The sequence below is a fragment of the Hippopotamus amphibius genome, chromosome 9 (assembly GCF_030028045.1).
Source record: "Hippopotamus amphibius kiboko isolate mHipAmp2 chromosome 9, mHipAmp2.hap2, whole genome shotgun sequence".
NCBI lineage: Eukaryota > Metazoa > Chordata > Mammalia > Artiodactyla > Hippopotamidae > Hippopotamus > Hippopotamus amphibius.
Window position 1 is genome coordinate 29,686,731 of NC_080194.1, and position 72,089 is coordinate 29,758,819.

At 40.3% G+C, this 72,089-nt stretch overlaps 2 protein-coding genes across 2 annotated transcripts; both read left to right on the forward strand.

The window, feature by feature from the left end:
- Positions 1–23,596: 23,596 nt before the first annotated feature.
- On the forward strand, positions 23,597–26,803 carry LOC130828964 (calcitonin receptor-stimulating peptide 3-like). The gene is made up of 3 exons (XM_057695019.1): positions 23,597–23,682; positions 26,093–26,224; positions 26,644–26,803. The coding sequence occupies exons 1-3, from the start codon at positions 23,597–23,599 to the stop codon at positions 26,801–26,803; spliced, it is 378 nt and encodes a 125-aa protein (XP_057551002.1).
- Positions 26,804–32,536: 5,733 nt separating this feature from the next.
- On the forward strand, positions 32,537–50,007 carry LOC130829404 (vitamin D 25-hydroxylase). Its single transcript, XM_057695913.1, has 5 exons — positions 32,537–32,840; positions 41,860–42,001; positions 45,754–46,386; positions 47,824–48,153; positions 48,988–50,007. The coding sequence occupies exons 1-5, from the start codon at positions 32,616–32,618 to the stop codon at positions 49,161–49,163; spliced, it is 1,506 nt and encodes a 501-aa protein (XP_057551896.1). The 5' UTR covers positions 32,537–32,615; the 3' UTR covers positions 49,164–50,007.
- Positions 50,008–72,089: the final 22,082 nt, after the last annotated feature.

A 72,089-nucleotide genomic window follows, 5' to 3' on the forward strand; every position in this document is an offset into this window, starting at 1 on the left:
AAATATCTATGCATCCAACATAGGAGCACCTCAATACATAAGGCAAATGCTAACAGCCATAAAAGGGGACATCGACAGTAACACAATAATAGTAGAAGACTTTATCACCCCACTTATACCAATGGACAGATCATCCAAACAGAAAATAAATAAGGAAACACAAGCTCTAAATGAGAATTAGACCATATTGACTTAATTGATATTTATAGGGCATTCCATCCAAAAACTACAGAATTCACTTTCTTCTCAAGTGCACATGGAACATTCTCCAGGAGAGATCACATCTTGGGGCATAAATTAAGCCTCAGTAAATTCAAGAAAATTGAAATCGTATCAAGCATCTTCTCTGACCACAACACCATGAGAGTAGATATCAATTACAGGAAAAAAAAACTGTAAAAAATATAAACACATGGAGGCTAAACAATACTCTATTAAACAACCAAGAAATCATAAAGGAATCAAGAAATCACTAAAGAAATCAAAGAGGAAATCAAAAAATACTTAGAAACAAATAACAGTGAAAACATGATGACCCAAAACCTATGGGATGCAGCAAAAGCAGTTCTAAGAGGGAATTTATTAGCAATATAATCCTACCTCAAGAAACAAGAAAAAAATTTAATAAACAACCTAACCTTACACCTAAAACAATTAGAGAATGAAGAACAAAAAAAAACCCAAAGTGAGCAGAAGGAAAGAAATCATAAAAATCAGAGCAGAAATAAATGAAAAAGAAAGGAAGGAAACAATAGCAAAGATCAATAAAACTAAAAGCCAGTTCTTTGAGAAGATAAACAAAATTGATAAACCATTAGCCAGCCTCATCAGGAAAAAAGGGAGAAGACGCAAATCAACAGAATTAGAAATGAAAAAGGAGAAGGAACAACCGACACCACAGAAATACAAAAGATCATGAGAGATTACTACAAGCAACTATATGCCAATAAATTGAATAACCTGGAAGAAATGGATAAATTCTTAGAAAAGTACAATCTTCCAAGACTGAAACAGGAAGAAATAGAAAATATGAATAGACCAATCACAGTCACTGAAATTGAGACTGTGATTAAAAATTTCCCAACAAACAAAAGCCCAGGGCCAGATGGATTCACAAACGAATTCTATCAAACATTTAGAGAAGAGCTAACACCTATCCTTCTCAAACTCTTCCAAAATATAGCAGAAGGAGAAACACTCCCAAATTCATTCTATGAGGCCACGATCATCCTGATACCAAAACCAGGCAAAGATGTCACAAAAAAAGAACATTACAGACCAATATCACTGATGAATATAGATGCAAAAATCCTCAACAAAATACTAGCTAACAGAATCCAACAGCACATTAAAAAGATCATACACCATGATCAAGTGGGGTTTATCCCTGGAATGCAAGGATTCTTCAATATATGCAAATCAATCAATGTGATACATCATATCAACAAATTGAAGGAAAAAAACCATATGATCATCTCAATAGATGCAGAAAAGGCTTTGACAAAATTCAACATCCATTTATGATAAAAATTCTCCAGAAAATGGGCATAGAAGGAAATTACCTCAACATAACAAAAGCCATATATGACAAACCAAAAGCCAACATCGTTCTAAATAGTGAAAAACTGAAAGAATTCCCTCTAAGAACAGGAACAAGACAAGGGTGCCCACGCTCACCATTATTATTCAACATAGTTTTGGAAGTGTTAGCCACAGCAATCAGGGAAGAAAATGAAACAAAAGGAATCCAGATTGGAAAAGAAGAAGTAAAATTGTCACTCTTCGCAGATGACATGATATTATACATAGAAAACCCTAAAGACTCTACCAGAAAACTGCTAGCACTAATTGATGAATTTAGTAAAGCAGCAGGATACAAAATTAATGCACAGAAATCTCTTGCATTCCTATACACTAACAATGGAAGAGCAGAAAGAGAAATTAAGGAAACTCTCCCATTTACCATTGCAACAAAAAGAATAAAATGCCTAGGAATAAACCTAACCAAGGAGGCAAAAGACCTGTATGTGGAAAACTATAAGACACTGATGAAAGAAATCAAAGATGATACAAACAGATGGAGGGACGTACCATGTTCTTGGATTGGAAGAATCAACATTGTGAAAATGACTGTACTACCCAAAGCAATTTACAGATTCAATGCAATCTCTATCAAATTACCAATGGCATTTTTCACAGAACTAGAGCAAGAAATCTTACGATTTGTATGGAAACGCAAAAGACCCCAAATAGCCAAAGCAATCTTGAGAAGGAAAGATGGAGTTGGTGGAATTAGGCTTCCTGACTTCAAACTATACTACAAGGCCACAGTGATCAAGACAGTATGGTACTAGCACAAAAATAGAAAGGTAGATCAATGGAACAGGATAGAAAGCCTAGAGATAAACTATGGCCAACTACTCTATGACAAAGGAGGCAAGGATATGCAATGGAGAAAAGGCAGCGTCTTCAATAAGTGGTGCTGGGAAAACTGGACAGCTACATGCAAAAAATGATATTAGAATACTCCCTAACACCATACACAAAAATAAACTCAAAGTGGATTAAAGACCTACATGTAAGTCCAGACACTATAAAACTCTTAGAGGAAAACATAGGCAGTACACTCTATGACATAAACCAAAGCAAAATCCTTTTTGACCCACCTCCTAGAATAATGGAAATAAAATCAAGAATAAACAAATGGGACCTCATGAAACTTAAAAGCTTTTGCATAGCAAAAGAAACCATAAACAAGACAAGAAGACAACCCTCAGATTTAGGAGAAAATATCTACCAATGAAGCAACGGACAAAGGATTAATCTACAAAATATATAAGCAGCTCATGCAGCTTAATACCAAAAAAGCAAATAACCCAATCCACAAATGGGCAGAAGACCTAAATAGACATTTCTCCAAAGAAGACATACAGATGGCCACCACACACATGAAAAGATGCTCAACATCACTAATCATTAGAGAAATGCACGTCAAAGCCACAATGAGGTATCACCTCACACTGGTCAGAATGGCCATCATCAAAACATCTAGAAACAATAAATGCTGGAGAGGGTGTGGAGAAAAGGGAACTCTCCTGCACTGTTGGTGGGAATGTAAGTTGGTACAGTCACTATGGAAAACAGTTTGGAGGTTCCTTAAAAAACTAAAAATGGAACTACCATATGACCCAGCAATCCCACTACTGGGTGTATACCCTGAGAAAACCAGAATTCAAAAAGAAACATGCACCATAATGTTTATGCAGCACTATTTACAATAGCCAGGATGTGGAAGCACCCTAAATGCCCATCAACAGATGAATGGATAAAGAAGATGTGGCACATATATACAATGGAATATTACTCAGCCATAAAAATGAATGAAATTGAGTTATTTGTAATGAGGTGGATAGAGCTAGAGTCTGTCATACAGAGCAAAGTAAGCCAGAAAGAGAAAAACAAATACCGTATGCTAGTTCATATATATGGAATCTAAAAAAAAAAAAAAAAAAAAGGTACTGATGACCCCAGTGACAGGACAAGAATAAAGATGCAGATGTAGAAAATGGACCTGAGGAGGGTGGGCAAAGGGGAAGCGGGGACAAAGTGAGAAAGTAGCATTGACATATATATACTACCAAATGTAAAAAAGCCACCTCATGGGAAGTTCCTGCATAACATAGGGAGATAAACTCGATGATGGGCAATGACTTAGAGGGCTGGGATAGTGAGGGTGGGAGGGAGTCACGGGAGGGAGGGGATATGGGGATATATGTATAAATACAGCTGATTCACTTTGGTGTACCTCAAAAATTGGCACAACAGTATAAAGCAATTATATTCCAATAAAGAGTTTTTTAAAAAAAATTAAAACATTTCTATCCTGAAAGATGGTACAATAACAAGAAAACATCAAATCTATACTGAGATGCATGGCTTGACAATATTAAATGCTTAATTATCTGTGGTATTTCCATGTGAGTCACAGAAAACATGAGGCTAATTTCAATCCCTATGCTGACTTTTCACACCACCTACCTTCAACCTGACCACCTAACACTTAATGGGAATATGACAAGGTTTTTTAAAAAAAAACATGTGGGATGGGAAATATTATCTCAGCCAATACTGGAAAATACAATCTGCCACAGTCAAAAGACACCTTCTTCAACTACAGATAGATAGTTCATAATAAAACAGTATTGCTGACTTTTGAAACAAGGATATCTAAGTTTTGTTGTTTTTCCTTTGATCATATTCTGAAAAAACATTTTACTATAACCATCAGTTTGTATCTTTCTAGAGATGTAACACTCAGTCTACTCCCCATTATGTCTAGAAACTGTGGCAGTTCATGATCACCAATATTTATTTAATAGATGAGAAAAAATTGTTTTCCTATTCACCTTTCATTTAAAATAGCACTAATGATTATTAGCTGTCACTATTATTATTCCATATGTGATAGTGTACTTCACTTGATGAAATCTAGATGTGGAAAGGTAAACAAGTTTTCTAAATCACAATTAAAAATCTAAATAAAAATACAGCAATTTTTTCTAAAATTACCTCAGTGTTGAAACTGGGATTTAAACCTATCTCTCTGGTCTAAGCCTAGATTCTTACTCTTAATTAAAATCTATCTAAACGTTTGGGTCAAGAACTTTATGCAAGCTTATCAGTAGGAACATCCTTAGTCAAGGCTCAATCTAAGTGAGCTGTGATACCTTTCCAAAAAAACTGTATTCTAGGATCATTCATGACAGGGCTGTGGGTTCTGTACGGATTTTCATTTGAATAATACTATATCTGTTGTTCTGCCTGAGAGAATACATGAAATAATTTAACAAATCAAGATCTAAAGATCTGGGACTTCCCTGGTGGCTCAGTGGTTAAGAATCCGCCTGCCAGTGTAGGGGACACAGGTACAAGCCCTGGTCCAGGAAGATCCCACATGCTGCGGAGCAACTAAGCCCGTGCGCCAAAACTACTGAGCCTGAGCTCTAGAGCCCAAGAGCCACAACTGTTGAGCCCATGTGCCACAACTACTGAAGCCCACGTGCCTAGAGCCCGTGCTCTGCAACAAGAGAAGCCACCTCAATGAGAAGCCCATGCACCACAACGAAGAGTAGCCCCCCACTCACCACAACTAGAGAAAGCCTGCACACAGCAACGAAGACCCAATGAAGCCAACAAATAAATAAATAAATACATTTATTTTAAATCTAAAGATCCATTGTAAAGAGAATCAAAATATTGTGTTGTGTCTTCTCCAGACTTCTCCCAACTCAATTTCATTCTTCCATAACACACTCTGATTCAATACATAGTAAGATAAGGAAATAGTAGTTTAAAGGAAACACAGAAATTTTGCTAGTACATAAAAGAAATCATAGGAAGCTTCCTGCAGGAAGCTGACCTTGACTAGTAGATGAAGGAAAAGAAAGATGTTGTAAAGACTCTGACACTTTAAAGTTAGTTCTCCAGGCTGGCTATGCATCAGAATCATCTGGGGAGTGTAGAAACAATTCAGTGCTCAGGCCTGACTCCTGGAGATTGATTCATTTGGCATAGAGTGAGGCCTCTGAATATGATATGCATTCCTTTACCAATACCCAGATAATGCTGATATTATAATTCTTTAGACCTTTTGGAAATTTTAGCATCAGGGCAAAATTTAGGAGATTTTTTTTTTTAATTTCTTTACTTTTAGCATTTGAAAAACATTTTGATGTCACTTTTCTCATCAGATTTTTTCCCTGGTTATCTTTTTTTGGGGTTAGAATACCTACCAGGTACTGTCTGTTCTTTAGTAGAAGCTAAGATTCTGATATATTCTTTTGCCATTATCATATTAGGTTATTGTAATATCCTTTGAGCTGAATCAGATGAAGTCCCATGTCCATGTTTTCATTCAAATTTAAAAACAGATGGGAATTCCCTGATGGTCCAAGGGTTGGAACTCTTAGCTCTCACTGGCAAGGGCCTGGGTTCAATCCCTGCTCAAGGAACTAAAGTCCCATAAGCTGTGGTGTTCAGCCAAAAAAAAAAAAAAAAGAATAAGACTCCTAGAGTATATGTTTATGAGATACTTGATATTTTAATATTTGTATTTCCTTTAAATGTCAACATGATTTGCCACTGAACAGGACCAGCAGTATTTGGTTGATCTTTGCTTTTTAGTACAGAATAACTGCCTCCTACATCAGCTTTCTTTCTTTCAATGTTTGCTACAACTTTGAAAACTGGAAGGATACTACAAAGACTTACTGAAAGGATGATTTCTACAAAGACTGATTTGTTACTATTTGGCATTTTTCAGAATCTCCTAGAGAAATCTAGAAGGCTTTTAGCTCATGTCTTCCCCACTCCTATAGTACACTAAGCAAGGTTCCCAAAAATCCTGTTGAGAATTTTCATATTGGCCTTCTTATGTTCTTTAAACTTAATAGAAATTCATTCATTGGGACCTCTCTGGCAGTCCAGTACTTAAGACTCCATGCTTCCAAAACAGGGGTCGTGTGTTCGATTCCTGTCTGGGGAACTAAGATCCCACGTGCCGTGCAGCACACCAGAAAAAAACAATTCATTCATTCAAAAGATTTCTGAGCATATACTATACTCTAAGCACTAGATACAAGGGTGAACAAGGCAGATATCATTCCTGCTTTAATGGGGCTTACAATCTGATGTGAAACAGATAATTATGTTACATGGGTTGTAATTATATCAGGTGGAAGTAGGAATACACTTTCGCAACAACATCCCACTTATTCTCCCTCATCACCTGTAGGAACTGGTTCTCAATCTTCCTAGAGAGAGAATAGAAAGGATTCCTTAGTAGTGTTTTGGCCAATGAAGATCCTTGAGCTCCAGAAACAAAGGTAAAAGGTACAAGTCATCACAGATTGACCACAGGCAAGGTAGGAAAAGGAAAAACCAGCCCTTCTCTAACCCATGTTCTCTGTTCAGCCCTTGGGCTCCTCAGGGAACTTATTCTTCACATACTCATCCTAATTGGAAGTTTGCTCTGATGGCACTTACTGGTGCTAAAGAGAAGTTAGGCATTGATTGCTTAAGCCTGTTTGACTACTGGTGAAAGTGTGTTGGGGACAACTGGCCCAGGGCTGAGGGGCTTCCAAAGGGCCTTTAAGATCCTCTGGGATTTTTATGCCACAGGGTGACTTTGATCTGGACATTTGAAAGCTGACTGATCTCACATCAGCTCCAAGAACCAATTACATATTTGCCAAAAAAGAAACACAATTTCTACTCATGTCCTTAGAACTCTGTTATCCAGGAACACACTCCTCTCAAGATCGCCCGGTCCTTCCCACATCACAGACTTTGTCTTGTCTTTACTATGACTGTGCCTCTTGAAAGAAGCTAAAAAAACACCCACTCAGGACTTCCCTGGTGGCGCAGTGGATAAGACTCAATCCCTGGTCAGGGAACTAGATCCCACATGCGTGCCACAACTAAGAGTTCCCATGCCATAACTAAGGAGTTTACCTGCCGCAACTAAGGAGCCCCCTGCAGCAACTAAGAACTGGTGCAACCAATAAATAAATAAGTCTAAAAAACAAACAAACACCCACTCATCAGGTGTCCCTTGACTGAAGACTTCCCTTAAACCAGACAAAGCTGAGAAGAAGAAACCAAGCAAATGGCCTCTGGATAACTGAAATAGGTATCACAACAGTTCATTACTGCAATCCTGACCAGTGTCTATAGGCTCTTCATTCACACAGAGCTCTAACTTGTTTGGCTGTTTTCTGTTTTTGCCCTGAGCACAAGTAAGTTGAAGCTGTTGTTACAAAAGACCACGAAATTCCTGACATTACTCATAAATGCTCACTTGGTATCTGTTTACTCCATGCTTACCCATAAATCATACAAGGATTATTTCTGTTCACTAGTACAGATTAATGCAGTAAATGTCCAAAATGAGGCTTTTTATAGTTCTTGATAAATATATAAGAAATATATAGCAATAAATTTATAAAATATACATTATATAAAATAAATGTATACAATAAATTTATAAATATATATTTATATTTACAGGTTTCCACTCAACGTCTGTAGATAGGTTTGTTGGTCCCATAACATTCTACTAAGCACGGTTATTATTGCTTTGTTTTTGTTTTGTTGTTTATTTCACTGCACACCAAATGAAAATGGGAGTGGGTGCACTGTTGCAAAAGACTGTTACAGTGACACTAGCAAGATGTGATAGTTGACAACCTGATGGCAAGAAACAAAATAACTAAAATATTATGTGAATTTTAAACCACAAAAAGAAAGATAATGTGATATCAACTAGTTCAAGGCTGTTGGCCCTACGTGTCTTGTAGCCCCTGAGAGTGGATAGTGTGTATCCAGCACATTAAGTGATGTTCTTATCATGCTATTGATGAAATCAAGAAAGGATTAAAATTATTTTCGTTATATCCTTTTAAGAATGAAGAGGAGTATGCAGTGCATTTTATCTAATTTTCCATAGAAGTTGATATAGTTTGGAACTTGATGGGGTAGGGGTAAGCTTTTGTTTCAATGACAATTACAGTCACCACCCTTGAGTGCCTGCTCCGTGCCAGGCAATGTGCCAGGTGTTTAATATAAATCATCATTAACCTGCTGGGCAGTGATGCTGCAACATGACTAGGCAGGTATCTGAGAGGTTTAGGGAAGGCGGATTTATTCTGTTGTGGCCTTGGCAATTAGTTTTATTTTGAGAACTAAAAACACAGATTGCCTTTTTCTTAAGAAAGCAGAGGAGTATGTAATGATTTCATTTAATTTACAATATTAACCTGATGTAATTTGGTACTTGAAGGGATAAGCCTTGTTTATAATAACATTAATAGCCACCACTCTTAAGTATCTGCTTCTTGCCAAGTAATGTGTCTGGTCTTTAACATAAATATCTTTACTATTCCCAGGTGGTTATTATTATCCCCATTTTACATGTTGAGAAACTGGCTGAGGGAGATTACTATGTGCTAGAGGACAAAAAGTGATTGGTAGAGACAACTCAAATCCAGTTGCCTAAGACACAAAAGTCTGACTCTTCCCGATCCCTGGTGACTCTAGTTATAGAGGAAATCCCCTTATATGCACCTTCTGGCTCCCTGACAGAGAGTTGTCCCTATAAGAACTTTCTAGTACAAGGGGGCTCTGTTCCTAGCAGAAGAGGGACAGAGGATGGCACCTGATATGAAGAGTGGTCTCCTACTTTCTGTCCCACACCCCACTAAATGCTCTCCCTTTTCAGGCACTCTGTTACTTCCCCTCTGGTTAGCCACTTTCTGGCTCTGGCCCACCTGCTCTGGGAGGCTTCCTCAGTACTCCAGCCCATAGCAGCCTTTTTCTCCAAGCCCCAGCATTTACTGTCCTTGCCAATCAGCTCAGCATTTACTTATCTTGGTAGGTAGAGTAAGGACCCCCACCCACAGACATCCACACCCTAATCCTTGGAAATGCAAATTTGTTACTTTACATGGCAAAAGAGACTCTGAAGATGTGATTCAATTGAGGACTTTCAAATGGGGAGGGTATCCTGCATTATCCAGGTGAGCCCAATAAAATCACAAGGCTCCTTCCAGGTAGAAGAGGGAAGCAGAAGAGGAGGTTGGAGTGAGGCAATGTGAGAAGGACTCGGGTCGCCATTACTGGTTCTGAAGATAGAGGAAGGGGCCACGAGCCAAGGAACACTGGTGGCCACTAGAAACAGGAAATGGAAAGGAAATGGATTCTCCTCTAGAACCTCCAGAAAGCCTGCCAAAATTTTCGCACAGTGAGACCTGTGATGAACGTCGGACTTCTAGCCACAGAAGTGTAAGTTTATAAACTTATGTTATGTCACTAAAGTACTGATGATTTGCTACAGCAGCAATAGGGACCAAGTACTAATTTCCTATCTTTTATTGTTCTTTAATTATTTCATTTGTATGAGTCTCACCTCCCTTAGAGATCATAATCATTCTTAGGAGATTGGTCTTATTCATTTCCTCTTTCTCTTTCAGGCTCACTTATATATGTGCTTTAGGCTCTAGGTAAACTCACTAAGTAGCCACATTACAAAGCTTCTGTGACAACTTGCAGAAAGCATGGTATCCAGCCAAGGACTAGGAGTCAGTTGTAGATCCATTTTTATGACAAAGAGAAAAATATGGTGTTGCCAGTCCAAGTGGCAAGTTCTCTTTCCCCTCTCAAAGGGCTCTATTATCTATTTTAGTGTCAGGGATACAAGGGCAAGGTATCTGTCCCTCTCTTCCTCCTGTCTAGTTTGAAACTTCTCCCCTCCTCATGTTTAGCAACATTCTCCAGACACATATCATACCTAAGCATATAGATATATATAACTATACATTATTGAATACATCATTGCTATTATTATTTTGAACAAATTGTTATCTGTTAGATCAACTAAGTATAAGAAAAATAAATTGATCTGATACTTGATCCTATTCATATTGTTTTATTGCCTTTTAGTACACATTTAATTTTTGGATAGCTGGACATGATGTACCATGTCAAAGGAAATGCTGGAAATAGGCCTTTAATAATGTGGTGGTGAGGTGTGGGGGCAGGGAAAGAGTTCCATAGTCCTATAATTAGGTCTTGGTCTTTTGGTGAGACTGTTCCTCCAGTCTGTAAACTTCACAGGTGTTTCTCAGTTTTTTTTCCTCCCCACTTAGGTGAGAGAGGGGACTAGCAGGTCCTGGAGTTGGGTGTTTCCCTACTCCCACCTGAAAGCCTACGAATGAAGTTGATTGGAATTTCCCTTCCCCCAGGTCACTTAGGCTCTGATAATATCCCAGCAAAGCTGGGCTCTGGTTAAATAGAGTTAATAAGGGCAGGCCTTATTAAGAAATACAGAATGCTCTGGTGTATTTCAAAATGATTCCTTTTCTCCTTACCTGGCTGAAAGCACAAGGGGATTTTTCTCCCATATTTACTGTAAGAACCTGGTTAAGCAGGTAAATCTCAGACAGTTGCAGGGCAGAAGGTGGGTTTTTAAGTTTCAGAAGTTGTCCACACAGACTCTAGCAATTCATCGGTTATAGTTCAGGTTTTCTAACTTTCTCTGGTGTTGGTTCCAGATGAGTTTGCCCTTGTGAGTGTCTGCTCTGGGAAGCCATTACTCTCTGTATTCACCTTTCTGTCTCCCCAGTCTTAGGGGCAGAAATTTGCCCATTCAGTCCTTATCTCTCGTAGGGCTCCTAGAAGAGTTGTTGATTTTTTTAGTCTGTTCAGCTTTTTTATTATTATTATTACTATTGTGATTTCTAAACTCCTTGTAAGTAGAACCTTGTACAATCAATTTTCCACTCACAGAGGAATAAAGAAGATGTGGGGTACATATATACAATGGAATATTACTCAGCCTTAAAAAAGAATGAAATATTGCCATTTGCAGCAACATGAATGGACCTAGAGAATATTGTGCTCAGTAAAATAAGTCAGATGGAAAAAGATAAATACCATATGATATCACATATGTGGAATCTAAAAGAATTATACAAATGAATCTATGTACAAAAGAGAAACAGATACATAGACAGAAAACAAACTTATGGTTACCAAAGGGGAGAGGCAGGTGGGAAGGGACAAATTAGGAGTGACAGATTAACAGATCAAACTACTATACATAAAATAGATAATAAACAAGGATTTACTGTATAGCATAGGGAATTATACCCAATATCTTATAATAACATATAATGGAATATAATCAGGAAAAAAAAAACCTGAATTACTATGCTGTATACCTGAAACTATTGCAATATTGTAAATCATCTATATTTAAATGTTTTTTAAAAAAAGCATAAATAAACCTTTAGGTGTAACCTTTTTAATTTGGGGATAATAAGAGGCATCTTTTTCTGCACTCCACCCATTGAGGACAGCAAGTCAGGACCTCAGACCTTCCAGGTGCACCACAATTACTGAGCCTGCGCTCTAGAGACTGCAAGCCACAACTACTGAGCCCACGTGCCACAACTACTGAAGCCCAAGCACCTAGAGCCCGTGCTCTGCAATGAAGAGTAGCTCCTGCTCTCTGCAACTAGAGAAAGCCGGTGTGCAGCAACAAAGACGCAGAACAGCCAAAAATAAATAAATAAATAAATAAATAAATAAATAAATAAATAAATAAATAAATAAATAAATAATTTTTAAATAAAAATGGGCAGAAGATCTGAATAGACATTTTTCCAAAGAAGACATATAAATGGCTAACAAGTACATGAAAGGATGCTTAATATCTCTAATCAGGGAAATGAAAATCAAAACCACAATGGGATATCACCTCACACCTGTTCGAATGCCTATTACAAGAAGCCAAGAGATAACAAATGTTGGGGAAGATGTGGAGAAAAGGGAATGCTTGTGCACTCTTGGTGGGCATGTAAATTACTGCAGCCATTATGAAAAACAGTATGGAGGATCATCAAAAAATTGATAATAGAACTACCAGCAATACCACTTCTGGGTATTTATCCAAAGAAAACAAAAACACTAACTTGAAAATATATATTTACCCATTTGTTAATTGCAGCATTGTTTAGAATAGCCAAGATATGAAACAAACCTAAATGTCTACTGATAGATGAATGGATAAAGAAAATGTGATATATATAATATATATATGACAAAATATTATTCAACAACAAAAAGGAATGAAATCTTGCCATTTGTGACAACATGGATGAACATTGAGGGCATTATGTTAAGTGAAATAAATCAGTACACAGTTACAGGAACATACTGAAATGGTTGCCAGAGGTGGAAGATAGAGGGTGGGCAAAGTGGAGGAAGTGGATCAAAAGTACAAACTTTCACTTATGAAATAAATAAGCCATGGGAATGTAATATACAACATGGTGACTATGGTTAATAATGCCATATTGCATATTTAAAAGTAGCAAAGAGTGTAGAACTTAAAAATCTAACCACAAAAAATAAATTTTGTAATGATATTTTGAGGACAATGTTAACTAGATTTATTGTGAAAATAATTTGCAATACATACAAATATCAAAATCATTTTATACACCAGAAAATAGTTATATGTCAAGCATATCACAATTTTTAAAAATCTTAAAATATGACTTAAAAAAAATACCTCCTACAAATCTACATTAATCAAAACATGTGGTATTGTCATAAGGACAGTCATATAGAGCAAAGATTTAGAGTAGTAGAGTACAGAAATAAACCATTGTATATATGCAGTCAAATGATTTTTGTCAAGGAGGCAAAGATCATTCAATAGGTAAAGGACAGTTTTCAACAAGTGGTGCTGGAAAAACTGGATATGCACATGCAAAAGAATGAAGTTGGAACTTTAATTAATACCATGTACAAAAATTACCTCAAAATTGATCAAAGACTACTATATACAGAAAACCCTAAAGAATCCATTAAAAAAAAGTATTAGAACTGATAAAGGGATTCAGCAAGGTAGCAGGATACAAGATTAACGTACAGAAGTTGGTTGCATTTCTTTATACTAACAATGAAATATCAGAAAGGGAATGTAAAAAACCAATAACTTTTGGGACTTCCCTCGTGGTGCAGTGATTAAGACACTGTGCTCCCAATGTAAGGGGCCCAGGTTTGATCCCTGGTCAGGAAGTAGATCCCACATGCTTGCCACAACTAAGAGTTTGCATGCCACAACTAAGGAGCCCGCCTGCTGCAACTAAGACCCAGTGCAACCAAAGAAATACATAAATATTAAAAAAAAAAAAAAACCCACTAACTTTGAAAATCACAACAACAAAAATACTCAGGAATAAATCTGACCAAGGAGGTGAAAGACTTATATGCTGACAACTATAAAACATTAATAAGGGAAATTAAAGATGATTCAAAGAAATGGAAAGATATCCCATGGTCTTGGATTGGAAGAAGTAATGTGGTTAAAATGGACATACTACCCAAAGGAATCTACGGATTTAATGATCCCTATCAAATAACCCATGACATTTTTCACAGAACTAGAACAAATAATCCTAAAATTTATATGGAAGCATAAAGGCCCAGAATTTCCAAAGCAATCCTAAGGAAAAAGAACAAAACAGGAGGAATAACTCTCCCAGACTTCAGATGATAATACAAAACTACAGTAATCAAAACATTGAGTCAAGGGAACAGAATAGAGATCACAGAAGTAAACCCACCTCCTATGGTCAATTAATCTTTGACAAAAGAAGCAAGAATATACAATGGGAAAAAGACAATCTCTTCAACAAGTAGTGCTGGGAAAGTTGGACAGCTGTATGTAAATGAAGTTTGAATACACCCTCACATCATACACAAAAATAAACTCAAAATGGCTTAAAGACCTAGACATAAGACATGATACCATAAAACTCCTAGAAAAACTCATAGGAAAAACATTCTCTGACAGAAATCGTATGATGGTTTTCTTAGATCAGTCTCCCAAGGCAATAGAAATAATAACAAAAATAAACAAATGGGACCTAATAAAACTTACAAGCTTTTGCACAGCAAAGGAAACCATAAACAAAACAAAAAGACAACTGACAGAATGGGGTTGCAACCAAAAAATAACGAATAACAAGGGCTTAATTTCCAAAATATACAAACAGCTCATACAACTCAACAACAAAAAAACAAACAACCTGGGACTTCCTAGGTGGTACAGTGGTTAAGAATCTGCCTGTCAATGCAGGAGGCACGGGTTTGATCCCTGCTCCAAGAAGATCCCACAGGCCACAGAGCAACTAAGCCCATGAGCCACAGCTACTGAAGCCCGTGTGCCTAGAGCCCACGCTCCGCGAACAAGAGAAGCCACCGCAATGAGGAGCCCATGCACCACCCCGCTCGCTGCAACTAGAGAAAGCCTGTGTGCAGCATCAATGACCCAATGCAGCCAATAAATAAATAAATAAATAAATATTTTTTTAAAAAATCAAAAAGTAGGCAGAAGACCTAAACAGGCGTTTCTCCAAAGAAGACACACAGATGGCCAATAGACACATGAAAAAATGCTCAACATCACTAATTATTGGAGAAATGCAAATCAAAACTACAATGAAGTGGGAATTCCCTGTCAGTTCAATGATTATGATTCAGCACTTTCACTGCCATGGCCCGGGATCAGTACCTGGTTAGGGAACTAAGATCCCACAAGTTGTGCAAGGCATGGACCAAAAAAAAACAGAAAACAAAAAACAACCCTCAAAGAGGTACTACCTCACACTGGTCAGAATGGCCATCAAAAAGTCTACAAGTAACAAATGCTGGAGAGGGTGTGGAGAAAACGAACCCTCCTACACTGTTGGTGGGAATGTAAGTTGATACAGCCACTATGGAAAACAATATAGAGATTCCTCAGAAAATTAAAAATAGAATTACCATATGATCCAGGATTCCCACTCCTGGGCATATGTCTGGACAAAACTATAATTCAAAAAGATACATGCACCCCTATGTTCATAGCAGCACTATTTGTGAAAAACATGAAAACAATCTAAATGTCCATTGACAGATAAATGTATAAAGAAGATGCGGTACATATATAAAACACAATACTACTCAGCCATAAAAAGGAACAAAATAATGCCATTTGCAGCAACATAGATGGAGCTAGAGATTAGCATACTAAGTGAAGTAAGACTGAAAGAGAAAACTACCATATGATATCACTTACATGTGAAATCTAAAATATGACAGAAATGAACCTACTTAAAAAACAGAAACAGACTCATGGACATAGAGAACAGACTTGTGCTGCCAAGGGGGAGGAGGTGACGGAGGGGTGAACTGAGAGTGTGGGGTTAACAGATGCAAACTATTACACATCAGATGGATAAACAACAAGGTCCTACTATATAGCAATATATTAAGGAAAAGAATACAACAAAGAATGTGTATAGGTATAACTGAATCACTTTGCTGTACAGCAGAAATTAACACAATATTGCAAGTCAGTTATACTTCTAGATCAATCAATCAATCAAAGACCTAAATGTAAGACCTAAAGTGATATATCTGTTACAAGAAAACATAAGGGATTTCTCTGGTGGCATAGTGGTTAAGAATCTGCCTGCCAGTGCAGGGGACACGGGAACGAGCCCTGGTCTGGGAAGATCTCACATGCTGTGGAGCAACTAAGTGGGTGCGCCACAACTACTGAGCCTGTGCTCTAGAGCCTGCGAGCACAACTACTGACCCTACATGCCACAACTACTGAAGCTTGTGTGGCTAGAGCCTGTGCTCTGCAACAAGAGAAGCCAGTGCAATGAGAAGCCCCTGCATTGCAACAAAGAGTAAGCCCCTGCTCTCCTCAACTAGAGAAAGCCCGAGCACAGCAATGAAGACCCAACACAGCCAATTTATTTATTTATTTATTCATTTATTTATTTATTTATTTAAAAGAACAAGAAAACATAAGACAAAAGCTTTGTTGGGTCCTGATTTTTTGATATACTCTGACAGTTTCTGTCTACTAATTGGTGCCTTCAGACTATTGACATTCAAATGTGTTTACTGATATAGTTGGATCAGTATCTACTATATTTGTGACTGTTTCTTATTTGTTGCATTGTTCTTGGTTGCTATTTTTATCTTCCACTCCTATTCTGCCTTTTGAGACAGCAAGTAGAATGGTGGTTGCTAGGAATGGGGAGTTATAGTTTAATGGGTTAGAGTTACAGTTATACAAGATGAAAAGAGTTACACAAGATTAAAAGCACTCCTAAATGCTTACTCAGGATCTGTTTGCTCCACATTTACACATGATTCCAACAAGTTTTATTTCTGTTCTCTTGAGTACAGATTAACTGAGCAGATAACCACCGAGACACTTATTATATTGCTTGACTAGTATTTACCGGGTCTCACTTAATATCTATAGGCTCTGTTTCCATACCAGTATATTGTTTGTTTTTTGTTGTTTTTACTTTGTTGTTAGTTTTACTGCACACTAAATGAAATTGCAAGTAGATAGATTATTGCTAAATATAGTCACAATAACACCAACAAGAGGGATAGTTGACAACCTGATGGGAAGAAATGAAAGAGAATAACCATAACATTATATAAATATTAGACATCAAAAAAAAACTGACAGCTTAATTATGTCTAGTTTGGGGCTATTGGCCCTACACATCTTATAACTCTGAGAGCAACACTGTCCTCATGCCAGAGCATTAAGTAATAATTTTATGATAATATCAATAGATCCTCAAGAAAGGATTCAGTTTATGCTTTCTAAGAAAGTAGAGATGTATATAATGCATTTTACTAGTTTGCCATACAAACTAGTTGTTATGATTTGATGCTTGATTGGAATAGGGATAAACTTTTGTTATAATGATGATAATAGGGACCACTCGAGAGCCTGCTCCATGCCAGGCAATGTGCCAGATATTTAATATAAATAGTCTTTAGTCCTGCTGGGCAGTGAGCCTGCATCATGGCCAGGAAGGTATCTGCGAGGTTTGGGGAGGGCAGATTCATTCTGTTGTGGCTTTGGCAATTTGGTTTTATTTTGAGAATTAAACACTTACAGATTGCCTCTCTCTTAAGAAGGCAGAGGAATGTGTATTAATTTCACTCAACTTATCATATTGAACCAATGTAGCTGGATAAGGTTTTGTTATAATAATAGACACAACTTTTAAGGACCTGCTTCGTTAAGCAATATGTCTGGTGTTTAACATAAAATATGTTACTTACTATTTTACATGCTGAGAAACTGTGGCTCAGAGAGATTATTATCTGCTCAAGGACATAATTGTGTGGCAAAGGCAGGACTCAAATCCAGATGTAAAAGACCCCAAAGACATATTCTTCCCCATCCCAGGCAGACTCCAGTTATAGAGGAATTCCCTGTTATGTGCACCTTATGATTCCCTAACAGTGCCCATAAAGGTTATGTCTGGGGAATTCCCTGGTGGTCCAGGGGTTAGGACTTTGCGCTTTCATTGCTGGGGGCCTGGGTTCAATGCCTGGTGGAGGAACTAAGATCCCCCAAGCATCTCAGTGCAGCCACAAAAAAAAAAAAAAAAAGAATTTCATTCTGGATGGTTCTGAACCAAGGGAGAATTTTAATAATTCAGAGGAACCCATCCAGAGTAATTCCTTGATGTTACCTGCTGAGTCTGACCACCCCTCAGAGTGACCAGCCTGGCCCTGGTTTACCCCACTCAGCATTTTTCCTGGCAGCTGAAGTCACCCTAGAGATGGCCTCTGAATTTTGGAAGGAACCTCTCCTGGTACCTGCTGCAAGGAAGTTTCCAGTGTGGTTGAGAAGATCACGCCAAAGGCAAGTCAGCTCAGCTCTGTAGGAAAGTCAGGTAGGCCCTCTTGTTTTTCAAGAACAAGAAGCCAGGAAAACTCCACAGACACAATATCCTTTCCTTCCTGCTGCCATGAATGCCTCTCTGCTTCCTTGTCCAAGCTAAAAATCCGCTCATCCCTCTTCCTAAGCAAATAGTGGCAGCTGCAAAGCTACAGCTGACTATCGTAGGGGATTTCCCTTCTCACAGTCAGTTGACAATGGTACTATGCTTTCAGGTTAGGCGCTGCTTAAACTGGTGTCTCCTGAGGGCAGGACTTTGTAGGAACAAGTGTCTTGGTGTATTTTCAAATGGTTCCCTTCAGTTACCTGTGTGTGTGTGTGTGTGTGGGTGTGTATAAAACTGACACTTTGCTGCACTGCAGAAATTAACACAACCTTGTAAATCAACTATTCTTCAATTGAAAAAAGTGGTGAAACAAAGCACAGGATTCTAATGGTTTTGTTTTGTTTTGGTTTGGTTTTTTTTGGCTGCACCGTGCAGCATGTGGTATCTTAGTTCCCCAACCAGGGATCGAACCTGTTGCTCCCTGCATTGAGAGTGTGGAATCTTAACCACTGGACCACTAGGGAAGTCCCAGGAATCTAATTTAAAAGTATGGAAATGAATACTGTAATTAGAGTTTATCAGAATGTTGTAAAAAATGTTTTTTCCAAACTAGATTGTTTCCACCTTTTAAACTTTTAAACCTGATTTCAAGGTTTAACAGTTATGAAATAAGACTGTACAATCAAGTGCCAAATAATCAGGTAACTATTTTTAAGTCAGTATCTTCCTTGGCGACTTTCTCAAGATGAATTTCTGTTTAGTGCTTCAGTCTCAGGTGGGGCTGGATGCAGTATAAGCATGTGCACATGGTAAGGTTTAAACTTTGAGTTCATTTGGTAAACCAGGGATGGGCTCAGAGGAGAATGGGTTTGTGCCTCATACTAGGACCCTCTAGATTTTCGAAAGAACCCTAGGGTTAACCTTCCTTTCCCTGTCTAGTTCTCGGAAACTTCCATGGGGAAACCAACTCTGCATGTCAAATAAAATGAGAGGAGTGTCTCTGAAATGTTTGAGCTCACAATTTGGAAATCCAGTTGAAAAGCTATGCTAGGTCCGGATTCTCTGTAGGAAGGGATTAGAGTCCTATAATAACAGTGAGACTCGCTGGTAAATCTACCACAGTTAATAATTTTCCATTATTTAATAAATTTTGGGTGACTGCCACCTGGTGTGCAACACATGATGGGTAAGTGCCAAAGAAAGGAGTTTTGGTTTTGGTTTTTGTTTTTATACCTTGCCCCCAGCTCAGCACCAGGAGTCCTTACAAATTCAGAGTACTTGATGGATGAGTTAATGTCAGTCCCTCCCTATCTCAAGAGAGACTGACTTTGCAAGAAAAGCTGAAATTGCTGAAGGCTATGTTAGCACCCTCTGGGTGCAGACCCTGTATCCTACCTCAAACTGCTCGCCCTTTGTAGCCACCAAGGATTTCAGAGGGGGGATGAATGTAGGTGCAGAGTTCTGAGCCCACAAAGTGATATGGTTACAAATCCGGCTTCTAAAGTAGTCATTTCTTATCCATGTTGTAATCACTATTGCACTGATGAAAGCTATGGTTTACTCAATAGGAAAAGGCAATCCAAGGGCACACATACTTCCAAACGGTTTCAGAAGACTGATATATCAGAAACCTCAGGTCTTGGAAGTCATTTCGGCAAAAGTGTTTTGCACCTGAGTTTTAAAACCTTGCCTACAGCAGTCTTAAGGGGCAGAGGCCAATTTACATGCCGCATGGACTCTGCTTTGCCGCGTTCGCCAATTTGGTATTGCTGCTGAGCCCCTGAATCCCGGTCTGGGTCTCACCCCCCGATTTCTGCTTCGAGACTCCAGGATGCACTGAGCCGGGGATCCGCCATCCTGAATCCTTCCCTTGCACATCCTGCCTTTCCCGGCTCTGTGCCTAAGCACACTTGCACGCTTCCAACTGGTTACTCCATTCCCCAGGTCCCCCACCACCCTGCCTGAGGGGAGCCAGTTTCAGATATACAGCTCCCCTGCCCCAAGGTTTTATTCCCTTGCATCAGTGCCACCCCTGGGGTTAAGAAGCAGAAAATGTGAATCAGGGCATCTTGTAAGTTAGGTGTTCTGAGCCCGGAGACCACCAACCTGCAAGGGGAAGAGATGTGCCGCGAGGCAGGCGTGTCGAATGAAACACTGAGGCTTCTTAACACTGGGGTCTGGGGCGAGCACCTGTGGCTCAGTCACTCATGGCTCATTTCGGCTAGTTTCAGTTCTGCCTGCGAAAAGCAGCTACCTGGAATCCGTGTTTTCTCCCACCGGCCCCCGATGCCGCCGCAGTGCTTGCCGCGCGGGAGGGTCTGCACAGGCTGCTTGGATCCTGCGCTGTGTGCGCAGACGCAGCGATACTGGGGACAGTGAGAAGCTTCGTTTCCAGCATTCTACCTGCTGAGGACAGCAAGTCAGCACCTTAGACCTTCCTGGAAGGCTTAGAGCAGGAGGTCCGACAGAGAGATCCAGAAACCTGTTGGGCAGGGTGTCAGAGGGTTGAGGCGCTGGGTAATTGGGTTTTACAGAGCACACTTATTCTTGACAGTCGGTGCGGGTTTCATGGATGCAGGTCCTAATCATGCTGCTCTGTGCGTCCTCGCGGCGGGACTGTGAACATCACCTGGATGGCCCTGTGCACCAGTGTCATTTTGTGAGTGCCTGTGGTTTGGGAGTGGGCACATGTTTGGAGAAAGTCCTGGGTTTGTGTGTGTAAGAGTTGGACTGAAGTGGGAGTGAGGATTCTACTCCGCTGCACTCTTTAGCACTATCAAGCTTGACGGGCTTTCTAGCAGAGGACTGAATTGCAGTAGATGTGGGTGCAGGGCTGGAGTCACAGGCCACTGGAACATCTTGGCAAACAGCAGCCGGAAGCAAGAGGCAGCTGGGCAAATGGTTCGAGAAGGAGGCTGAACTTTAGTTGATGAATGGTCCAGAGGAGGCATGGGGCTAGAGCTCCGCTTGGAAGCTTTTAGCCTTGCAGTTCCTTCCTCAGGCCCAGCAGGGCATCAAGCCCCTCCTTAACCCACAGGATGGACCAACCAGCATGACTCCAGGCAGCTGTACAGGCTTGACTGGGGAAAAGGGATCGTGATCCCATACAATCCCCATGAACTTCCCTGGTAAGCTCTTCTACATCCCTACCTGGGTGAAGAACAGGTACATGGTTACTAATGATAACATTCCTTCAAGATGAGAATATCATCCCCATTTCAAAGATAAGTACGTTGAGGCTCTAGAAGTTACTAGCCCATGACGTTTCCACCTGGAAAAGGCACAGCCACAACAGAGTTCAAGTGTGACAAAGTTCTTGATCCTGTCTCTTGATTTCCACAAGCCCTGCCCTCCTGTGCGTGATTCCAGCTGCCTGAATCAGACCCCCTCCCTGGGCACAGAATCATCAACTCTGCTGTGCATTAATCCTCAAAGCTGCACTTGGACGGAGGTCTACAGTCAGCCCTAGGGGAGCCAGGGTTCCTTGTAATGCTGGACTCTACCCTACAAGATCGTGCAGCTGGGGATGGAGTGGGACGGGTGCGTGTTCAAAATGCACAAAACCAAACAGATGAAGTTAACTAAGACTGCAAACTGTCCTCAAATTCCTACTCACGTTTCCTGTGTTTTTCGTTGGTCCTCACCAACCACTACCACCACCACCCCACCCCGCCATGCCCACCGCGCTCCCTTCCCACCCCCAGTATCAGTGACCTCAGTGCAAATAGAAGTGGGGTGGTCCTTCTGGATGCTCTATTTCTGGACACAAGTGGTGACACAATCCTTCTGGGGCTCAGATCCTTCCCCTCATTGGCTGCCTGGAGTTCCTGGACCACCCCAGATCCAGAGCAGCGGGAATAAGAGCAGCTGCTGGTGCCGGAAGACATCGGTAGCAGGCACTGCCCAGCTCAAGTGTCACTGCCACTTCTGCTTCAGTGCCATCGCCTGACGCCAAAGCTACTGCTGCTGCTCCCTCCTCTGCTCCAAGCCCCCTGGTTCCTGCTGCCAGGTAAGCCCAGAGATTCCCGCTTAGCTGGGATTCTGTGTCGCTCTCTCTCCCCTCCATTCCCTCTGTCTTTCCATTATGTTTTTCTTAACTGATCTCTTCCAATCTCAAAGGCTCTGTCCACTTATGTCTAGGTCTTTTCACACAACCTGCATTACTCTGCAGTGCATCCCAGGCTCCTTCCACAGGTAACACCAGATGGTCTCAGTTCATGGACTCCCTGCTTCACTCTCCCCTCGCTGATGCAGGCTCCAGTCTCCTCTCCTGCAGCACACATGGTTAGGTCAATTTGGAATGTTGGAGCTCCCCTGGCACTGCAGGCAGAGCAGGATGCAGGAATAGTTTTGTGCCGACGGTGTTCTCATGGATCACATCTTGTGCCTAGTGGACCGCGGGAAATGGGTTCAGACACAGGACAGTGCAAGGGGGTGGCAAACTGGTGCAGTGACTGAGGGGCAGGCAGCCATTAAACGTAAGCCCCCCGGTGTGGTTTCTGGGAACTTTTTTCCCAGTTTAATTCCTAGGTCCCAATTTGAGACTCCTAACTCTCCCAGCTCGATTCTTTCTTTCTCTTTCTTTCTTTATTTCCCTCTTTTCTTTTTTTTTTCTCTCTCTCTCTCTTAATTTTTATTGGTGTATAGTTTCTTTACATTGTGTATTAGTTTCTGCATCTCAGCTTGATTCTTACAGGGTGCTCTTTACCAAAGTGTCGAGCAGTTGAGCAATAGAATATGGTTCTTCAGTTTCTCAGGGATTCTAACTACAGAAATTTGTCCTTAATAACCCCCTCCCCACACCATGTGTGAACACAAGCATGGCACCAGGAGGACAGCTCTGGGTTGCACAATGGGAAAAGTTGTGGTGACCAGGTACTGGGACTCTGTCCTCCAGGAGTCCTGGCCAATAGGTTGCATGTGAGAGTGAGTGGAGTGATGGGGAGGGGGCTATGGACTGAGAACTCCCTACCCAGTTGTCCTGCTAGGTTTCTTTGCTAAACCAAGCATGCTACAGGCTTACTGGATCTTCCAGCAGTCCACTTTGCTGAGGAAAAAAACGACAGTGAAGGGAAGTCATGACTACCATGAAGCCAGGAGGCAAGGGAGTTAGAGGCAGAGGCAGGAGTAGAGCCTGGGTCTGTGGGCTCATGGATTTTGGAGCTGCTGCATGTGGTGATGTTATTCTTCCCTTGCAGAGAGTCGTCATGGGCTTCTGGAAGTTCCCCCCCTTCCTGGTCCTCAGCATCCTGGTCCTGTACCAGGCAGGCATGCTCCAGGCAGTGCCATTCAGGTAAGACATCCATGCGAGGAGGGCTCTTACCTCCCAATCATATAATTCTGTGTTCTAAGTTGTGCTGTGCTGAATCTGGCTCTTATGGGGATGTGGGGGTGGTGGTGGTGGTGGTAATGTATGAATGTAAACGTGTATGTAAGTTTATCATAAAAAGTTTATGATACAAAGATGTATATCATACAATTTACAAATAGATGTAAGATACAGGATACTCCTTGCAAATTTCATATACTGTAACTCATTGAACCTCACAGCATGCTCTTGTTGTTACCAAACATTTCTATCTTTAGCAAACCTATTTACTAACTTAACCATAATTTGATCAGTGAATTGCATCCTAATCTACTAACTACTTTGCCAATAAATTTGTTATTAAATCTGATATGTGATGTTTTCACCTAATTTCTCACCTTCATTCAAATTATATTAAACTGAAACCATTTTCAGATTCAAAACATTATCATTTAATTTTTAATAATGGCTGTATTTAACACTAAGCTCATAAAATTCCTGAAAATCTAACCATCACATTTCACAAGTCTATATGATCAACTTGGAGCAAACCACTTCTTTCAGGTGACACTAGAGCCTAAATGCTGGTGAAGCAGCATTTTTGGATAGATACATGTCTCATGCCCTGTCCATTGAGAATTGGGCTGGGTTGATAGAGATGAGAGGGGGAAGGGTTTGAGGCCAGCGTTCCTGTTTAAAAGACACTTTGAGATTATAGCCTTTGTGTATGGTTTATTTGATGCTAATACATGTGTATATAATGGACAAACTTAAATCCTTATTTGAAACATCTAGTCTTTCTAGATGTGTACATGTACATAACATATGTTGAAAGTAGAGATTTAAAGTAATACCTTTTAAGTATTTTTTTTTTCTGTTAATTCATAGGAATGCTTGTATTTGGGGAGTGGAATTGTTCCACTCAAGTGGAACTTGAGTCTTGGAGAATTAGCTGGGTTCACTGGGCGGTGGTGGAGGGAGGAGGGGACAGGGAAGGAAGTGCAGAGTGAAGGGTTCTGTGCCCATGATTCTTCAGACAAGTTCAGATTGTCTAACCATTGTTCTATTTGTGCATTTTAGTTAATATTGCTGTGTATTAAAGAATAAGCAAGTCCTAATGCCCAAAGTATATTAAAAATAGAGGAGGTAAAATAATCCCTTAATAAATGCCCTTTTGTTGGTTTTTAGGAAGGGTTGTGTCTTCTGGGAGTGTCTATATTAATTCACCTCTTGGAGGTAGATGTAGTCTTGTATTTAGTCGCTGAAATGCTAGAGAAGGAGTAAAAGGAAGGGTGAAAGGAAGGGCTCTTGGCTAATATTTCCATATCTAGAAGACAGTTGTAGGTTATAACCATAGGTCTATATGTTCATTTTTGTAAAGTGCCAATGTTTATTGTGGACAAGTTTCATTCATTATTTTGCAATATTTGTTGTCCTGAGATAACAATGGATGATAAAAAGTAAAACTAGTAAAAAAAAAAAAGTAGAACTAGTGAATTAACCAATTTGTAAATATCTTTGTTATAATTGATGGAAAGAAAAGCAGCATCTTGGATATGGAATTGTTAAACCATCTATGAGAAATGTACATCAGGACTTGTTCATTAGGTTGGCAGCAGAGGGGCAGAAGAAGTATAAAGGGAGGGATGTATGTGGATGTGTTCATATTTATATTTTGATGATAACCACTGATGTGTGTGCATCTCTTGGCTGTATTATAGGAATACATTGTTAAGTAATTCAATGGAAACATACCTCCTGGTTAATATTTTAATAATTTAGATCAGATAATGAATCCTCTTAGAAGCATTATACTTTGTGTACTCTGTAGCTTTATGTCTCATTTTTAACTGAACATTAATGGAATGTAGTAGTTTAATCATAACTCTGCCAATATCTTTATCTAGAGGCCCGTTGCCATTTTTGTCTTTTCTGAAATTTCTGTCACCAAGAAAGGCAGGATTACATTTTTCTCCTTCCAGATTGAGTTGGTGTAGTGTATTCTTGGTTATCAAAATACTCATAGCTTTGGGACTTTGAAATGGTAAATATTCATGATGTGTGAAAAAGCATGATACATAACTATATAATCTTAATTACATAAAAATAGATGCTTAGTTGTGTAAATACACAACCTCTCAGCCACATCAAACTGCTTGTGATGATGGATGACTTTGTGTTTTGTTTCTTGTGTTTTTTGATTTCCTATTATGCACATGTTAACTTTTAAGAAATACATGTTATTTTTAAAACCTTCAAAAAAAAGAGAGAGAGAGAGAATTTGGTTGGCCGCGTCTTCAGTGGAAGTCCCAGAAACCAGAAACCTGGCTGCTTATCCTGGGGTGGGGGTAGACAGGGGCTCAGAGCATCTGTTGGGCTTGTTTCCCCTCCCTAGGTCAGCCTTGAAAAGTGGCTTTGTACCTGCTACACTCACTGAGGAGGAATCGCGCCTCCTACTGGCTGAAATGGTGAAGTATCATGTGCAGATGAAGGCCAGTGAGCTGCAGCATGAGACAGAGGGCTTCAGGTAAATCTCTGCACCCCTCCCAGAACATGGCTTACCCTTCCCCCTGGATTACCAGGAAGACATATATTTAAAAATGAGATTGGATATAGTGCCATAAGTCTCTCTCTCGTCTCATAAGCCCTGGTTGATTTTAATTTACACAGGAAAGATTGGCTGTTATAGTTCTGTGTTCCAAGACCAGTAACCCAGAGCCATCTTTGGTCTTCTGACACCCCTGGAAATGTCTACAGGAAGTGATTGTGGCATTTTCCCTAATGCTCTATGATTTTCTGCTGTGATGATTGTATTTAGCAGAAACATTTAAGGTTCATTTAAGGCCTCTCAGAGTAGTAATGTTCCATTGATGGTCCCATAGGGCAGCACTCTGCCCTCAACCTCTCACTGACAGACCTTCTCATTTTCTCCATCCTACAAATCAGCATCACTGCCCAGAAGAGATCGTGTAACACTGCCACTTGCATGAACCAGAAGATGGCGGGCTGGCTGAGCAGATCTGGGAGTGTGATTAAGAGGAACTTCAAGCCCACCAACACAGGTTCCCAGTCCTTTGGCCGCCACCGCAGGGACCTGCTGGCCTGAACAGTGAGATGACTCCAGGAAGAAGGTGACCGCCCTAGTACTTCAAATGGCACAGCTGGTGGCTGGGTATTGCAGGGGCGCAGGCCATACTCTAACCCTCCCTAGGCATGAATTGTAAAAAAAATTCCATAGTGAAGTTGCTGACTCCAGTGTCTAGATATAGAACAGAGAGTTTCAATATCTGAAACCCCTCTAACTTGGGTTCATTTTTTTATTTTTCCAGTGTCTCCCGGTAACATTAAGATCATCTGCCAGGAAATACAGATCCTCTTCATTTAAAGCACTGTTCCCTGCAGTTATAATTGTGATTATTCTAGTTTTTGAGTTTGAAAGACAAAGACCCTACCCTTTGGGAGTATTCCCTACAATGTCATCTGGATTCAGAGCATAGGCTTGTGTTCAAATACTGTGTTTGTCCTCTACTAACTATGTCACCATGGGCCAGACCCTCTCCTGAGCCTCTACTTCCCCATATAACTTGAAGGCAACGATAGTAGCTACCTGTTAGCAGCTGAACTCTACTTCTTTTAATTTGCAATGAAAGCAACTTGCAGAAAAAAATAGCATGGAAGATACACATATATGCATGCTCCTTGATATTGCAAACACTCTTGTCCTTGAAATAAACTAAAGCTAAATGCAGAATAAAATCGTTGCAGTTATCTAGTGTGCATCTTTTTAATATTTAATTTTATGTTCAATAAATATGACTCGTGTCTCATTGGCTTATCTGGTAGCAAATCAGGGCCCTGTCAGCCAACCTTGCCAAGGGGTATTACATCCATCATGGATTCAGACTAACTTAGTTTTCATAGGCATGTTTTGTCCTTATAAGTTTTTTGATTGTGAAATCTTTTAGTGATAACATATCTGAATATTTTTCTCAATAAACTTCTATTTATTTACTTTTTTATTTTGGCCACACTGCGCAGCATGTGGGACCTTTGTTCCCTGACCAGGGATCGAACTCTTGCCCCCTGCAGTGGAAGCACAGATTCTTAACCACTGGACTGCCAGAGAAGTCCTGACAATGTTTATTAAATGGCAACCAAACTCTTGATTAAAAAAAAAAAAAAGCCAAATGTCCCAAAAATACACTACACATTTCCCCTGCACTCTTAAGTTAGAATGTCCTTAAAATCACTTTAACCTTCTTTAATGAGCGTAATCAGTTTACCCTACTGTTTACTTTGGTTCTTCAAAGTTACGCTTCTTAGAAGAACCATATAAGAATGTTTATCAAAATCGTTTGCAAAGCAAGAGAAAAAAAGACTTCAAATTAGGACTGAAGTGGCCCTCTAAGCGATATTCACAACTTAAAGAATGAATTTGTCACATCCACTTTCCTTTCTCTTCCTACTTGGTGCTCAAAGTCCCATAGAAGTCCATTTGCTGGAGAAGAATTTCAGCAAACCTTGCAATCAACATGATTGTGGAGAAGACAAGTCCCTGGGTATAAGCTAGTTCTGTGCCCCAGGCAGCAATTTCTGACCTCCCACACTGATCACATTTCCTGCGTTATACAGACTTATAGAACTGTTTCTTTACATCAGAAAACTTAACTATTTCTAATGATATATCTATTTGTGATTATTTGATTTATGTACACATCCCCCAGTAGACGGTAAATCCCAGGAAAGTGAGGCCCATGACTGGTTTTGCTCACCATTACTTCTCCAGCTTCCAGTCTAGTAGATGCTCAATAATTCTGTGGTGAATGACTGAAGAAACATACGGCAAGTCCAGAGCCCAGATTTCTGGTTCCACTGGTGCTGCCTTGTGTTACCCTGGACAGAGAATTACATTTCCACTGAGTCTCAGATACCACATTTGAAAGAGGGTCTTCAACAAGATGGTCACTAAGTATTCATCCACTTTAGATTTCTAATCTCTTTAAACACAAGGAAAGGAAGAAAAGTTGTCAAGATTAGAAGATGGTCCAGTAGGGTGCTGGAGGAGAGGCAATGGCAGGGATGGCTGGCTGAGCATCCCCAGGAAACGGTAGGAATGACTCCTGGGAGAAGTGTGATCTCTCTGCAGCCTTTGGGAAAATTGTGAAAGGAAAGAAGTTTTTCATTGAAAATCTCTTTTTTTTTTTCCTTTCGGTATCCCTTTCTTAAATCCCCACACCTACCACCATCAACATGACCATGCCAACAACTCCAACAAATCAGTGTCATCACGCCTCCCATTCTGTCCTGCCTCTAAGAAAATGCTGGAATAAACACATTCATGTACAAGTGCAGTATTAGGAACTTTCTCCTGCCATCAAGAGTTGCATTTTCCAACTTAGCCTGTTTGGGGGAATGTTTAACTCATATAAATTAAATGATAAAGATCAAACTTTAGGCAAGGTGGGGACTTTTTTTAGTGGTCAAAGGGAGACTTTCATAAGGCTCCTCAAATCCCATGCAGAAGTGCCACGCTCCACCAGCTCCACCTCAGTACCTGGCTCCTAGGAGCGTCAGGAAAATCCAAGTGCACAAACCCAGTTCCTACATAACCACTTTGTCATCAAAATCATCATATAGGTACCCTATATCCCAGGGCTGGGACTCCAGTGAGGCATGTGAGGCATTCATCTTGGGAGCAAAATAAGGGACCACCAAAATGCTTAGTAATCAAGATAATATTTTAATGTAATACTTTAAAATGAAAATTAATGCAAAAAATCCACAATGAACAAGATATCAAATTTTTAATGAGCCACCATCAGTATTGTCTTTTTCTTTTGCTTCAGGCTCCAATATGGCTTGGCTTGGGCACCCCTTTAACTCTCACTCCTTACCATTCTGATGAAACGCAACTGTGAGTGCACATAATGAAATGTGCCAAGGAGGCACCTTGTGCTGACTGCATCACTTTGCGCTGGGGGGAGCGCTGTGGCTCAGGCCATGGGCACAGCCATCCAAGAACTGACAGGGAGCCCTCAGAATGTGTCCTGGAAGGAGATTCCCAAAGCCCAAGAAAGAGGCTCTCATTGGAGCACAGACACTTGGTTGAGACTATTACCTGTCAGCACACAGAAATATCAGAGCCATGTACAGGGTTTTCACTTCTCTCCAGGCATCCATTTAGCCCTTCATACTAACGACGCGATCTCTGCCATGAAACAGTGAAATACTTCATTTCCTGTTCTACCAAACATCCCTGTCCTGATAAAGTCCACAGACAAACATAATATTGGTTGTTTTCTATCACTCTAGGAGCAAATGCAGGGAGGGGGAACAAAGAGAGCTATTTCTCTTTGCTGAGCGATGAGAGAACACGATAAATGATGAAAATGATGACACGGAAGGATCTGTGTTCTGAGAGACTTTTAGTGAGTCATGACGACCTCCCACACACACTGTCCTCAAGGGGCAGTGGGGGTGGGGATGAGACATCTCATCAGGGCCTTAGTGAGTCAGGCTGTTTGTCAAGGCTTCAGCTCGCCTCTGCTAACGTAGGCAGGGGGAGAATGGCAAAGGAGAAATGCTCCTTACTTTAAGTGAATGGGAAAATATTTCTGGAGTGGAAATTAATCATTTTTGAAAATAGATGATGGAAAGGGACCACTCTTGAAACAAGTGCCATACTGCGTTAACAGTTGTGGCCAGGCAGACAACGCAAGCTGGATGATGTTGGAGAAGGCAGGCAGGGCTGACCTCAGACAACCAGTAGGTGTTATCACTCCACTCCTGGTGCCTCAGCATCACTGTGATCCACCTGCAATGCCAATATCCATCCTGGGCCATCTGCATTGACCTTTGGTTAGATGTTTAGGGCTAAGTTTAGCAATGATCATCTATCATCTTATTTTTCCATTTTACTAGAAGATTCTTGATTAATAAGAATTTTAAGGAATCCCTAAAGGTAATATATTAGGCATTTGTAACAGGCAATAGATGGATATTTCATGGCTGGAGATCCTGGGAAACATACAGGACACTTGAGATGTCTATATACCAGACAGTGAGCTCAAAACAGTTAAACAGCAAACTTAAGGTTAACTAACTGCCTGACTTCAGCTCTAGAGTATTTGCATCAGAGATATAGAAAGTGAGAAACAGGAAACACTCCCAGAGGACAAGGCCTGCTTAGTACATGCAGGCCTTTGCTCTCAGTATTCCCTCTTTGGAATATTTTCCCCCATATTAACCCCTGGTTCCCCCCACCCCCACCCCCTCACCTCCAATATGTCCACAACCTAATTCCCAGAACTAGATTATGTTACATTTAACGGCATGGGGCAATAAAATGGAATTAAGGTAGCTAAACAGTTTACTTTGAGATGGGGAGATTATCCTGGATTATCCAGGTAGGCCCAATGTAATCACAAGTGTCCCTCTAAGCAGAAGGGGCAGGTAGACGGCAGAAAGAGAAGGGGGCAGAAAAGTCAGTGAGATCTAACGTGAGATGTTGCTACCTTTGAAGATGAAGAAAAGGGAACATGAGTTAAGGAATGTGGGTAGCCCCTAAAATTTGGAAGAGGCAAGGAAACATTCTCCCCCTAGAGCCTCTAGAGGGAATGCAGCCATAATAACACCAAGTTTTTAGCTCAGTAAGACCCACTTTGGACTTTTGAACACAAAATCTGTAAGATAATAAATTTGTGGTTATAAGGCACTGTAGTAATTTGTTACAGCAGCAGTAGGAAACTAATACATTTCCTTACCATTTGATCTAATCTTAAATGTCATCTTAAAGAGACTTTTCTTGACATCTCTCACCTACTAAAGGATTTCCCCACGCCCAAGCATTCTCCATAACACATTTTTAATTTCGTCTGCTTATGACTGTCTAAAATTACTTTATGTGTTTATTCCTCCTCCCTCTCACAAAAATGTAAGTTCTAGGACGATAGGGACTTTGTTACTCTTTTCACATATTACCTCCACGCTTTGGATACCACCAAATGGTAGGCATTTAATGGGGGCCATAACACTCTTGCCACAGCTCAATTACAAAGGGCAGTTGTTAAAAAGAGTCCCGTGCCCCGTAGGTCCTGTGTTGCAAGGTACTACCCAATATAACTGGAATAGAAACAGAAATAGCATATAGAAATTTCCAAGTAGGCAATCAGTTGCTTAATTTTAGGTAGAGGAGGCAAAAAGTTTGAATAGTAAGAACTATCCCTGGGCAACTGCAGACCAGAGAGACTTCTGTGATTGCCAAAAAAGTAACCAGCTGGGGACGATCAAAAAGCTCTGAAAAGATATGTAGCTAACTCAGGTTGCCTAAATATTGCATACTTACAATTCATAAGGATCACACGTGAAAATACCTCATAACATAGGACGAAAGTCTAGATGAGTAAAAAAGGCCAAAAAGTGGGATTATTTTTTTTTTAAATTGATGGGTCAATTCTTTAACGGAGATTCTTAAGATTATCAGGTTTTGCTAAAGACCGCAGTGCTGATAATCTTCCCAGATTTCTAGTCTGAAAATAAGCAGACTTGGTTCCTAAAAAGATACCCACTGAAAGCGCTGGCTGCTAGCAGGATCCGCTTGCCCCAGTGACGGAGGCGGGGCTAACTTGTCTTCCAGGCCCAAATGTCAACACCCCGGAAAAGGCCTCCAGGCTCTGTGCCCAACCTGCTGGGGCTAGCCAGGAGCCGCGCCCACATGCACAGGCCCGCACGCCCTCCACGCAGCGGACTCCGACCAGAACAAAGCCAAGAGTAACTGGACCCGAGGGCCCCACGTTCGGCCGGCCAATGGCCATGGGAATGGGGCGGTCCCTAGGGGTAACGGGCCAATAGGCTGCAGCAGGGTTGGAGCGCTCGCCGGGTCCCAGGGCGGCGGGGGTTCGCAGCCCCAGCCCCGGGCCATGTGGGAGCCTCTCGGCGCTGAGGCGTTCGCGGCGGCCCTCGGCGGCGTACTCTTCGTGCTGCTCTTCGCGCTGGGGGTCCGCCAGTTGCTGAAGCAGAGACGGCCGTCGGGCTTCCCGCCGGGACCGTCGGGGCTGCCATTTATCGGCAACATCTATTCGCTGGCCGCCTCGGCCGAGCTCCCCCATGTCTACATGAAAAAACAGAGCCAGGTGTTCGGCGAGGTACAATCGACGGGGCTTGGGCAGGGAGGGCCCGGGGCTCCCTCCCGGAGCTCCCTCCCGGAGGTGAGGGCGTGTCCTACGCTCGTGGGTGGGAGCTGTCTGGGTCTGCAGGGCCTGCTTCCCCGGCTGGGGGGCGAGGTCCTCAGGCGGCGGCGCCGCCGCAGGGGGAGGGAGAGCCCCGCCCAGCCGGGAGCCCTGCCCACGTGACGCCCGCGGGATCCCGGCCGGACTCTCCCGCCCCCGACGGCGACGAGGTGCCGCTCCCGCGCCGGCCACCCCGTCGGGAGGGATAGGCGCTACTCTCAGCGCGCCCAGGGAGTCGCTCGCCGCGCATAGGTTAGCTTCCACCCACGGCTTCCCGAGAAAACTAGGCGTCAGAACTCTGGGACGGAGTTAATGGTGAATAGGAGGTCGTTGGATGTTTGCGTTTGAGAATGGCTGGTCTAGGCCTCTGCTGAGAGCATGAGAGAGCGCAGGTGAAGGCCTCTGGGAAATGACCGTGAAAGGCCGAATGAACTAATGAGTGACAATCAGTGCTGAGCGCCCCTGTCGTCCTGCCTGGAGCCGGGAGCGTCCCCACAGCAGACACGGAGACTGCTCCGGCCGTGGGCCAGCCTCGCTTGCAGGGCGGGCGCCGGGCAGCAGCCCCTGTTCTGCAGAGGCGGAGACTGCGGCCCAGACCTGCTGAGTGACTTGCAGGCAGCCACACAGCTGCGAGCTAGCAGGGGAACGGCCACAACGCTAGTTTGTTTTCGGAAGGGCGTCCTGAGCTCGAGGAGGCAGACGTTTCCAGAACACTGGCACTACCTCAGCTCACTTGTTTTCTTTTGCATCCAGCAAGGCTCTGTCAGGTGCTGGGGATAAAGAGGTGAAGAGGGCAGTCACAGCCCGATTTTAGGTAGTTACAGTCTAGTGGGAGAAAAAAATTAATCTGACGGTCGACCACAAATTGTGTGTGTTTTGAAAGAAAAGTACCGCAGGGCTGTTTGGCCGTTGTGGTGTTTCAAGTTTGGGCTTACATCTGTATTTAAACCAGTTTTTACAAAAATTACTCTCGGTTTCTGCAGTTCACTAATGATATATATCGCTATAGGGAGACTGGGCTTAGATAAAGCAAATATGTGTAATTCTTCAATATTATTTTCCACCCTGCAGTTCTTCAGGAATTGAGTGTATTTCCATGATTTCCATTGAATATATTTGATGTCTGGTGTGTTGGTACGAAGCATCATTGATATTTAGAGAAATCATTAGATGTGAACGCTCAAGACCAGAGGTTGAGTCCCCTTTCCTCAGATAAAACTTGACTTTTACTTGTCTGGATCTTAATTTTTTGTGATATGCGTAATGGTAATAATAATAACTGAAAACAGTTAAGTGCTACTCAGATGTTCTGGGTTATTAATTACGGAACAATTTATTAGGCCTACAAAGTAGAAAGTGTTTTTAGACCAGTTATGTGAAATGGTGTCATGCAGAATAGGAAATTGTTTTTCATACGTAGGTATTTGAACTGAAAGGAACTCTGCATTTCCTGTGAACATTCTTTTGAGAGAGGGGGTAATTTAAGTCTCATAATAGATTACAGATTATAAATGTGCTGGAAAACTGTCTGCTTGACATACGTAGATCTGGTACAATGGATAAGAATTTAGCATTGAGTAACCAGTTTTATTGCTGGTATGACTATATATTTGAGGCAACTGTGGTTCTTTACAAAGAGGTCTTTTTACTGAAGGTGGTGAAATCGAATAGGGCTAAGCTGTGCTCTTAGGTACAAGAGAGGCAGAGGAAAAAGCAGAAATGGAAAGGATGTGTACATTGAAGAGCAGACATTGTTTGAGTAACTTTGTTTTACACTTAAGTTGAAAACCAGCTAATGTATTAACCCTTTAGGCTACTTGCTCTTTATCTTAGTTGTGAAACACTCCTACAGGTGTCCCATTGTCTTAGAGGTATTTTCCAGTTCTGACAAGGTCTCAAAGTTGGTATGAGTAGTTAAACTACTATACCTTTTTTGGAAGTGGAAGGAAACCATTATCTCCTGTACTTCCAGAAGGTTATGAAAAGTTGTTTATATGTCTTATAAGTAGAATCTTATTTTTCCATTATCTTATTTGATGATCTGGAGATATGTGCTCAGAGAAAGAAAGCCCTGGACTTTAAAATTGCTTATGAGAAATGACAGTCACTTCCAGTGACACCTGTTTTTATGAAGTCCGTGAATTCAGTTCTCCTTCATGATTCTTGAAAGGAAGGCAACTGGTCCTCAAGTCTTATACAGTCATTTTAAAGACAATCTTATATAGAAATGTATCACACTGAGACGTAGCATTTCCTTGGAGATTCACTCTAAATGTGTAGGCTTCTGCAGTGACTAATCTTAACCCAGGTTTGAAGAAACATTCCCTAGCTAGCAAAGCTAATATGAGGAGTTTTTACAGATTATTTTCAGGTAATGCACATAGGGATAATAAAATAATTACTTTGAGGCAAGTGGAGTTGACAACCTATAATTTATTTATACAGCAAGCATTTATTGAGATTCATGCATGGCATTGAATGAGAGTCTGTGGAGCGTTCATAGATGAAAGAGATGAAATCACTGAATCTAAAGAGTTTATAATTTAACAGGCAAGCAGAAGACAGGAAAATGAATGTTTCTGGTTTTAGGTAGTAGTAAATAAGTGCCATGGGAGCTTCTAAGCATGTGCTGTGGTGATTTAAGGGAGAAAGAGAAAGAGAGTTCACCAAGAAAGGCTTCATGGAGGTTGGTGCCTAAGACTTGATGGGGTTTGGACAGTATGGCAGTCAAGGGAGGCATTCCAAATGATAACGCAGCCCAGGCAAATGTTAAAAACCGTGTGGCAGTTATTTATCCGTTTTCATCAACAGCACTTTTTACTTTCCTCTGTTGTTAGCACTTAGCCCATAGTGTTGTAATAATATGCTTAAATGCTTTTCTGTTTAATTTATTTTTTAATTTTGGCTGCGCTGGGTCTTTGCTGCAGTGTGCAGGCTTTTCTAATTGTGGCACATGAGCTCCAGAGTGCATGGGCTCTCTGGTTGTGGCACACAGGCTTAGTTGCCCTGTGGCATGTGGGATCTAAGTTCCCTGACCAGGGATTGAACCCGAGTCCCCTGCATTGGAAGGTGAATTCTTAGCCACTGGACCACTAGGGAAGTCCCTCTACAGCTATTCTTTAATTCAACATATACGTATTTGTTGTTATCATATACTTTGTACTATCCTAGGTGTGAAGATTTAGCAATGAACAAAACAAATGAAAATTCCTGCCCTCCTGTAGCTTACATTCTAGCGGTGTAGGGGAGGGGGAGAGCAGGATAGGGAAAGTATGAACACAATAAGTATATAATGTGTTAGAGTACAGAGTATGAAGTAGACTAAATTAGGGCAAGGAAGTTGGAGGATGCTGGGGGTGAAATTTAAATGGGTTAGAGCAGGCCCCACTGCAAAAAAAGCATCTGAGCAAATACTTAAAGGAAGTGAAGGAGTAAGGTATGGGAATATCTAGGGGAAGAACATTCCAGGCCAAGGGAACAAGTACAGAGGCCATCAAGCAGGAGTATGGCATGTTGAGAATAAAGAAACAAGAAGCTGTTGAGATTACATAGGGGAGAAATGAAGGATTAGAATATCAGAGATGGAAGTGGTAAGAAATTGTCATGTTCTGTCTGTATTGTTAAAGCTGAAACATCATGACTGCTGAGCAGTGATGTGGGGCTTGGGTGAAAAAGAGAGTCAACATGGGCAGCTCATGGGCAGTTTGGGACCAGAATAGCATGAAGGATGGGTGGAAGGGTCATTAACTGAGATAGTGAAAAGTCATGGGTAGAGCTAGTTTGGGAATAGTGGAAGAGACTTGAAGATCATAGACTGACTTCTAGATGGTGTTTCATGTATTCCTGTTTCCATTTCTGCCAGCATCATAACTAGCCCATAAGAATACTAAAAATTATTGAATAAATTAAAAATATATAATCTTAATCTTGGATCCTTCCATAGATTAAAGCAGTGTAAGGATAGATTTTCACAATTTGATTTACAGACCTTTACCAAAAGTCCTTGGAAAGTGCATGTACCAGAATAGATGCTAGTTCAAGTAACAATTTCCCCAGTTTTCACCCTCAAATAGAGGACTGTCTCATTTTTGAGTAAAGGTGGATTGTATAACAGTTTTCTCAAGCTATGGTTCCTCCTCAGTTTTTGTAACCTCTAGTGTCCACGCATTACTTGACAGCATTACCCTGATATTAACTCCCCTGTTTGTTCTGCCTTCCTGTTAACAGAATTTTTAAAACCATCTTTGTGAAATCGATTACAGAATTGATTTAATCACAAAATTGAGGATTTTTTTTCCTGCATCAGGACCACTGCCCTGTTCACTAATACCATTTTTTCTTATCTCTGCTGTGATACTGTGATTTTTAATAAATGTATATTTGATCTTGGTACCTTTCCTGGCATAAGCTCCTAAAACTCTTGGAATTTCCTAAGTGTTGAGTGTGATAAATACATCTTTTGTTATTCATGATAAGCCCCTTTTGAGACAGGAAGCAGGCAGGACACAACCTTTAAAAGAATGACATAGCTCAAGGACATGACATAAACTGGTTGGAACCAAATAGGTCCAAGCTGGATGACAGTCGACTTCCACTAGACCTTGAGCCTCAATATGAGCTCATATATTTGTAGTGAGATGGATGGAGCTAGAGTCTGTCATACAGAGCGAAGTAAGCCAAAAAGAGAAAAACAAATACAGTATGCTAATTCATATATATGGAATCTAAAACAATGGTACTGATGACCCCAGTGACAGGGCAAGAATAAAGATGCAGATGTAGAGAACGGACTTGAAGACATGGGGTGGGGGGGTGAAGGGGAAGCTGGGACGAAGTGGGAGAGTAGTATTGACATATATACACTACCAAATGTAAAACAGCTATTGGGAAGCTGCTGCATAACACAGGGAGATCAACCCCATGATGGGTGATGACTTCCAGGGGTGGGATAGGGTGCGTGGGAGGGAGTCGCGGGAGGGAGGGGCTATGGGGATATATGTATAAATACAGCTGATTCACTTTGTTGTACAGCAAAAACTGGCACAACAATGTAAAGCAACTATATTCCAATAAAGAGCTTAAAAAAATATGCACTCATAATAACACATCAGTTAAATGACACACCCACAAGCGCCATGGCAGTTTCAGGGCTGACCATAGAAGGTCAAAAAGTGGGGGGGGCCCAATTCCTAGAAATCCCCGCCCCTTGCCAAAATAGCTGGAATACTCCTCCCACTCTTTAGCCTGTAAAATTACCCACCCCTATAAAAACTGACAACCCTGTACCCTGAGGCCTTTCGCCTTTGAACATTGGCCTTCTTTCACTTTATTATGGCTTGCTCTTGAATTCTTGTGCAAAACCAAGAACCCACACTTAGTGACCATCCCAGGGAATTGCCTGAGGCTGGGGACATGACCATCCTCTCGCACCCCACTCTCTTTCCTGAATGCTTTCACCCACATCAGCGTTTATGTTAATGTTAATGGAAAGCCCTTAAGGATGAGAGCTTGTTGCCTGGAGAACCAACCAGGATTAGAGGGTTGGAACTTTCAGTCCTACTAACCTTACCTCTGGGGGAAAGGGGCTGGAGGTTGAGTCAGTCAGCAGTGGTCGGTGATTTGATCAATCATCCCTAGGTAATAAAGCTTCCATAAAAATCCCTGAATTACAGGGCTCTGCGAGCTTCCATGGTGAAATGGTGAACACGTGGAAGTGAGCAGAGGCTAGTGTGCCTGGAGAGAGTATGAAAGCCCCACTCCCCTTTCCTTGTACCTTGCTCTTGGGCTGCACCCTGCAGGCCTACTAGGCCTGTACTCGTCCAGCTTCAAGACGGAGAAAGCACCCAGAGTCAGCAACAGAGACGTCAGTGGATGGGGATCTTACACGTCTGAAGCAAGGTCCTGGAGTGATACCCCACCGTGTGTGGCAGATAGCAGGCAGGACCTGGTAGCAGTCTTTGCTCCCAGGAAGGGGGAGGGGGATTACCAGTTACAGGGGGAAATAATTCAGATAGGCTCATTGGTTACCAAGTAAGCTAGCAGAGGGGCATGCCCCTCACTGCCCTTTTGATAAGCACAGTCAGTAGCTGGAGCCTGGACAAGTATGTAGGAAGCTCAGTCATGTAAGTAGAGTATAAGTAAAGCAAGCATTGGTTGAGCAGGGGATATACAGAGAGCAAGAGAACAGCCATCTTGAATGGCCTGACCATACACTTACCCTATGCATCTTTTCCATATGGCTGTTCCTGAGTTATATCCTTTTATAAGAAACCTATAATCTAGGACTTCATAGATGGTGCAGTGGTTAAGAATCCACCTGCCAATGCAGGGGACACTGGTTCCATCCCTGCTCCAGGAAGATCCCACATGCCTCAGAGCAACTAAGCCTGTGCACCACAGCTATTGAGCCTGTGCTCTAGAGCTCATGAGCCGCAACTATTGAGCCCATGTACTGCAACTACTGAAGCCCGTGTGCCTAGATCCGTGCTTCGCAACAAGAGAAGCCACAGCAATGAGGAGCGGGCACACCACAACGAAGAGTAGCCCCCTCTCATCGCAACTAGAGAAAGCCCATGTGCAGCAGCAAAGACCCAAGACAGCCAATAAATAAATACATTTATTTTTTAAAAAAGAAAAGAAACCAGTAATCTAGTAAGTAAAATATTTTCTTGAGTTCTGTGAGCCTCTCTATCAAATTAATCAAACCTGAGGAGGAGGTCATGGGAACCTCTAATTTGTAGCCCTTTGATCGGAAGCACAGGTAACAACCTGGACTTGTGATTGGAGTCTGAAGTGGGGGAACACTCTAGTGACACTGAGCCCTTAACCTGTGGAATCTGAAGTTTTCTCCAGGTAGATAATGTCAGAATTGAATTAAATTGTGGGACACCCAGCTGGTGTCCCAGAATTGCTTGATGTGTGGAAAATCCACACATCTGGTGTCATAAGTGTTGTAGTAGAATACAGCGAGTAGAGGAGATGCACAGGAGGAGGAGTTTTTCCTATATATCTTCTTAAAATTACACTTCTGGAAAAGACTTTAAGACCATCCCATTACTGCTTTGGGAACTGAAAAAGCCCCACCTTTGCTCAGCTAGTAACCACTTCCTTTGTGCTGAAACTCTTACACTGCCACTTTTGACTAATACCATTGCTTGTGGCAGGCAGTCCATGGTCCTTCCCAAAGTTCTGGACGTACCTACTGCTCAGTTGGCAGGGCCCATCCTTGTACCAAAGACACTGTTGCTCAGCTGGTTGATTCTGTTACTACTTGGAGGTCTTTATCACTTTTGGCACTGTAACTACTTCTGCTGAACTTCAGTTCTCTGCTAAGACTCCTGGTTCCCTCCACCCCACCCCCCAAAGTAGTGTGAATCATGCACAGAGATGAGGCTTGACTCAGTATTTTGGCTCTCAAAAGCTCTCGGCCAGCCCCTGAGCAGGTGGCGATAAGCAGTCTTTGCATCCCACTGGTAAGATAGCATTGTTCCTTCACTGGACTCGGCCTCTGTAAGTGCTAGCTAGAATAGACTACAGGAGGTGTGATATTGTAAGTAAACCTGTGGTGAAACACAGGAGAAGCTCCAGCAAGGAGCAGGATGGATATTCCATCTGTTAGCTGAGGAGTAGCCACCTGTGCCAGTGTAGGAAATGCCTGTCCTCCATGGTCAGATTCCCTTAGGGCCCTCTGTTAACTTCACGGAATTCAGGGGCCCAAATAAGTAAGCCTATGAGTTTCAGTATGTTTTGCTGAGGAAGAGGAAGTTTTCCCCTCTGCCCTTCTTGAGTTCCTGTTGCTGGACTAATAATAAAATTGACATAAGACAGATTAACAGGAGAAAAAGAAACATTTGAATTTATGTGTGTGGAAGTCTCAGAAATGGGTTGGAGGAAGTGGTCAAAGCAGGCAGATTTTATACTTCTTAGGCAAAGAACCAATAAATTTGGGAAGAATTGACAGGACAAAGAAACTTTGGTTTTGGGTGCCCAATTAGTGAAGAATCTAAACAGTTTGTCTTGGGCAGTAAATTAGAGAAGTAACAAAATTTGTTTAAAAAGGCTTCTCATCCCCAAATTCCCTATCTTTGGCAATAAGAGTGTCCTACCTTTCACATGAGAAATTTATTTCTTGCTTTCAGAGAGACAAAAAAGAGAGTTAGTGTCTTTCTTTTTTTTGATGTTGTTAATTTTTTTATTTTGGCTCTACTGAGTGGCTTACAGGATCTCAGTTCGCTAGTAGAGATCGAACCTGGGCCACAGCATTACAGTGCCAAATCCTAACCACTAGGCCACCAGGGGACTCCCTAGAGTGTCTCTCTTGCATTGGCCATTTCTTCAGTAACTTTAATTCAAAATAATTAGTATGTCTTTGAAGCATATTTTGGGGTTGCATATTCTGGGCCCCAGCATTTTATACTTCAAAAGTTGTGTCTAGGGCCTTTGACAATCCCCTCCCCTACCTAAACCTAGAATAAGAAATGATGTTTAGATGAAGCCACATCCTCATTCATCTTGGAAATAAGCAGAGATTCTGAGATATCATTAATGTTTTGAGTTGGAATGAATTTTAAGAGAGCTTATAAATCAAGTATTTCTTGATTTTCTGTGGCAGCCCTGAAGCCCAAAAAGGTTAAGCATTCTGCCAAGTGTCCTATATCTGTTTAATGGCAAAGCTTAAACTAGAACTCAAGCCTTCTGACTCGTACTCTTTTCATTACACCATTTATAGGATTATGTCTTGAGCCATTGAATGCATAATGAAGTCATGGTGTTTGATATGCCTTGTAGAGAAAAGGCACTCTAAACATTGTCAGTTGAGTAATGCCAACATTTTCAGGGAGTAACAAATACTGGGAGAGCTTAGTACATGTGGATTTCTGTGGTTACATTTCTACAAATATTTTACCATTTGAATGTTTTTCTTTTCTTCTGAAAGATCTTCAGTTTGGATCTTGGAGGTATATCAGCTGTGGTTCTGAATGGCTATGATATAGTAAAGGAATGTCTTGTTCATCAGAGTGAAATTTTTGCAGACAGACCATGCCTTCCTTTATTCATGAAGATGACAAAAATGGGAGGTATGTTTATTTTCCCCATCTTGTGATTTACTAAACTATTTTAAATCACATTTCTTATTTTATTTAAATTTAGTACATAGAGATTGAATTCTATTGTACTGATTAACAGGAAAGTATTAATTAGTTTATTTAGATTACAGAACCTAATATTTGAGGACCTTTTATGCTGCATTACACTCATATTTTAGGCCAGTACATGTTAATTCTACTGTTGTAATCCAGTTCTAATAAATATTGTAAATAATGTTTTAAAGAATTAGCACAATAATATGTGCAGGTTTTGTGAAACAAGCATGCATACATGTGCACACATACTTGAATCAAAAGTATCTTTGAAGCTAGTCTTGAGTGCTTGGTGACATTTTATTATCATTTCACTTATAAGCTTATAGACCCTGAAACAGCCTTTCTTAACTACTAATTAATATGATATGTAAATGAAGAATTGTGGGGTTTGTGTGAAGGACTAGTATTCTCTATGGTTTAGTGTTGATCAGTGTCGGATGACTGCATATTCAGCAAGGGAGAAAGGCTGAAAGTTAACAGAATGGAAAGTTAACAGAAAGCAGCAACAGAAAGCCTAAAATAGAATGTTGACGTCAGATTCATCCGTTTTCACACTTAATAGTATAAGAGTTGGGACTTTCCTGGTGGCGTAGTGAATAAGACTCTGTGCTCCCAATGCAGGGGGCCCGGGTTTGATCCCTGGTCACGGAACTAGATCCCACATACATGCTGCAGCAAAGAGTTCACATGCCAAAACTAAGGAGCCTGGGAGCCATAACCAAGACCCCATGCAACCAAATAAGTTAATAAAAATTTTAAAAAAATAAATAAATAAAATAAGAAAATAAAGTGCACAAGTCAATGGTTTAAAAAAAATAGTATGAGTTTTTATAAACTCCAAAATTTTCCAATTGAATGAGAGTTTCACTCTTCATTTAAAAGAAAAATTCAACATCTTGATTATATAAACCAAAAAAGACATTGAAAAGGAAAAAAATAAAAATTAACCATATATTAAATTGCAAAGCAAATCAACTAATGCAAAGAAAACACCAGTTTTAAAGGCCAAATTCTCAGGCTAGGGTATGATGACACTTGAAAGCAATAATATAAATAAAGAGCAACCCTCCAGCTTCTTAAATACTCTTCTAAGTAGTAATTAGGCCAAAGAAGACATTGTACCATGATGATAATAAAAGACCTTTAAAGAAATTATGAAAATGAATGAAGTGATCAGACTAATATTTAGGATAAGCTATATATATGTCTTTTTTTTATTTTATTTTTTAAATTTTTAATGTATTTATCTCATTGGCTGTGTTGGGTCTTTTTTGCTGTGCGCGGGCTTTCTTTAGTTGCAGTGAGTGGGGGCTACTCTTCATTGTGGTGCATGGGCTCCTCATTGCCGTGGCTTCTCTTATTGTGGAGCACGGGCTCTGGGCATGTGGGCTTCAGTAGTTGCAGCACATGGGCTCAGTAGTTGTGGCTCACAGGCTCTAAAGCACAGGCTGAATAGTTGTGGCGCACAGGCTTAGTTGCTCCGAGGCATGTGGGATCTTCCTGGAGCAGGGATCAAACCCATGTCCCGTGCATTGGCAGGAGGATTCTTAACCACTGTGCCACCTAGGAAGCCCCTATATATGTCTTTTGAAGGTATAAATGTATAGTTTAGACTGTTTTTATCATAAAGAAATAAGAAACATTCAACTTAAGATTTTCAAAGAAATAGTGAAAAAATAGGTAGAAAATTAGGTGGTTTTTGTTTTTTGTTTTATTTGGCTGCACTGTGCAGTTTGCAGGATCTTAGTTCCTGACAAGAGATTGAGCCCGGGCCCTCAGCAGTGAAAGCATGGAGCCCTAATCACTGGACAACCAGGGAATTCCCTAGATATGTTATTTTAAGATGCATATGCACTGAACTTGGAACTGGGAAATCAGAGCCACCAAAAACCCACTGTTTGAATAGGAAAAAGTGGCCCTTTAGGTGGGTTCAGCCCATGCCCGGGCATACAGATTGGCCAGTTTAGTATTATAATAAATCTCCTGTGTACCTTCTTCTGTGTGTAACTGTATGCATATGTTACGCACATGTATCCTATTTGCCTACATTTCTCTTGAACTTTCTTTCATCTCAGTGCCTTTGCACTGGTTCTCTGTACTTGCAGTGATCTTTCCCTGCTTGACTCACTTCCATCTCCTATGTCTTTATTTATGTAATCTTCTCACTGAGGCTTTTCCTAATCACCCTATGTCTCCTTCCTTGCTATATAATTTGTTTCTCCTCACTAGTATGTAAGGTCCATGAGAATAGCCATCTTTGCCTATTTTGTTCACTGATATATCCATGACACTTTAGCTCCAGAAATACATTCATGTTGAACGAATAGTCATCTAGGAGTATGGAAAAGAGAATGGAGTATGAAGTATAAGATTGCTGCACAGCGTCAAAGAACCCCTTATGTATGGTTAACTTTATTATATGTTCCAAATTCAAAACCTGTTACACAAAAGTTGTTAGAATGTGAATTACGTAGGTACCTCATGTAGACAAGAGAACATGACATTTTTCATCATAGGTACACTCATGTATCAATTATGAATGAAATTCCAAGTAAACTATTCATTACATAAATATATGTGCTGAAGATGTTTTTTTCTTGATAGTCAGTTTAAAGGGAAAATATTCCATAGTGGACATATCAGAACAGCAGAGTATACTGTGGAGACTGAAATTTTAAGGCAAGCAATATTAACATTACAAGTTTCAGTTTCATGTTTGTCCTCTTAGTTTGGGCTGCTGTAACAAAAATATATGGACTGAGTGGCTTAAACAACAAAAAGTTATTCTCACAGATCTCAGGGCTGGGAAATTCCAGATCGAAGGCACTGGCTGGCACCACGGTGTCTGGAAAGAGCCTACTTCCTGGCTTATAGACTGCTGTCTTCTCGCTGTATCTTCACATAACCAAGAGCAATCATCTCGTCCCACATCCCTTCTTATAGGGGCACTAAGCTCATTCATGAGGGCTCATGACCTGATTACTTCCCAAAGGCCCCACCTCCTAATACCATCACATTGGGGATTAGGCTTCAACATTTGAATGTTGTGGTGGCACAGACATTCAGTCCCTAGCACCTCCTTTTGGCTTGAGTATTTCCACCACATTGACACCTCATTCGGGCCATCCTTGCTTCTGCCAGTTACGTTATTAGGTAACATATGCCTTTAACGGGAGGAAATTTGTATTCTAAAATCTAGTCTCTTAAAGCAGAAAATTTCTAATTCTAAAGGATGATTTTTCAGGTGTGTATTTAGTCCAGGATAAAATTTTACCCAAAGAACACAGTCATTGTCTTTTGTAAATTAGGCTTATAGTAAAAGTTGAATAATAAAATCACCTGGGCCTAGTTCACCCAGGTTGAATTACACAGGACAGTTCAGTTTCTTGTGGTGGGTGAAAATAGGTCTTTTCTGCCTGTCCCCAGATGAGAAGTATAGATAAGCTTTATCCATTTATAATTTTACATGGCTAATGAGGAGTAAAGAATGGGGCTTGACTACTGGGTCTAGTTTTAGTTTTATAGAAAATTTGGAGAAGAATGAATAACCATCCTTTTTTTCCCCCTCCATAGCATTTTTAGCTGTTAGATACAGGGATGTAGGAATAATAACATTTTTTAATAGTTTTATAGAAAGATAATTTGGAGAAGAATGACTAACCATCCCTTTTTTTTTTTTTTTTAAGGCTTACTTAATTCCAGATATGGCCGAGGATGGGTTGACCACAGAAAGTTAGCTGTAAACAGCTTTCGCTGTTTTGGCTATGGCCAAAAGTCCTTTGAATCTAAAATCTTAGAAGAAACAAAATTTTTCATTGATGCTATTGAAACATACAATGGTAGCCCTTTTGACCTTAAACAATTAATAACAAATGCTGTTTCAAATATAACCAATCTGATCATTTTTGGAGAACGATTCACTTATGAAGACACTGATTTTCAGCACATGATTGAGTTATTTAGTGAAAATGTGGAACTAGCCGCCAGTGCCTCAGTCTTCCTGTATAATGCCTTTCCATGGATTGGCATCTTGCCTTTTGGAAAACATCAACAACTGTTTAGAAATGCAGCTGTGGTCTATGACTTTCTCTCCAGGCTTATTGAAAAAGCTTCCGTCAACAGAAAGCCTAAGTTACCTCAGCATTTTGTTGATGCTTATTTAGATGAGATGGATCAAGGTAAAAATGACCCATCGTCTACTTTCTCCAAAGAAAACCTAATTTTCTCTGTGGGTGAACTCATCATTGCTGGAACTGAAACTACAACCAATGTGCTACGGTGGGCAGTTCTTTTCATGGCCCTTTATCCTAACATTCAAGGTAAGGATTCTTGTGATCTCAAGGTCTGTTCTTACATTAGAGCTCACACGTTTTAGAGTCTTTGGCCATCTACAAAGAATTTTTGTTTTCTTTTTTCTTTTAGCTCTTTATTGGAATATAATTGCTTTACACTCTTGTACCAGTTTTTGAGGTACAACAAAGTGAATCAGCTGTATTTATACATATAACCCCATATCCCCTCCCTCCTGCGGCTCCCTCCCACGGCTCCCTCCCACCCTCCCTGTTCTGGCCCTCTAAGTCATCACGCATCATCGAGTTGATCTCCGTTTGTTATACAGTAACTTCCCACTAGCTATCTGTTTTACAGTTGGTAGTGTATATATGTCTATGCTGCTCTCTCACTTTGTCCCAGCTTCCCCTTCGCACCACCCCCCAACCCTGTGTCCTCCAGTCCGTTCTCTGGATCTGCGTCTTTATTCTTGCCCTGTCACTGGGTTCATCAGTACCATTTTTTTAGATTCCATATATATGAGTTAGCATACGGTATTTGTTTTTCTCTTTCTGGCATACTTAGCTCTGTATGACAGTCTCTAGGTCTATCCACCTCATTATATATAGCTCAATTTTATTCCTTTTTATGGCTGAGTAATATTCCATTGTATATATGTGCCACATCTTCTTTATCCATTCATCTGTTGATGGGCATTTAGGTTGCTTCCATGTCCTGGCTATTGTAAATAGTGCTGCTGTGAACATTATGGTACATGTTTCTTTGTGGATTATGGTTTTCTACAAAGCATTTTATTTAGGAACTCCTGCTGTGCTATCCAAAAAGAGAAGCATTGAATAGCTATAAGGTTTTCAAAACTGTTATCTCAATTCATATAAAAACCTCAGAGGTAGGTCTTATAATACCTATTTTGTAAATAAGGGAAAAGGCTGAGTGACTGATTTGACCACTCCCTTCTAGTGCTGAGCTGGGACCTGAACCCTGGTAGGTTGGTTGATTGGTTGGTTGGTTAATTGGTTGGTTGGTTGGTTTTGGCTGCACCACCCAGCATGCAGGATCTTAGTTCCCCAATCAGGGACTGAACCTGGGCCTGCTGCAGTGGAAGCATCAAGTCTTAGCCACTGGACTGCCAGGGAAGTCCCAACCCTGGTTTTTTTAATTCAAGTTTTTATGCTTCACTCTTTTCCTCGGTGAGAGTGATGTTATTCTAATTCTAGATTTGTTTAATCTTTATTTTTATTACTTATAATGTGTTTTTCACAACAAAATTACTTAGAGCTTTGGGTACTGGTTGTATAAGATATGTGGCATGTATTTAAATAGAACTCCCAGTTAATGAAAAATCTGAATCTGGGTGTACTTATACCTTGTTGGCTTACTATAGGTTAGCCTTTGTTTTATCCTAAAGGGAAATTAGATATCATTCTAAGAATTGCATAATAACTTGAACACTTTTTCTCTTACAGGACAAGTTCAGAAAGAGATTGATTTAATTATAGGACCCAATGGGAAGCCTTCTTGGGATGACAAATGCAAAATGCCTTATACTGAAGCAGTTTTGCATGAAGTTTTAAGATTCTGTAATATAGTGCCATTAGGGATTTTCCATGCAACCTCTGAGGATACAGTTGTACGTGGTTATTCCATTCCTAAAGGCACAACAGTAATTACAAATCTTTATTCTGTACACTTTGATGAAAAGTATTGGAGAGACCCAGAAATATTCTATCCAGAGCGATTTCTGGACAGCAATGGATATTTTGTCAAGAAGGAAGCTTTGGTTCCCTTTTCCCTAGGTAAGAGAACTTTCATGGGGTATAACTTTAGGATGAAGTATAATATGCTTCATCATGTATAACATATTAATCTGAAGCATTCTGTTGTAGAATTAATATCCAACTCTGAAAACAGTATTGACTCTTACAGGAGAGAATGGTTTAATTAGAGGTCATTAACACCTATTTCTACTCTAAATAAACAAGCCATTATTTAGCAGCTAGAAAGAAACTGATGAGAAGCTCTGGCTTTTTCTGAAACTTTCTTGCTTGTGGATTTTGGCTTATAATCAAAACTTGTAGAGCTAGAAGTCAGTAACAGGCAGCTTGAAAAACTGAGACCCAGGGACAGGAATGACATCATAATTTGAAGTGAAACTAGAATCTAGCTCTCTTGGCTCTCAATTATTATACCTCATCTCCAAAACTATTGCTTCTCCTATGAAAAAGTACATAGATCACAAGACCCATGGAAGATGGACTGGAAAAATCCTTTCATTGGGTAAGGGTACACGTGCAGTCTTTTAAAATGAAATGAACTTCTGGGTAAATAGAACAAAATGTCACACCTCAGATCTTTCATGGCATCTCAGGCTCTGTTGCCACATGCGAAAGAAGCAGAGAATAGAACTAATGAGCTTACAAAAGTACATGACCTGACAGAAGGTAAAGAAATGTGCTCTGGGAACTGAATTGCCAACTTCTATTCCTTGGGGCTTAAGAAAATCCTTTAATAAACATAACTTCCTCTAACTTTCTTTAAATTCCAGATTTCTTGAATGGTACGTATTAGACATAAATTTCAGTAAATATTGTGGATTTAGAAAAATTATTATGCCTGTTTTTTATGATTAGGGAGAAGACATTGTCTTGGAGAACAGCTGGCTCGGATGGAAATGTTCCTGTTTTTTACAACACTGCTTCAGCGATTTCACTTGCATTTTCCACATGAACTGGTTCCAAATCTGAAGCCCAGGTTAGGCATGACATTGCAACCCCAGCCCTACCTCATCTGTGCTGAAAGATGCTGAAAGTGCATGGTTATTTTGTGGAACAAGGTGTTTGCCTCACCCCTGAACCTTGTTTAATCAGTGTGTGTGTTTAAGAATCACAGCATCATAAAACCAAAGGAACACAGATATGTCTTTAAAAACAGTACTACTGTAATAATAAGCATTAGCTATTATTTTTCCCAGCCTTTTATAACTTATACAGTAGAATTACCTGAGGAAAACAGAGGTGCAAATGACAATTGTTGCTTAAGATACTAAGAAGGACCATCAGTGCCCTGACTTTTCAGCCTCTTGTTGAGCACCGTGTACCCCTCATCTCTTCTTGACTCCAGCTTGTTCATGTCTGGGCACTTTGCTTCCAGATGTCAACACCAGCTCCTTTCTGATCAGGTATTGTCATTAATAGATTGTGTGGTACTAGTCCAGTTTAATAGTGGACTGAAGAAGAAATTAGAACCCGAACAAATGAGTTTGGACCACAGATGTATTTTAGACATTGGTGGCAGATGATAGAATAGATATCTACATAGTATATTTAATGTAAAACCTGCCAGTGATTTCAAATCTTGCTTCCTACTATAGCTTCATGAGAGCTATGTCATTCTTCCTACAAATGAGGGTCCCTGTGACCCTCATAGCAGCACCTCAGTAGGTACGAAATTACAGTAATGTATTTTAAAATGACATATAACTTTTTTGTTCCTTTCTTTCTTTCTTTTTTTTTGGCTGACCAAGGATTGAACCCAGGCCTTCTGCAGTGAAAGCACTGAGTCCTAACCACTGGACCACCAGGGAATTCCTGACACATGTCTATTAATTCTTTGTAGGCACAGACTTTTTCCTTAGTACCATTTTTTCCCCAAAATCAATCACAGGCTTAAAGATTGAATCCTTTTACCTTTTAGAGGTCCCTAGGCATTTCCTTGGATTACTGTTATTTTTCTAAAAAGAATACTATTCAAATCCAAAAAACGTGCTTTAGAGGCAAGGTAACTGCATAAATTGAGACACTTGAGAGTGATGGGCTGCTATTAATAATTATGCCAAGAAAATAAGTGTAAACTGTGACTGTTCTGATCAAACTGGTATGTGTAGTCACCCATTTATACCTTCTATATAAGCATTGTTTCTTCTACAGTTGTACATTAAGGGTTCATGTTCTTATAAATTAGCTCATGAATAGTTGCAGCCTCAGCGTAAATGCACATAACAATGGCTTCTGTTAGGAATATGAATTTAACCTGAGTTTGACTTTATCTGTTGAATATTTTCAAGTGTCTGTGTGATAAATCAGGCATCTTTGTATCTCTGGTATATTAAGATGTTTCTAGTTGCAGGGGGTGGGACGGGGGGAGTTCTGTGCAAATTTACAAAATAATAAAGGAGGAATTCAGAGGTAGCAAGGCAGTTTTAGGGTGGCTATGACCTAGATGCTTCATGGTGTAATAAAGATCCTGTTTCTTCACATCCCTCAAGTTTGCTTTCCGGATGATATCAGCTTTATCTTAAGGCTGGCTCATGGAAGTACATGTGCTTTGCCCATGTCCTTTCAAGATAGTGAACTTGGATTGTCTTGGGGAGAGCAAGGGAGCTTTATGGATGTTCCCCCAAAACTGTTCTTTGTGTCCCATAGGTCCTAACCAAGTTTTGTGTCCATCCATTAAAACCATGTCTTGTAAACATGGAAGCAGCCCAGGTGCCCATTAACAGATGATTGGATTAAGATGTGGGGTGGGTGTGGGTGTGTGTGTGTGTGTGTGTGTCTGTATAATGGAATATTAATAATAAAAAAGAATGAAATTCTGCTATTTGCAGCATCATGGATGGACCTAGAGAATATTATGCTTAGTAAAATAAGTCAGACAAAGAAAGACAAATATTGTATGATGTCACTTGTATGTGAAATCTGAAAAAGAAAAAAAAAAGAATGTATATGCAAAACAGACTCACAGATATAAAAAACAAACTGTGGTTACCAAAGGGGAGAGGGAAGTAGGGAGGGACAAATTAGGGGTATGGGATTAACAGATACAAACTACTCTGTATAAAATAAATAAGCAACAAGGATATACTGTACAGCACAGGGAATTACAGCCATTATCATATAATAACTTATAATGGAGTTATGTAATGCAAAAATACTGACTCACTATGCTATACACCTGAGACTAATATATATATTGTAAATCAACTATACCTCAACTAAAAAAAAAAATGGAGAGACGTTTCAAGATGGTGGAGTAGGAGGATGTGTGCTCACTCCCTCTTGCAAGAGCACTGAAATTACAACTAACTGCTGAACAATCATCGACAGAAAGACACTGGAACTCACCAAAAAAGACAACCCACATCCAGAGACAAAGGAGCAGCTGCAGTGAGATGGTAGGAGGGGCGCAATCACATTAAAATCAAATCCCATAATGCTGGGTGGATGACTCACAAACTGGAGAACAGTTATACCACAGAAGTCCACCCACTAAAGTGAGGGTTCTGAGCCCCACATCAGGCTTCCCAACCCGGGGGTCTGGCAACAGGAAGAGGAATCCCCAGAGAATCAGATTTCGAAAGCCAGTGGAATTTGATTGCAGGACCTCCACAGGACTGGGGGGAACAGAGACTTCACTCTTGGAGGGCACACAAAAAATAGTGTGCTCACCAGGACCCAAGGGGAAGGAGCAGTGACCCCACAGGATACTGAATGAGACCTACCTGCTGGTGTTGGAGGGTTGCCTACGGAGGTGGGCAGCAGCTGTGGCTCACCGAGTGGACAGGGACACAGGCGGCAAGAGTTCTGGGAAGTGCTCGTTGGCGTGAGCCCTCCCAGAGGTGCCATTAGCCCCACCAAAGAGCCTCTAAGCTCCAGTGCTGGGTAGCCTTAGGCCAAACATCCAACAAGATGGGAACACAGCCCCACCCATTGGCAGACAAGCAGATTAAAGATTTACTGAGCTCTGCCCACCCAACCCTACCCACCATCAGTCCCTCCCATCAGGAAGCACCCACAAGAACCTCCTAGATAGCTTCCTCCACAAGAGGGCTGACAGCAGTATCAAGCAGTATCAGCAGTATTTCTTTCTGTGGAAATGAAAACCACAGCCACAGAAAGAGACAATGAAGAGGCAGAGGACTTTGCACCAGATGAAGGGACCCGATAAAACACCAGAAAAACAACTAAATGAAGAGGAAATACACACCCTTCCAGAAAAAGAATTCAGAATAATGATAGTGAAGATGATCCAGGGCTTTGAAAAAAGACTGCATGCAAAGGTTGAAAAGGTGCAAGAAGTTTACCAGAGACCTAAAAGAATTAAAGAACAAACAGAGATATGCAACACAATAACTGAAATGAAAAATACACAAGAAGGAAACAATAACAGATTAACTAGGGCAGAAGGGTGAATAAGTGAGCTGGAAGACAGAATGGTGATAATCACTGATGTGGAAAAGAATAAGGAAAAAAGAATGAAAAAAACTGAAGACAGCCTAAGAGACCTCTGGGACAACATTAAACACACTGACACTCGCATTATAGGGGTCACAAAAGGAGAAGAGAGAGAGAAAGGACCTGAGGAAATACTGGAAAAGATTATAGTTGAAAACGTCCCTAAGATGGAAAAGGAAATAGCTACCCAAGTCCAGGAAGCACAGAGAGTCCCAGGCAGGATAAAGCCGAGGAGAAACATGCCAAGACACATAGTAGTCAAATTGACAAAAAATAAAAACAGAAAAGTTATTAAAAGCAACAAAGGAAAAACAGAAAATAACATACAAGAGAACTCCCATAAGGTTAACAGCTGATTTCTCAGCAGAAACTCTGCAAGCCAGAAGGGAGTGGCACAATATATTTAAAGTGTTGAAATGGAAGAACCTACAACCAAGAATACTCTACACAGCAAGGATCTCATTCAGATTTGATGGAGAAATCAAAAACTTTACAAAAAAGCAACAGCTAAGAGAATTCAGCACCACCAAACCAGTCCTACAACAAATGCTAAAGGAACTTCTCTAAGCCAGAAACATAAGAGAAGAAAAGGACCTACAAAAAAAAAAGAAAACAATTAAGAAAATGGTAATGGGAACATACATATCAATAATTACCTTGAATGTAAATGAACTAAATGCCCCAACCAAAAGACACAGACTGGCTGAATGGATACAAAAACAAGACCCATGTATATGCTGTCTACAAGAGACCCACTTCAGACCTAGGGACACATACAGACGAAAAGTGAGGGGATGGAAAAAGATATTCCATGCAAATAGAAATCAAAAGAAAGCTGTAGTAGTGATAATCATTACAAATAAAATAGGCTTTAAAATAAAAAATATTACAAGAGACAAGAAAGGACATTACATAAAGATCAACGGATCAATCCAAGAAGAAGAGACAACAATTATAAATACATATGCACCCAATATAGGAGCACCTCAATACATAAGGGAAATGCTAACAGCCATAAAGGGGGAAATCAACAGTAACACAATAATAGTAGGAGACTTTAACACCCCACTTACACCAATGGACAGATCATCCACACAGAAAATTAATAAGGAAACACAAGCTTTAAATGACAATAAGTCAGCTTGATTTAATAGATATCTATAGGACATTACATCCAAAAACAGCAGATTACACATTCTTCTCAAGTGCACATGGAACATTCTCCAGGATAGATCACATTTTGGTTCACAAATCAAGCCTTGGTAAATGTAAGAAAATTGAAATCGTATTAAGCATATTTTCTGACCACAACTCTATGAGATTAGAAATCAGTTGCAGGAAAAAAACTGTAAAAAACACGAACACATGGAGGCTAAACAATATGCTACTAAATAACCAAGAGATCACTGAAGAAATCAAAGAGGAAATCAAAAAATATCTAGAAACAAATGACAATGAAAACTCAACAATCCAAAACCTATGGGGTGAAAGCAAAAGCAGTTCCAAGAGGGAAGTTTATAGCAATACAATCCTACCTCAAGAAACAGGAAAAACCCAAATAAACAATCTAACCTTACACCTAAAGAAACTAGAGAAAGAAGAGCAAACAAAACCCAAAGTTAGTAGATGAAGAGAAATCATAAAGATCAGAGCAGAAATAAATGAAATACAAACAAAGAAAACAATATCAAAAATCAATAAAACTAAAAGCTGGTTCTTTGAGAAGATAAATAAAATTGATAAACCTCTAGCAATACTCATCAAGAAAGAGAGGGAGAGGACTCAAATCAATAAAATTAGAAATGAAATGGGAGAAGTTACAATGGACACCACAGTAACAAAAAGCACCATAAGAGACTACTACAAGCAACTATATGCCAATAAAATGGACAACCTGGATGAAATGGACAGGTTCTTAGAAAGGCATAACCTTCCAAGACTGAATCAGGAAGAAACAGAAAATAGGAACAGACCAATCACAAGTAATGAAGTTGAAACTGTGATTAAAAATCTCCCAACAAACAAAAGTCCAGGACCAGATGGCTTCGCAAGTGAATTCTATCAAACATTTAGAGAAAAGCTAACACCCATCCTTCTCAAGCTCTTCCAAGAAATTGCAGAGGAAGGAACACTCCTAAACTCATTTTGTGAGGCCACCATCGCCCTGGTACGAAAACCTGACAAAGATACTATGAAAAAAGAAAATTATAGACCAATATCACTGATGAGTTTAGATGCAAAAATCCTCAAGAAAATATTAGCCAACAGAATGCAACAACACGTTAAAAGGATCATCCACCATGATCAAGTGGGGTTTATCCCTGGAATGCAAGGATTCTTCAATATATGCAAATCAATCAATGTGATACACCATATTAACAAATTGAAGGATAAAAGCCACATGATCATCTCAATAGATGCAGAAAAAGCTTTTGACAAAATTCAACATCCATTTATGATAAAAACTCTCCAGAAGATGGGCATAGAGGGAACCTACCTCAACATAATAAAGGCCATATATGACAAAACTGCAGCAAACATCATTCTCACTGGTGAAAAACTGAAAGCATTCCCTCTAAGATCAGGAACAAGACAAGGATGTCCACTCTCTCCACTACTATTCAGCATAGTTTTGGAAATCCTTGCCACAGCAATCGGAGAAGAAAAAGAAAAGGAATCCAAATTAAAAAAGAAGTAAAACTGTCACTGTTCACAGATGACATGATACTATACATAGAAAATCTTAAAGATGCCACCAGAAAACTACTTGAGCTAATCAATGAATTTGGTAAAGTTGCAGGATACAAAATTAACACACAGAAATCTCTTGCATGTCTATACACTAACAATGAAAGAGAAATTAAGGAAACAATCCCATTCACCATTGCAACAAAAAGAATAAAATACCGAGGAATAAACCTAACTCAGGAGGTAAAAGACCTGTACTCAGAAAACTATAAGACACTGATGAAAGAAATCAAATACAGCACAAACAGATGGAGACATATACCATGTTCTTGGATTGGAAGAATCAACATTGTGAAAATGACTATCCTACCCAAAGCAATTTACAGATTCAGTGCAATCCCAATCAAATTACCAATGGCATTTTCACAGAACTAGAACAAGAAATCTTATGATTTGTATGGAAACACAAAAGACCCCAAATAGCCAAAGCAATCTTTTTTTTTTTTTAACTCTTTATCAGAATATATTTGCTTTACACTCTTGTACCAGTTTTTGAGGTACACCAAAGTGAATCAGCTGTGTTTATACATATATCCCCATATCTCCTCCCTCCCATGACTCCCTCCCCCCTTCCCTGGCCTGACCCTCTAAGGAATCTCCCATCATCAATTTGATCTCCTTTTGTTATACAGCAACTTCCCACTAGCTATCTGTTTTACAGTTGGTAGTGTAAATATGTCTATGCTACTCTCTCACTTCGTCCCAACTTCCCCTTTGCCCCTCACCCCAGCCCTGTGTCCTCAAGTCCATTCTCTACTTCTGTATCTCCACTCTTGCCTGTCACTGGGTTCATCAGTACCATTTCTTCAGATTCCATATATATGTGTTAGCATACAGTATTTGTTTTTCTCTTTCTGGCTTCACTCTGTATGACAAACTGTAGGTCTATCCACCTCATGACATATAGTTCAATTTCATTTCTTTTTATGGCTGAGTAATATTCCATTGTATATATGTGCCACATCTTCCTTATCCATTCATCTGTTGATGGGCATCTAGGTTGTTTCCATGTCCTCGCTATTGTAAATTGTGCTGCAATGAACATTGCGGTACATGTTTCTTTTTGGATTATGGTTTTCTCTGGGTATATGCCCAGGAATGGGATTGCTGTGTCATATGGTAGTTCTATTTTTAATTTTTTATGCAACTTCCAAACTGTTTTCCATAGTGGCTGTACCAACTTACATTCCCACCAACAGTGCAGGAGAGTTCCCTTTTTTCCACACTCTCTCCAACATTTGTTGTTTCTAGATGTTTTCATGATGGCCATTCTGACTGCTGTGAGATGATACTTCATTGTAGCTTTGACTTGCATTTCTCTAATAATTAGTGATGTTGAGCATCTTTTCCTGTGTTTGTTGGCCATCTTTATGTCTTCTTTGGAGAAATGTCTATTTAGGTCTTCTGCCCATTTGTGGAATGGGTTATTTGCTTTTTTGGTATTAAGCTGCATGAGCTGTTTGTATGTTTTGGAGATTAATCCTTTGTCCGTTGCTTCACTGGCAAGTATTTTCTCCCATTCTGAGGGTTGTCATCTTCTCTTGTTTATGGTTTCTTTCACTGTGCAAAAGCTTTTAAGTTTCATGAGGTCCCATTTGTTTATTCTTGATTTTATTTCCATTATTCTAGGAGGTGGGTCAAAGAGGATCTTGCTTTGATGGATGTCGTAGAGTGTACTGCCTATGTTTTCCTCTAGGGTCTTGAATCCATTTTGAGTTTATTTTTGTGTATGGTGTTAGGAAGTGTTCTAATTTCATTCTTTTACATGCAGCTGTCCAATTTTCCCAGCACCACTTATTAAAGAGGCTGTCTTTTTTCCATTGTATTTTCTTACCTCCTTTGTCAAAGATTAGCTGCCCAAATATGCTTGGGTTTATCTCTGAGTTCCCTATTTTGTTCCATTGATCTACCTTTCTATTTTTGTGCCAGTACCATACTGTCTTGATCACTGTGGCCTTGTAGTATAGTTTGAAGTCAGGAAGCCTAATTCCACCAACTCCATCTTTCCTTCTCAAGATTGCTTTGGCTATTCAAGGTCTTTTGCATTTCCATACGAATCATAAGATTTCTTGTTCTAGTTCTGTGAAAAATGCCATTGGTAATTTGATAGGGATTGTGTTGAAGCTGTAAATTGCTTTGGGTAAGACAGTCATTTTCACAATGTTGATTATTCCAATCCAAGAACATGGTATGTCCCTCCATCTGTTTGTATCGTCTTTGATTTCCTTCATTAGTGTCTTATAGTTTTCTGCATACAAGTCTTTTGCCTCCTTAGGCAGACTTATTCCTAGGTATTTTATTCTTTTTGTTGCAATAGTAAATGGAAGAGTTTCCTTAATTTCTCTTTCTATTCTTTCATTGTTAGTGTATAGGAATGCAAGAGATTTCTGCGCATTAATTTTGTATCCTGCTACTTTACTAAATTCATTGATTAGTACTAGCAGTTTTCTGGTAGAGTCTTTAGGGTTTTCTATGTATAATATCATGTCATCTGCGAAGAGTGACAATTTTACTTCTTCTTTTCCAATCTGGATTCCTTTTATTTCATTTTCTTCCCTGATTGCTGTGGCTAACACTTCCAAAACTATGTTGAATAGTAATGGTGAGAGTGGACACCCCTGTCTTGTTCCTGACCTTAGAGGGAATGCTTTCAGTTTTCACCATTTAGGACGATGTTGGCTGTTGGTTTGTCATATATGGCTTTTGTTATGTTGAGGTAATTTCCTTCTATGCCCATTTTATGGAGAATTTTTATCATAAATGGATGTTGAATTTTTTTCAAAAGCTTTTTCTGCATCTATTGAGATGATCATATCGTTTTTTATCTTTCAGTTTGTTAATATGGTGTATCACATTGATTGATTTGCATATATTGAAGAATCCTTGCATTCTAGGGATAAACCCCACTTGATCATGGTGTATGATCTTTTTAATGTGCTGTTGGATTCTGTTAGCTAGTATTTTGTTGAGGATTTTTGCATCTATATTCATCAGTGATATTGGCCTGTAATTTTCTTTTTTTGTGACATCTTTGCCTGGTTTTGGTATCAGGGTGATGGTGGCCTCGTAGAATGAGTTTGGGAGTGTTCCTCCTTCTGCTACAATTTGGAAGAGTTTGAGAAGGATGGGTGTTAGCTTTTCTCTAAATGTTTGATAGAATTCACCTGTGAATCCATCTGGCCCTGGACTTTTGTGTGTTGGGAGATCTTTAATCACAGTTTCAATTTCCATACTTGTGATCGGTCTGTTGATATGTTCTATTTCTTCCTGGTTCAGTTTTGGAAGATTGTACTTCTCTAAGAATTTATCCATTTCTTCCAGGTTATTCAATTTATTGGCATATAGTTGTTTGTAGTAGTCTCTCATGATCTTTTGTATTTCTGCAGTGTCCGTGGTTACTTCTTTTTCATTTCTAATTCTGTTGATTTGCATCTTCTCCCTTTTTTTCCTGATACGTTTGGCTAATGGTTTATCAATTTTATCTTCTCAAAGAACCAGCTTTTAGTTGTATTGATCTTTGCTATTGTTTCCTTCCTTTCTTTTTCATTTATTTCTGCTCTGATCTTTATGATTTCTTTCCTTCTGCTCACTTTGGGGTTTTTTTGTTCTTCTTTCTCTAATTGTTTTAGGTGTAAGGTTAGGTTGTTTATTCGATATTTTTCTTGTTTCTTAAGGTAGGACTGTATTGCTATACACTTCCCTCTTAGAACTGCTTTTGCTGCATCCCATAAGTTTTGGGTGGTTGTGTTTTCATTGTCATTTGTTTCTAGGTATTTTTTGATTTCCTCTTTGATATCTTTAGTGATTTCTTAGTTGTTTAATAGTGTATTGTTTAGTCTCCATGTGGTTTTTGTTTTTACAATTTTTTTCCTGTAATTGATATCTCATCTCATGGCATTGTGGTCAGAGAAAATGCTTGATACGATGTCAGTTTTTTTGAATTTACCAAGGCTTGATTTGTGACCCAAGATGTGATCTCTCCTGGAGAATGTTCCATGTGCACTTGAGAAGAAAGTGTATTCTGTAGTTTTTGGGTGGAATGTCCTATAAATACCAATTAAGTCGAGATGGTCTCATGTGTCATTTAAAGCTTGTGTGTCCTTATTTATTTTTTGTTTGAATGATCTGTCTATTGGTGTAAGTGGGGTGTTAAAGTCTCCTACTATTATTGTGTTACTGTCCATGTCTCCTTTTATGGCTGTTAGCATTTCCCTTATATATTGAGGTGCTCCTATGTTGGGTACATAGATACTTACAATTGCTATATGTTCTTTTTGGATGGATCCCTTGATCATTATGTAGTGTCCTTCCTTGTCTCTTGTAATAGTCTTTACTTTAAAGTCTAATTTGTCTGATATGAATATTGCTACTCCAGCTTTCTTTTGGCTTCCATTTGCATGGAGTATCTTTTTCCATTCCCTTACTTTCAGTCTATATGTGTCCCTCGGCCTGAAGTGGGTCTCTTGTAGACAACATATATATGGGTCTTGTTTTTGTATCCATTCAACCAGTCTGTGTCTTTTGGTTGGAGCATTTAATCCATTTACATTTAAAGTGATTATTGACATGTGTGTTCCTGTTACGATTTTCTTAATTGTTTTGGCTGTGTTTTTATAGGTCTTTTCATTCTCTTTTGTTTCCTGCTTAGAAAAGTTCCTTTAGCACTTGTTGTAAGGCTGGTTTGGTGGTGCTGAATTCTCTAAACTTTTGCTTAACTATAAACCTTTTGATTACTCCGTTGAATCTGTATGAGATTCTTGCTGACTAGAGTATTCTTGGCTGTAGGTTTTTTCTCTTTCAGGACTTTCAGTATATCCTGCCATTCCCTTCTGGCCTGCAGAGTTTCTGCAGAAAGATCAGCTGTTATCCTTAGAGGTTTTCCCTTCTACGTTATTTGTTGCTTTTCTCTTGCTGCTTTTAATATTTTTTCTTTGTGTTTAATTTTTGTTAGATCAATATGTGCCTTGGTGTATTTCTCCTTGGGTTTATTCTGTATGGGACTCTCTGTGCTTCTTGGACTTGATTAATTATTTCCTTTCTCATGCTGGGGAAGTTTTCCACTATGACCTCTTCAAATATTTTCTCAGACCCTTTCTCTTTTTCTTCTTCTTCTGGGATGCCTATGATTCATATGTTGGTGTGCTTAATGTTGTCACCAAGGTCTCTGAGACTGTCTTCCATTCTTTTTATTCTTTTTTCTTTTTCCTGCTCTGTGGCAGTTATTTCCCCCATTCTATCTTCCAACTCACTTATTCGTTCTTCTGCCTCATTCTAATGTTTATACCATCTAGAGTATTTTTAATTTCAGCTATTTTGTTATCTATTACTGTTTGTTTGCTCTTTAGTTCTGATTCCTTATTAACTGTTTTTTTGTATTTTCTCTATTTTGTTATTGAGATTTTGGATCATCTTTACTATCATATTCCTGAATTCTTTTTCAGGCAGTTTTCCTATTTCCTCTTCATTTATTTTGTCTTGTGTATTTTTACCTTGTTCCGTCATGTGACATTTTTTTGTTATCTCATTTTCCCCCCAGTTTGGATAGGCGGGATTGTGTTCCTGCTGGGTCTTGGTGTTAAGTTGAGAACCTCTGGGAGACCTCATGGTAAAGGATATTCCCTGGGAACTGGGTTTCCCTGTTAGTCCAGTGTTTGGACTCAGAGCTCCCACATCAGGAGTGCAGGCCTGACACTGGGCTTGTGTATCAAGATCCCACAAGCTGTGTGGAGCAGGGAAAATGAAGGAAAAAAAAAAGAAAAAAGAAAAAAGGTAGGAAAACAGCAGAACAATAGCAAGCTAAAAAATACACTAGTAGGAAACTAACAGATGTGTTAGAAAAAGTTTAAAAAAAATGATGGAGCAAAAACTGAAAGGTAAAACAACTGCAATATCCTAAGTGAGGGAGTGGGAAGAAAAAAAAAAGAAAAAGAAAAAAGAAGAAAAAAAAACAGATTAGGCCTTGGCTGTGGGGACAGGGCTTAGACAAGGGCAGGGTGGGGGGGTGAGTTAGGCAATGGGCAGAGCCTACCCTTAGCGAAGGCCCTGGGGGTGTTGGGGAATGGGGCTTAGGCCCAATGAGGTAGAGGCGCCCAGAAATACCTCTGGTCCTGGGAGCAAAGGACCAGGTCAAGGTACCCAGCGGGCTCCGTGGGCCCGAGTTGGTGGGAGAGATGCTAGGCACCTCCCCTAGTCCTCCAGTCTCAGAGGGTTCCTCCCCCTTGGGTTCTCTTCTTTCCCACCCCCTCTCTCCTATTCCCCTAGAACCCTTACAGCTGCAGGGGGCACTGAAAGGCAGGAGACCAGATTCTGATGCCCAACAGGCTTCCCAGGGCCAACTGGGCTAGGGTAATACCTGCAGCACTTCCCCATATCTCCCAGTCTGGTAGGGTCCCTGTCTGCCTCTCTTCCTCGCCTCCGCCCCCCACTGTCCTAGGTTCTAAGCAGCTGGAGGGGACCCGGAGAATGAAGGAGAAGGTCGGGGAGCCCAGTCGGCCTCCCTGGCCAAGAGAGCAGGGGAAACGCCCTCCAGCCTCCCCCATCCCCCAGTCTCAAAGCCCCCACCCCCTCCTGTCTGCCTTTCCACCTCCTCACCCCTCCTCCCTCCTTCCACACCCCACAGGACCCAGGCAGCCTGGAGGGGGCCTTGGAGGGTGGAGGACCCCACTGGGGAGCCCAGCAGGCCCCCAAGCCTCCTGGGTGGGAGAAACCCAGTTGCAGCTTCTCTGATCTCCCCAGCCCCCAGCGGTCCCTCCAGGCAGGATTCTCCCCCTTCCCCCAGCCAGCCCCCAAGGGCGCCGGTCCCGTCAGGCTTCCCCTTCCCCATCCCCCTGACTTCCCCCAGGTCGTACCTGGTTGCTGCAGGGTTTCTGCAGTCTGCTTGGGCCTCAGGTCCCCGGCTGACCTCCGGTAACTGTTCTGTTTGTGGGGAGACAATCTCTGTGTCTTCCCATGCCGCCATCTTGACTCCGCCCCCTGCAGGCAAAGCAATCTTGAGAAGGAAAGATGGAGTTGGTGGAATCAGGCTTCCTGACTTCAAACTATGCTACAAGGCTACAGTGATCAAGACAGTATAGTACTGGCACAAAAACAGAAATATAGATCAATGGAACAGGATAGAAAGCCCAGAGATAAACTATGGTTAACTAATCTATGACAAAGGAGGCAAAGATATACAATGGAGAAAAGGCAGCCTCTTCAATAAGTGGTGCTGGGAAAACTTGACAGCTATATGTGAAAGAATGAAATTAGAGCACTCCTTAACATCATACAGAAAAATAAACTCAAAATGGATTACAGACCTAAATGTAAGGCCAGACACTATAAAACTCCTAGAGGAAAACATAGGAAGAACACTCTTCAACATAAATCACAGAAGATCTTTCTCGATCCACCTCCTAGAGTAATGAAAATAAAAACAAAAATAAGTGGGACCTAATGAAACTTCAAAGCTTCTGCACAGCAAAGGAAACTATAAGCAAGACGAAAAGACAACCCTCAGAATGGGAGAAAATATTTGCAAACGATTCAGCAGACAAAGGATTAATCTCCAAAATATATAAACAGTTCATCCAGCTCAATATCAAAAAATCAAACAACTCCATCAAAAAATGGGCTGAAGACCTAAATAGGCATTTCTCCAAAGAAGACATACGTGTGGCCAAGAAGCACATGAAAAGCAGCTCAACATCACTAATTATTAGAGAAATGCAAATCAAAACTACAATGAGGTATCGCCTCACACCAGTTAGGATGGGCATCATCAGAAAATCTACAAACAGTAAATGCTGGAGAGGGTGTGGTGAAAAGGGAACGGTCTTGCACTGTTGGTGGGATTGTAAATTGATACAGCCACTATGGAAAACAGTATGGAGGTTCCTTGCAAAACTAAAAATAGAACTACCATATGACACAGCAATCCCACTGCTAGGCATATACCCAGAGAAACCATAATTCAAAATGATACATGTGCCCCAATGTTTATTGCAGCACTATTTACAATAGCCAGGACATGGAAGCAACCTAAATGTCCATCAACAGATGAATGGATAAAAAAGATGTGGTACATATATGCAATGAAATATTACCCAGCTGTAGAAAGGAATGAAACTGGGACATTTGTAGAGACATGGATGGACCTAGAGACTGTCATACAGAGTGAAGTGAGTCAGAAACAAAAACAAATATCATATATTAACACAGATATGCAGACTATAGAAAAATGGTACAAATCAACCAGTTTGCAAGGCGAAAACAGAGACACAGATGTAGAGAACAAACATCTGGACACCAAGTGGGGAAAGCGGGGAGGGTTGGGGGGAATGAATTGTGAGATTGGGATTGCCATATATTCATTATTAATAAGAAAAAAAATACCCAGTTGTATACTTAAGTATATGCAGTTTATTGTCTGTTAACTGTATTTCAATGAAAGTTCTTTAAAAAAAATGAAAGCATAGATTTCAAACAGTAAAAAAAAAAAAAAAAAATTGTGAGTGGGATTATCATTCACTTACGCCTGACTATTAGAGTCAGCGATGGAGTTGGCTTTGCTCAAAGTACATATGTTACATTGGGGTTAGTATAGTTACCTAAACAAAAATAAGGAGTGTTATGAAGAGAAGAGGAACTTTTGACTAGAAGGCTAATTACAGTATCTACCTCACTTGCCCTCTGACCACCTACTAAGGCAAGCAACTTTCTAACCTACCCCCCTGACTCTTGTTAATTATACTCATTCATGCTGTTCCTTGGTCTTTGCTCTTCCTTTGACACAGTTAATGCCCTATCCCTGGGCCTCCTACTTACTGTCATATCTCATAAGTGGAAATGTACAGACTGGGGGTTCTCTGGGCTTTGGTGGTCTCACTGGACAAAGCCATGTAAGTGATCTAGAATAGTTATAATCAAATTAATGCCAACCTGATAAAAGTCATTCAAGTATGTAGATTCTTAACTTGTTAATGGTAGAAGAGAGTTAATCTCACGTGATATGCTCATTTTATAGCCAAGGAAATAGGGGTTCAGACAAGGAAATGATTCCTCTAGTTCATAGGAGAGGCATGGCCCTCTTTCACCTCATATATGTATTTTTTTTAAATCTAAACTGTGTTTATTGGGATGGTTCCCCATTCGTCTTGATTCAGAGTGCTTTTAATGCTTCCGTTTGAAGGAGTGTCCTTTTGTAAGCCTTGCTTTTTCTGCTGTGGGCTGGCAGAGACAGTAGAGCAGCCAATACACAGAACTAGCGTTTGTACATGGCTAAAGACAGTATGGCATCCTGGACATTTCACATCCATGAAGTAAGAGTTGGGTGAGGCTCTGCAACAGGCACTTCTTCTTGTATTTCCTCTACTCTTCTCAAGAGGGATGAAGGAGCTCCTTTGTGAGATGCATGTTCTTGTGGGGAGATCGTCACCACTGGAAAGGCCATCTCTTATTCTTTTTACTCACACCCAATAATTTATATTATGCTTTACAATTTATACGGTTGTTTTCATACTGTCAGCTGTTTACTAGAGCCAATTAATTGTGGTGAAAATAAAATACTGCATTTTTAGAAAAATATAAATTAACATGAGTTTAGTAAGTAAAATCTCTCTGGTCAGTCAGTGGTGAGCTGCTAACTTAAAATGTTGGAAATTTCACTTCTGATTGAAGACGGCAGCTGGCACACAAATACCACTGAAATAACCATAAGGATAGAAAAAGGGTTAAAGGCTTTGAGAATGGGGTTGGAGGGCCATATTAGTGAATCAGATAATTTCAAGTTCTAAAAGATGGAAGGTAAATGAGATAATATTGAAGGAACCACAGATAAGACCATGCATAGACAAAGCCTGAGGTAGAAATGGGAGCTCATTCTTCACAGGTTGGCTAGGGAGAAAACAAGTAGATAAGGAGAGGAGTAGGTAAGGACAGCAAGAGTTGAAAGAAATCACGCTTATGCTCCTGTTCCCACCCTACTTTCTCTTCCTATTTGTGCAGCTATAGAACATGCTCCCAGCGCTGAAGTAAAAGTCTAAATAAACTGAGTACTCTGTCTGGAAGGTAGTGGTGCTCCTGCATAGGGATTGGTGCCTAGATTGGCAGCCCCTAGTTTGGTCTGATTTTGAACCTAAGGTTCTGCATCAGTGAGGGCAAATTTCAATCAACCAAGTGATGTTTGGGGAAACATCAGCAAAAGAGCTAAGAACTGAATATAATTAATTGCAGAACTAAGGCTAAAGCAAAGGTTGAAATAAGTGTAACATAATATGTAAATAGTTCACATGCTGACAGTGTAGAAATAATGCATCTAATAAAAAAAATGAGAGAAGAAAAGGTAGAAAATAGAAGAAACTGTCATTGCTTCCTATATAATAGGAGTCAAAGGATATAATTTAAAGCTGACAAATCAAGCAGTAGAAGTTTGAATGAATTTAAGAGTACAAAAGTAAATGATAGTAATATTGCCTAAAATCCCATGCAGAAGGATATGGAGGAAGAGGAGGTACAGCTAATTTTATTATTCTTAGACAAGAAGCAGATACCACCCAAACATATTATGTAAAGGTATAAGCATAAAGATGACCACTAAATCAAAAATACAAGCCTTCCTAAATGTCAGGAGAACTAAAATTAGTATTTTAGTAAAGAACAAATAATACGAGAGAACTAAGTCCCTACTACATACAGTCACATGAAGAATGTAAATAGGCTTATCTTACCTATTAAAATAAAAACATATTCAGATTGGATCACAGACAAAACCCAATGATATAGTATATGAGAGACATCTTAAACATAGATTAAAATTTAAGAATATAAGGACGGACAAAGGCATACCAGGCAAACACAAATAAAAAGAAAGCATGAATCATAATCTTAAAAAAAAAAGGTAGAATTCAAGGCAGAAAGCATAAACAAGACAAAGAAATGCACTCTATAATCCTAAAGACTTTAATGCTTGAGTAAGTTATGATAATTATGAACAGCTACTGTACCAAATAACAGCATCTTTCATGAAGCAAAAATGGCAAGAGGTACAGGGAGAAATGTGTAGAAGTACATTAATACTAAGAAACTAATTCACTTCTCTTAGCCTAAGACAAACCAAGTGTACAAAAAAAAAAAATGAAGATAAGGAAGCCTTATGCTAGGAGTTCCCTGGCGGTTCAGCAGTTCAGTGGTTAGGACTCCATGCTTCCACTGCAGGGGGCATGGGTTCAATCCCTGTTTGGGGACCTAAGATCCTGCATGCCCTGAGATGTGGCAAAAACAAAAAAACACAAAACAAAGCAAAAAAACCTATACTACATAATCAGTAAGATAGAGCTGATGAATATATCAAATTTTATACCTGATAATAGAATATGCCATTTTTATAAGTGCCATGTAATATTCATGAAAATTGACCATGTAATGGACCAAAAGTGAACTTTGAAAAATTCCGGAAGTACATATATTACAGATTTCATTATCGGAACATAATACAATAGAATGGGTATTAATAACAAAAATAACAAAACCAGAACCAAAATTACCTTTGTATCTTGAAGTTAAAATAAAATTTTAAAATAATCTTTGGGCAAAGGAAAATACAAACCATGATGGCAGAGTTTCTAGAAAACGATGATTAAAAAAAACTCTGAACATCAGAACCTATGAAATATAGCTACAGTTGTCTTCAGAAGAAAACTCATAGCCTTTTGTACTTACTTCGATGAAAAAATGAAATCTTGAGAATGAATTAAGCATGCTGTTTTTTTTTTAATTGGAAAAATAGCAAACCAAAGGGAAGTAGAAGGAAGAAATTACAAATTCTTGACAAGCAGGAATTAATGAGTTAGATAATAGAAAAATAAAACCAATAAGTTGTATCCTTTTTAAAAAAATTGATGCGCTAGATCAAGGGTCAGCAATTTTATACCTCACAGGCGAAATTTGGCCCACCATCTATTTTGTATGACCTACAAGCTAAGAATGGTTTTTACATTTTTAAATGGTTAAAAAAATATATCAAAAGACTATGTTGTGACAAATAAAAATTTTCTGTATTTCAAATTTAGTGTTCATAAAGCTGTATCAAAATAAACACATTTTTGTTGTTGTTTTTTAAAAACAGTGAATAATTTATTTATTTTTGCTGCGCCATGTCTTAGTTGTGGCATGCGAACTCTTAGTTGTGGCATGCATACGGGATCTAGTTCCCCGACCAAGGATCGAACCTGAGCCCCCAGCACTGGGACCACGGAGTCTTACCCATTGGACCACCAGAGGAGTCCTCTCATTTTTAACATGTATTGCTTACAGCTGCTTTTTGTGTTATGATGGCACAGTTGAGTATAGTTACACAGTCGTGACAGAGACCATGTGGCATTCTCATCACCTGATATGCTGCTTGGCGCACTACAAACCAGTGATACATTATAACTTTACAGCATTTCTAGTGCCATGCATATCTCCATTTAGCAACATTTTATTTAATTAAAAACATTTTTTTTGGCTGTGACGCAGGGCTTGTGGGGTCTTAGTTCCCTGACCAGGGATTGAACCAGGGCCTCTGCAGTGAAAGCACCAAGTGCTAACCATTGGGCAACCAGGGAACTCCCTAAATTTTACTTTTAATTTACTTTTTTATTACCAGTTCATATTCATCATGTCAAACAAAAACAAAAAGAGAAAAATGAACTTTGAACTTTTAAGGCACAGTGGAGTGTGGATTATTTTGTTACCAAATTAGGTGCAAAATCATTATATTTACTGTGGAATATCACTGTAGCTCTATAATACGCTTTGGTACTACCAGACTAAGCATTCAACATAATATTCCTGACATGTGAAAGCAACAGTCAGAAAAATTAGAAATTTTAATATGGAATATATTGTGGTAGCAGAATTTCTTCACAGAAAATGAAAATGAAGCTGCAACCAAAGTAAGTTTCTGAGTGGCTCATTGGTTATCCAAGCAAGGAAAGTCATTTACTCATTGTGAGTTAATTGTCTTTAATTACAGTAGCCAAAGAACTGTGTCCAGAGAAAAGTAAACTTATTTAAGACTAATAGTCTTTTGGGCTTCCTAGGTGGCGCAGTGGTTGAGACTCCATCTGCCAATGCAGGGGACATGGGTTTGATCCCTACTCCAGAAAGATCCCACATGCCGTGGAGCAACGAAGCCCGTGTGCCACAACTATTGAGCCTGCGCTTTAGAGCCCATGAGCCACAACTATTGAGCCCATGTGCTGCAGCTACTGAAGCCCATGCTTCTAGAGCCCATGCTCCACAACAAGATAAGCCATGGCAATGAGGAGCTCGCGCACCACAATGAAGAGTAGCCCCCACTCACCGCAACTAAAGAAAGCCCGGGCACAGCAAAAAAAGATCCAACACAGCCAATAATATAAATAAATAAATAAATAAATAAATAAAAAATAAAAATTGTATTAAAAAAAGACTAATGTCTTTCAGTGAGAACAGGTGCTCAGTGTTGAGGACATTGGGAGCAATATTAAATGTTAGTTTAAAAACAAGGCAGATGACTGAGTGGTCTTCCTTCGCTCTCAATGAGTAAATAGATATCATCAGTACTGTTCAGTTGTTTATTCAAAGAGTCAATGCCAGGTTTGACTGAAAGTTTAGCCTTTGTGACTAGCCTGCATGTAACAACTACAGGAGAGGATATTTTCAAAGATGATGAGAAAACAGTGATTCCATACAACGTAAGATGGAATCTGCTAAGATGTGTTACAACTGATAGTAAAAATATATGTGGAGCATAAAAAGGCATAGTTGTACAAATTCTATTATCAGCAGGTACTTTGCAGAAAATGCTTGAATCTATCATGTGTTATAAAACCAGTAGTGTCAACTGTGAACTTCGTTTATTCTCTTGGACTTAACAATCGTCAGTTTCATGAATTTTTTGTCAGAAATAGGAGCTGAATATCCTGACTTGTTCTGCCACAGTTCAGTGATTTAACAGTGATAACATTTTATTGCAAATTTTTGAGCTCAGGGCCAAGATCGAAATTTTTCTGAATGAGAAGGACTACCCTCAACTACAGTTATCAAATACTGAATGACTTTGAATTAGCTTTTCCAGCTGACTAGATAGTTCTTAATGAGCTTACCCTAAAATTATAAGACGAAATAGTGCTTTTATGGGAAACATAGTGAGGTGTTCATTTTAACAACAACCTAACACTTTATATACTTCTTGTGCTGTCAACAGTTAAGAAGTTAGGCCTCCATTCCCATGCAACCTTTCAGCAGATAAATTTTGTGAGCTCAAATTAAAGTTCCAGAAGCTCTTTTTTGGACCTGGATGCAAATGCAAAGAAAATATCCATATTTCAAAATTTATTTAACTGTGCAATTGAGGAGCTACCACCTAACCTTCAATTACAAGTGATTAGTCTGCGAAGTAATGACATGGTATAAAGCAAATATCAGAAACTTTAATAGAATTCTATAGATGCCTTCCCAGTGATTAATATACTTACTTAAAATCAGATGCTCATGGAATGATGTCAGTATTTGGCAGCACCCATCTGTGTAAAAAGGCACTTTCAAATGTGAAACATTTAAATCTCATTACAGATCAGCATTAACAGATGTACATTTGTAATGTTTTGAATGACAGGAAACACAGACTTTGAACCCCAGTTAAGCAAAATTTTATCTCCCCAAAAAGAATTCCCTTTTTCTCAGTGGATCAATATTACTTTTCTTTAAAAAGTCCTTAATTATTACTATATTATATTATGAATGTCATCAATAAAAATTTTGTAGAAAACATTTTCTATTTTATATGTGTTACCAAGTCCAAGCTCACTCTGTTCACCACACAACAGGCCAATGAGTCGGAGACAAGGTGTTGAAGCAAGGAATACACTTTATTCAGAAAGCCAGCAAACTGAGAAGATGACAGACTAATGTCTCCTAAAAAACCATCTTATTGGGGTCTGGATGCCAGTTTGTTAGAGGGAGAGGCCATAAGGAAGTAAAGTAAAAGGGCAGAATAGAGAGGGAGGGGCTGTGAGGAAGTAAAGTGAAAGGGCCATCGGTCTTACAAAAGGTCTCTGGGAATGGCCAGCCTTAGTGAGGGGATATGTTAATTTCAGCCGTTCACACAGGTGGGCAGGGCAGACTGTCTGCTGATGAGCTGAAGAGACGCACTTTAGTTCAACATTCAGGCAGAGGGGTAATGTTCCCTGAGGCAGGCCATCATGTATGATTACAATAACAAAAGCGACAAAAAGCAAAGGTTAAAGTCAAAGAAACAGATCTAACATGGAGTCCTATTTAGCTCTACACTGCAACATAAGTCCCTACATAATGTGCTTGGCCTGCAAAGCCTAAAATATTTACTATCAGATGGGGGAAAATTTGAAGGTTATAACTTTATGCTAGCTCTGTTTCTGTAAAATCTGCTTGCTGTGCCACGATAAGAACAAGATGACCTAGTTATCAACTATAACCTTAAGATGTTCTGATAAGTATGGAATGTCCTGCTCCTGCTCATGCAAGTTTCTGTTTGGAAACCACCCCCGCCCCCCACCCCCGCCCCTTGCGTGTAACCCATAGCAACTCCCTTGCTCTGTAACTGCCTGTAACCAATAGTAATTATGTAATAACCAATCAGTTTGTGCCAACTCAATTAGAGCCTTGTTTAAACCAACCAATCAGTCTGTGCCAATTATAGCTATATGCCTTAACCTATATAAGGAAAAGATTCTCCTGAAACGAGGCCCCAGAATTTTGGAGCGTTAGCTCGTTTGGGTCCGGTGGCTTGATAAACCTGAGTTCTCCAACCCTCTGAGTGCAATGCTTGGTCTCTCGTGGGATTGGTTTTGTGCAACATTTTTGGAGGCCCCAGCGAGATTCCAACCACGCCGGCCCCTTGAGCCACCAGACCAGTGGCTCGGCCAGGTCGGGGTGAAGGAGCTCCGAGACGAAAGAGGAGGCGTGCCACCTGATGGTATTCCGGGTTCTCTTTCGGACCAGTGATCCAACTCTCCGGATGGCCGGACCCCAACCAGACTCTTTGGAGGGATGGACCAGCTCACCAGGAATGGCCACAGAATCAGGTGAGACCCCGGGGTGCTGAAACCGGTCAGGTCCCGTCTCTGGACAGAAGAGGAGCTTGATCACCTCCTATGGTCTTCAGTAAGAAGACCATCAGGCAGGGACCTTCCCAGAGGGGGAAGATACCCATCAGGTGCCTTCCCAGAGGGGGAAGGTGCCCATCAGGCAGGGGCCCTCCTGGGGGAGAAGGTGCCCACCAGTTAGGGGCCTTCCCAGGGAGGGAAGGTGCCCACCAGTTAGGGGCCTTCCCAGAGGGGGGAGGCACTGTGATAAACTCTGGTGTGAATGTGTGTGTGAGTGAGTGCCCTGGTTCATCCTCATTCCAGGGCGACTGTGTGGCTCCATGACCTTCGTGGCTACGGAGTCCGAGTGGGCCCTAACCTGTGGTTCCGTGGTGACCTCATATGGCTCAGGGCGGTATCTGTCTCTGGGGGACCCAGTCCCTCTCTACGAGTCAGATTCAAGTGGGACTCTATACCACCCGCCGAAGCTAAGAGGCACCTAAGCTACCCACGGGGACATGGCCAGGTGGGCACCTGAGTGGCCTCCTCTTTAGAGGGGACACCCATCCTTGTTTGTCTTTGCATCATTGACACGGGGTGGGGATTGGTTACTGATTTGATTTAGCAATTGTGCATGTCCAAACAGCCCTTTTGCCCTAGGGCCCTCCACCAAAGTTTTCTTAAAAT

Excerpts from the sequence above, each read along its gene's own strand:
- LOC130828964 (XM_057695019.1), top strand. The coding sequence starts at position 23,597 with ATGGGCTTCTGGAAGTTCCCCCCCTTCCTGGTCCTCAGCATCCTGGTC. Across the intron at positions 23,683-26,092 it reads CTCCAGGCAGTGCCATTCAG|GTCAGCCTTGAAAAGTGGCT; the intron begins GTAAGACATCCA and ends TCCCCTCCCTAG. Across the intron at positions 26,225-26,643 it reads CATGAGACAGAGGGCTTCAG|CATCACTGCCCAGAAGAGAT; the intron begins GTAAATCTCTGC and ends CCTACAAATCAG.
- LOC130829404 (XM_057695913.1), top strand. The coding sequence starts at position 32,616 with ATGTGGGAGCCTCTCGGCGCTGAGGCGTTCGCGGCGGCCCTCGGCGGC. Across the intron at positions 46,387-47,823 it reads CCTTTATCCTAACATTCAAG|GACAAGTTCAGAAAGAGATT; the intron begins GTAAGGATTCTT and ends TTTCTCTTACAG. Across the intron at positions 48,154-48,987 it reads TTTGGTTCCCTTTTCCCTAG|GGAGAAGACATTGTCTTGGA; the intron begins GTAAGAGAACTT and ends TTTTATGATTAG.